The sequence below is a fragment of the Mirounga angustirostris genome, unplaced genomic scaffold (genome assembly GCF_029215605.1).
Source record: "Mirounga angustirostris isolate CCGP_5_RB_7025 unplaced genomic scaffold, mMirAng1.0.hap1 SCAF_2, whole genome shotgun sequence".
NCBI classification, from domain to species: domain Eukaryota; kingdom Metazoa; phylum Chordata; class Mammalia; order Carnivora; family Phocidae; genus Mirounga; species Mirounga angustirostris.
Window position 1 is genome coordinate 43,579,605 of NW_026991710.1, and position 72,089 is coordinate 43,651,693.

Below are 72,089 nucleotides of genomic sequence, written 5' to 3' on the forward strand. Positions count from 1 at the left end.
GCAGGAAATGTCTCCCAGTGTGAGGAGTCCGGGAGCCAGAGGGTCCCTGCTGGAGCTTTCCAGCCTGTGACTCATGGGGGCCACTTCCCTGCTTAACCCAGCCTGGACTGCAGCTCCTCAGCCGCTGTGTCTCAGTGCCTCTTCCTGTCTCCATCCCGCCCAGACTACTGAACAAAGCAGAAGTCTGGAGTCCACAGCAAAGTCTAAAGTGTTGTGTATATATTCAGGCGTCATCTGTGGAAGCAGCTATTTCAAAAACAAAAAATAACCTCCCTGCCCTCAGAAAAACTTAGGGAGCCCTTGGAAGTGTCTACCTTAACCATTTGAGACTGAAACCTTGGTTATCACCCCTTGAAAAAAGAAAGGTAGATATAGTACATTCATTTTCATTGATTCAGAACAATAGGTGAGGCATTTGTCTAGTGCTTATTATGTGCCAGGCACTGAACTAAGTGCTTTATGTCTATTATTTTATTCAATCCTTACAGTAAGCTTATGAGATACACAGTGTTATCTCTATTTTATGAATGAAGAAACTAAGACTGTATTACTCGAGAGCACAGCTTCTTGATCTCTGATGCGCTGAGCTGAAACGGAAGTTGGAGGTCACCTTGTTCAACTGGTATTCTGATTCCTTAACTCCTTACAACTTCTTAACCCCTCTCCAACAACCCTATAGCACAGAACACTCTCTACTTACTCCAAGGAAGGGAGAATCCATGAGGCACAAAGGAAAGGGCATGTGATTGGGAATCAGACAACACAGGGTCTGCTACTCTCATGGTTTCTGTCCACTGACTGAATTTTTCCTTTGGGAAGACAAAAGAAAGTCAGAGTACTTTCCATGGAAGCCCCTTCATATATTAAAAGAGAGCCCTTGCATATTCCTTAAATCTTTTCCAGTCTGTTTCCAGTTTCCCAACCATTCTTTATGTAAGATTATCCTGGTAACCTTCCTCTGGGTACACTACCACTTGTCAAGTTACCCTTAAATGTGGTTACAAGAATGGAGAGTCAGAATCCAAGTGGGTCTGACCAGCGTGGAGACAGTAAAACAATTCCCTCCATTGGTATCTACATGTTTACCTAGTTACACAGCTTAAAATTTTCCTCACCTCTTTGGAAACTCCAACATACCCTGAAAACACAGTCAACAAAAACCCCTACATTTTCTTTGCCCCTGCTGGTGCCTAGCAGAGCAAACCAAAATGTCAAAAATCAATTTGCAGAGAGCCAGTTGCCTGAAATTCTATTCACCAAATGACTGATTTAGTGAACCTACTATTGTCAGGCACTGTCGTAGGCATTGGACATAAACCAGTGAACCAAAGAGACAAAAATGTCTGTCCTGATGGAGCTAACATCCTTAATATAATGGAATTGTGCCAGCCACTTTTGAGTGCTTCTGGTTCCTTTGAATGTCATTTCAACAATGCCTCAACTGGCATATAAGCCTAAATTTGGCATTTCTAGCAACTGGAAAGAAAAATTCATCATTTCATATTGATGTGATTAGCTTGGATCCCTTCACAGAATTTTCATATTAATGGCAATATACAATATAATCTTATGCTGAATTGATGAATATGAATGAATCCTTGAAAACAATTAAATGTACAATACAAATTGTTGTAAACTTTATAAATAATGCTTAAAGATTTGCATTTATTGGTAAATTTAACTTGATGAGTTAATCATTGGGCAAACTGACTTTTAGCAAATTGGTCATTGTCCAACTGATTTTGGCAAACTGACACTTATTAACCAATTTAAAGCTGTTGACCAGCCACTGTGCCCCATCCCAAAATTGTGCAGAAAAATCAAATTGATTTATTTGACTCGGCATTTGAATTCTGACCAGTGAGGTCTTTCTGAATCCAGTCTCTATCACATTACAGTCTTCCCAGGCATATGTCAACCAGCAATTTGTTCCTCATGCTATGAGAGTCCTTATGCAAGTTTTAAAATCTAAAGCACAATGTAGACCATTAAGTTCCATTGGAACTCCATCCAGTTTGTCAATGGTAAATTAAAAATCTTTGAGAAATGTCATTCAACAAGTTTTAAATCTAACTTACCTATCACCAGCATCATCATAAGAATATAATAATGGCTAACCTTTATTGAATGCTTTCCACCTATCAGGTAGTATGGTAGGTGCTTTGCACACGTATCTCTTTTAATTCTCATCCAGATGAGGAAAGCAAGACTAAAGAGGTTAAGTAACTCACCCAAGACCATACAGCTAGTAAATAACACACTGTCTTTCCTCTGGTGGTTAGATGTTTATTGCAACACTAAGCTTTTATGTTTAGTCATTGTCTAGTGGATTTATCTTATAGATAAAGCTGCCTGAAAGATGGAAATATTGGAGCCAACACATATTAACTAAGACACTTAAAGGTACCAGGCCACCTTAATATGTACCTTTCATTTGGTTAGTTGATTTATCAGAGGATGAGTCAGCTCACTGCCTTCCATCAAGACAGAAGATTCCATCCTGGTTCCTATCTCAAGTATGAATATGTGCCCAAAGTGTAAGTAGACTGGATTTAATCCTGGCACCACTTTACCTGCTGGGGCTTCACATCTTAACTGCTGATCTTCAACTGTGACATGGTGGTAATGGCACCTAACACAAGCGTCCATGGCAAGAATTCAATGAGATGATATCTGAGGAATGCATAGCTCAATGCCTGGCATATGGTAGATGATCAAGGTTAGTCCTCTGCTCTTCCAGCTACTCAGGTCTGAGTGATGGCAGAGCTACTTGAAACATCTATCACCACGAAATAGAGCAACAGAGTGAAAGTTAAATCCATAATATATATTTATCTAAAAATTCTATTCTGTCATGATTAAACTTGCTCTAAGATACATGTCATCCAAAATTAATGCCCACTGGTACTTAAAGGTTACATTACTAACTAATTCTGTAAGATCTGACTCAGGAATGGTTGCTGGCATGACATCCTCGTGTCTTGCTCCTCAAAGAAGCAAAAGCTCTCCTTGGGTACAAACAACTTCAAGAATAAAAGGTGGGCAGAACACTGAAATTCACTGATGAATAAGGGTGATAAGAGAAGAATGGGGATTTTTTTTCTTTCTTCATGACAGATCCTCAAGGCAATTTGCCAACCATACTACACAGGAGAGAGGGGGGAAAGGCACAACAACATACCATGATCTATTCACGATGATTGAATAAAAGAAAGTTCACTTCTATTGACTTCAAGCACAGGCTATTTAAAAGATTCTCAGTGTAATTTACACAGGAGTACACTTTGATCTGTGAAACAGATGTACTTATGAAATGTTGCATGGTACCTGATAATATTTTGAAATACCCAAAAAGAAGTCATTACATAAAATAATCCCTACTGAAGAATTCCTAATAAAACTAATAACAATGATGGAATTTATTCTTTCTGTACTTTGGATTTTCATCCTCTGGAAAAGTTTAAAATGTAGAACAGTAGTATAAAGGACAACACAATGTTACTTACAATAAAACCAAAGGTTCCCTCTGTGTTGGCATACCATGCCTGCCAACTGGGAATTCTGGAGCACTATCAGAATCTCATCTTGCTTTACGAGCCAAATGCAAATTTTGCAACATGAGGTGAACCAGACAAATATAAGCCTAATTTCATCAACCCTCTGTGAGATGGCTTCTTACCTGGTTTTTCTAATGAGCACCCTGACTCTAAAGTCAGGTTAAGTCCCCCCATGGTGAAATCTGTGGGTTTTTGAACTCAGATCTTTGTTCAAGAATGACTGAATATACAATGAGCCAATAATGGGAACTATGAATCAATTTAAGGTGAGATCATAAGGATATACAGAGAGTTCTGGAATAAGATTGGAGTTCCTCCTCTCTATGGTTCTGTTGATAACTCTTAACCCGTGCGGCTAAGGGAATAGTTAGGACCACTGCCTGCTAAGGTGACCAGCACATCATAAATGCCTACCAAACACTCGCTGAAACCATCAGTGAGGATCTTTTTGTGAATCCTAGTCTGGCTTGCCACCTGGTCTACCTGGTGATGCCCACCTCTTTCTTCAAGGTCCTTATTATTCATTACATGAATTAATATTAATAAACTTTTAAAAAGAGTATCTGGCACATTGTAAGTTTTTTATAAGTACAGTCAAATATAAACAAATAAATAAAATATTACTTGCTTTAAAAGTTGTAGTAGTAAGGGCTGAACCTTGGTACCTGATTTCTGTGGAAGGCCTTGCTTTTCTCCAACACATGCTTCAGGATATCGTCTGCCAGTTTTCTTGTCCATGAGGGGGATGAAGGTGAGATGTTGTTGCTCACCTTATATCTGGCCTGAATTCCCTACTTTGCCTCTGGGTTTTCATTTCCATTCATGTTCTCTCTGTGGCAATGAATGGAATGTTTTCAATCCCCTTCATCAGGATAAGGCATTTCAGCCTAAGAGATGCCCTGCGCATAGTGGCAGGTAATAGTAGCTCAGAGGGCACTTGATGAGTCATTTCATGCCCCACATCCTGTGAGCTGCACTCGGGCTCAGTCAGGCAGTGAGAGTCCCTTTAACACTGAAGAACCCAACCCACGTTCCTAAAGTTATTCTCCCTAAATGTCACTTCCTGAAGAAGGGAGAGGACAAACACAGCAAAGAATAGAAAATACTGGAGCAAAGTCCAGTTTTGTTATTCCCTGCCCTTTTCCTACTGCAATATATCCAAAAGTGGAGCCTCAAACAAGTAAGGTATGAGGGTACGCTGCCACTGCTATGGGTAAGTACGTTTGTTATTGGTAAGCACACTGATCATAGGTTTTAAGTCCTTGGAATAAACCAGGGAAGCTGAGATAAAAAATTAAACCACAGATTTTCATTCTTTTATTTCTAAACAAAAACACTGGAGTGAAACTACTGAATTTAATGTTTTTACAGGTGTCAAGATGATACACGTAGGTCGTACATAGTGTTGTAAAGAAAATAAAATCCAGGGTGTCATTTGGTTCTTTTCACTAACATTTGCTTGATATCAATCACAGTTTACTGTTAATAGTTGCCTTACCCATAGTCTTCATTAGACTTTTTTTTTTTTTTTTCAGAGCCCTTATCTCTGAGCAGACCTCAGCTGGGACTGGTAGGTTCTACTATTTTAGCTCCAGAGCTTCAGGCCAACTTGGCTGTTGAATTTCTCTCTGGGTTGTTCGTCCTAGATTCCTCACTTCTCTCCATTCTCATCAAAATCAGAGTAAATGACTTTATTTTACCTTTTTAATTTCTTTATCACCTAGGAGCATTCTGTAATTTATCCCCCCAAAAATGGACTTCAAACTGCTTTCAGGGCACCTGAGTAGCTTAGTCGGTTAAGCGTCTGACTCTTGATCTCAGCTCAGGTCTTGATCTCAGGGTTGTGAGTTCAAATCCCGCATTGGGCTCCACACTGGGTATGGAGCCTGCTTTTAAAAAAAAAAAAAAAAAAAAAAAAACTGCTTTCAAGAAGACTGCCCAGATTTTCACTTAGACGTAAGTGAAAATTTGGGCAGATTAGATTAGAACAGATTAGAGCCCCCTGTACCTGAGAAAGCATAGACATGGTATGCACTGCCCCTACAGGGAAAGAGAATGCAAATGTGCAAAGGTGTATATGAAAAGCCAGTCTCTGAAAGGCTTTAGCCTCCGGAGTTTGCCTACATTTTATCATCTTAGAGGTTAATATGTGAGTGAGAGGTAGAAAGAAAGACATGGTAGGGGGAAATAGGAAAATAGGGTTAACTACAAAGTTGTGGGTTTGAGATTTTTTACTTTTCTACTTTTCTTTCATTGAAGAGGACAAATGAATGTGTCTTGGTAGGAAAACTTAGTGGGGTAATGAGTTTAAATCCCCCACAGCTCTCTCTGTCCTGTGATGATGGAGGAGAAAGGCTGCAGTGGGTGGGGCCGAAGGGTGCAGGGCAGAGGAAGGTTAGTGGAAAGAGAAATGGAAGGTGAAGGGCCAGAGGAGTTTGAAAGGAGGCAGAAGGACAAAGCAAGCAAAGGGAGAGAATGAGGGAGGCCAGGAGCCAAGGGGTGGGGGTGGCCGCACCTAAAATACACCAAATGTCTCCAATTAAAGCTCTGAAAATAAGACCATGCAGGAAGCACTTTCAAAAGCCACAAAGTTCTCTTCAATTCAAGGGCAAATGAAGAGAGAAAAGTAGCTAAGAACGAGGAGCACGGAAGACAGAAGACAGAGGCAGGAGAGAGCCAAACCTCACCTCCTAATCATTCTGCCTGAGGTGCTAAAAGCATTTCTTTATGAAGTGTGAAGTTTCAGCTGAATCCAAATTCCCAGCATTGGAGACAGTGTCAGGGGCTGCTTATTAGAAACAAAATCTCTTTTTCCTAAACTGAAGAAAATTCTGTTTTTCTATGAGGGCGTCTCTATCTTGAACCACCTAGACTCTTCTTTCATTCATTTACTGGATGCCACCATCATAACAGGAAAAGACAAGGCCAGCCTGACAGATAGTGTGACGTCTGTCGGAGACCCTAACCCACTAATCCTGGCCAAAAGCCCACATCTGTAAGTGCTGCCCCAGGAATCACACATGCCCATGGCTACCCTCTTCTCCATCACAAAATTGTACAGAATGTCTGTGAGATGATAGGGTTTGAAAATGGCACAATGCATATTTCCCCAACCACGGAGGCAAAGAGGTATATTTCATCAAGAGTACTGCTGTGATCGACAACTAGTTGAAGAAAACAAAGCCGGATTCCTGCCTCACTCTATATGCATTTAAGTGTAGCAGAAGAAGAACATTTAGAACTTATTTTAGAACTGAGAAGACCTTCTCCACTAAGATTTAAAAACCCAGAAGCCATCAAAAATGATAGGTACATTTGAGGGGTACTGGGGTGGCTTAGTTGGTTGAGCATCTGACTCTTGATTTTGGCTCAGGTCATGATGTTGGGGTTGTGACGGATCAAACCCCATTTCGGGCTCCGCACTCAGCACGGAGATTCTCTCTCTCTCCCTCTCCTTTTGCCCCTCTCCCCCACTCACGAGCTCTAAAAATAAATAAATAAAATCTTTTAAAAAAATGATAGGTATATTTGACTGTATAAATATTGCAACACTTATAGTGTATAAAAAAATACCACAAAGAGTAGGGCCACTCATGGGTGCCAGTGATTTTTAGTAATCACTGAATTCGGGTAAAAGTAATCACTCAAAATGGCTGACATTGCAAGTATAGAGTTATCATTGAGAACTGCAAGTACGCTCCGGACTTCCCTGCGGTGCCTGGGTCTGGCCACCTGTCTGGGGATCTCTCACCCTTTGGTTTTCATGGTTGGCAATGGTAACAGGCACAAATACTGGTAGAGTACGTCTATGTCTCGGTCCATAGTTTAAGAATCTTAAAAGTGCACAGAATATAATGAGAGTTCACATGTGTATGAATTATTTGTGTAACAAAAAAAAAAGGAAGGGGAGAAGCAACTACACCTCAAGCCAGAAGTACTTCCCCTCGAAACAGTCGTGGTAATATTATACCGTTGTATTTTGTTTTTTTACTAAGCCTACATGTACTGGTTTAAAAAGTATAAACTACTTTATGAAAATATCCTTTATAAGAAGAATAAGGAAACAATTAAAAATGAAAAACCACGTAGCAATTATGTCTGATTGCCCCTTCTCCACCTTAGGAGAGAAATGATAAGAACAGAAATGCAACCTTGCAAAGGGACTCGTTTAAGTTTTTCAATTTTTTTTTTAATAAAATGGCGTCAATTGCTGAAAGCATTATGGCCTTTGTTATGCTACATAATACTGGTATAAAATGTGAATAGTACAAAGTTCATCATATATAATATAAGGTTTTAATATATTACATTTGTTTCTACATAAACAGACTATAAATATATGTGCCATAGCATGTTTTACAGTCATGGTTCCCAGCATCTCACACTATGGTACCAAACGAAAAATACATTTTCTTTTTTAAAAAGGAAAGAACAAGGGCAGAAACCAATAGAAATAGCTTGATGTGTTAAAAGTCTAAATAATACAATAGATGTTGTTAAAACTTTGGCTATATAATTTTGAAATCTGGCTAATAGTCATTCAGAGAGTGAACAAACCAAATCAGCTCTTACTAGAGTGTAGAGGCCAAATTACTAAAATACTGTCTGATTGGGGTGAAAAGAGGGTGAAGGTTCAGGGAGGGGAGAAGGAACAAAGGAGTCAAATCTTTCCTGAAGCTTTGACACCACAGCTTGATACGGAACCTACTGCATTCAGGCTCAGACATAGATCACATCAGGACAGATAAGGGGGTATTCATCCAGAAGAAACCAGAAGCTGGTTTATATAGTCAAAACTCTTCGACACGACAGGGAGCCTCGGTCTGAGTGTCCTTTCTTTATGGGGTTCTGAATAAAGGATCGGCCTGGGAGACTAAGAGCCAGAGCTGCAGCATTTCCTTCCTGGGGCTTGGCCAGGAGACACGTAAGAGTCCGGAAGGAACTCTCATTAGGTGTCGGAAACAGCCCAAGGAGCTCTCCTTTAGCCCAACTGGGAAGAGCACGCAACCTTTTAAAACCAGTAACCTCATCTGAAGCCTTTACATTTCCTAACAGACCCCATGCCCACCTCCACCGGAGCCAACACAATGCATCTGCAGGCTCCAGAATGCTCTCAAAGCAAGCCAACATCTTCCTTTCTGTCAATCCAAACCCCACACATAAGACTTGGCTCAGGACCCATATCCCAAACAAAGCTTCTTAGATGGACTCAGCCCTAAAGGTCTTTCCCATCTTCAACACCTAAAGCACTTGCATTGCCTGGTTTATCTTCTGGTTTTACAGAGAGGTGTCAACTCCCCAGATGCTGCCACTGCATGGAGGATGCAGCCATTTCTTGAACTTCTTTTGTCATAACCCATGGGGAGCCCCACAATAAGGGGCATCATACGTGCTTTCTAAATGCATAAACAGAAGGTCAACACCGGGACAAAACACAAACACATTCTTGAGACACAAACATCTTCTCAGGAAATGCCTACGGGACTGGCTCCCTGCAGTCTGAGGTCCTTTTTTTGAAATGAAAATCAAATGTGGCTACTTCCTAGTGATGGAAAGAACAACACTTGAAAATCTGAGCAGCACCTCTCATGTGATTTCCAGGAGTGGGGGACGTGGGTGCCTCCTTTTAAACAGGAGGAGAGCTCAATGTGGGCCCAGAGTCAGGCTGGAGCATCTGGGCTGCACTGCCAACTTGCGGTCCAATCTCCACCAGCTTTAACAGTTCGGCCTCCTCGCTGGAGTACACAGTCGTGTCCGTGTCATCCGAGTGATACCCAGACTGGTAGCCACTCGTTTGGTTAGAGCCTTCGGATGCCACAGACTCCTTGCTTTTGCTGGGCATCAGTCCACTGTGGAAGAAATGGCAACCAAATGAGTTGGTGGAGAGAAAGAAGTTCTTTCCCCTCTTACCCTAACCCTGTTCCCGACCCCGTGTGGGCTGTAATCTCCCTGGAGACACCAGCCCCTATCTCTCCCACTTGTTAATCAACGTATCAGGTTTACTCAGACGATGTCTATTTTCAGGTACTAGCATGAGCTAGTGGTTTCAGATAAGTCCTCTTATTCAGGTCCAAGTCTCTCAAGCCTGTGATGAGATGAAAGGCAGTTCTCCTGAATTATGTAAAGGCTCCAACCAACGGAGCATTTTTATGGCGTTGAAGATTGACAGGTTTGTATACAATGATATGGGGCTGTGACGATGTGAAAGGAAATTGGGATGTTCTTAGAGTCCACTTCTGCTTTCCTCCCAGTGTTGATTAGGGATTACAAGGCATCTGTACGGTGGTAATAAAGTTCTTGAGCAACTTTAAACTTGAATAAGTCGAAGCGTGTGTATGCCATCAAGCCAGAGTGTCAAAAACTGCTTTTTACTCATCAAAACCACATTCTTTGGAAGGACTGAGGACCTGGATCACTCAGCAGCAACTAGAAAATGTTTTCAGTGTTTCAATGGAATCATGACAGACCACAATCATGTCAAAGCCTAAAAGTGTAGGCTGTGTTGATCTAAAAGCTTCAGGATTTACATTTTCTCAAGCCATTCTGAGGTGTGGGTTTTCCCCCCTGAATTCGTGTTTTACCAAATTATTTGTGTTAAAAACTACAAAAAGGATCTCATTAACTCCATGTCCATATGTGGTTTAAAAGTTATTTCAAATGACTAGAAGTGCAATTTTTCTTTCAATCCAACAAATGAGTTGAGTGTCTCAAACAATAGCATGGTACCTGGCACATAGCCGCCGCTGAACAAATATATTTTAAATCAATGAATGAAACATATAATTGACTCTAACAATTTCTCACTTTGGACCTAAAGCAAACAGTAAAATTGCACAATGGCTCGTTTTAATTTTCTTTTTCTTTACAGGAACATCCCTTAATAACCCATGGGTGTTCCCATTTTATACAACAGTTAGATTATAAGTACATCAAAGTCTTCTCAATTCTCACCTAGAGTGAGTTCACTAGCAAATAAATAACTGCTCACTATCTCACTATTTTTATAGAGATTTTCATTTATATGTTAGGTTAAAAGCAGGTACATCTATTCAAAACAACTACAAATTCCTACAGAACCACATGGGGGAAATCATATTCAAAACCAAATTTAGTATTTTTCCCACAATTAAGCCAAAAATAATAATAAGCCAAATAATTCAGCCAGTAATATTTAAGTATCTCAAACAAATAGATATTGGTTTATTTATGCATCATACTTCTAAAGACAGATGTGCTCATTTATGTACAGGTTTGAAAATTCTTCAGAGTCCACAAAGATTTTAATCATCTCAATTTGAGGGATTACATCCAATGAACTTTGTTATTTAGCCAGTACCATACAAACCACTGACCATATAAACATAAAAATTCCCGGGTATTCATAAATTCTCATTAAAACTGACCAAATTCCCTAATTAATTTCAGATTCTTTTTCAGATGTGCCATATAATTTATTTGCTTGATTAGTTTCCGTTATTTATTAATTCAGTTGATGTGAATTTGCCTAAGCAACAGACACAAAAAGGGAAAACTGCATCTACATTGAAAGTCCTAAGTTCCTTCCAAAAATTCCTGTTGAGATTTGTCTTTTCTCTTTGGCTGAGCCTTACCTAAAAGATGGCGCTAATTTGGTTCTGTCTTCCAAGGTTTTCAGCTCTTCTGATGCAAGGACCATACCACTGTCCGTCTGGTTGTCCTTTTTAAGAAATAAGGAGATGGCGCTGTTGATTGAGTATGCACACTGACCAACTATTCAATTAAATTGATTTCTTAGCCCATCTATCCGACAATATGCTCCAGTGTTCCACGGAGGGAGGTAAAGATGGCATAGCCAGAAATTGTACCAGCTACAAGAAGAAACAACTGCTTCCTAGTAGTAAACTCAGGCCTGGAAGAAAAGTATTTAGGAAGAAGCAGCTGAGGAGACCTGTTGCCATCCCTCTTTTCACAGTGATACTATTTACACTTGAGTGGAATTGGGCATGAAGCTAGACTATCTGGAACCTTGGACCAGGGGCTGTCTTTATGGAAAATCCAGTGGCGGGGGGGAGGGGAAGGGAATGATCAGTTCCATCTCCATAATGACCCCATGACACATACCTTTGTAATGAGGCTCTAAGACTCTAATGCTTAGGCTAATATTTATCTAGCTAATGTTTCATCCTTTGTGTTATTTTTAAGACTATTTTTGAGAGATGTACTTACATCTGGGATTACTTTTACTTCTGGTTCTTCCAACGGGATATCTTCAAATGTTTTTACACTCACGGGCCGGCTCTTTCGCTTACTGTTCTGCAGATACTGGCTGCAAAAGAACCAATATTTATATTTGGGGGGTGGTATATTTGGCTGCAGAGACCAAAAGTGATACCTAAGTTCATTATCTTTCAACCACAAGTTTAATAGCAACCTTCAAAACATCCTTTGGAAAAGGAAAAACAAATCAAAACAAAAATCTTTCTCTGCTAGCACAGAGTGAAGGCTCCATTTCCTGTGAGGGCCTATTTAAAAGTATAATCTAAGTGAGGGGCCTCGATTAGCTCCTGTTCTTTTGAATCTTACTTCTGAGGGCCGGGGCTGGACTAAAGACAACAACAGCAAACTAAGTTATCAGCCGCCTTCTGCATGGTTTCCTGATTGCCTGAGATTCCTCCCCTGGGCTCTTGACATATTACAGAGCATTGAACATCTTTCTGGCCACCTCCAGAAAAGTTTTTCTAGATAATGCCCTCAGAGCAACCATTCAGTGAAAGATGGGCAGAGGAAGCACCTGGGGATCTCACTGGATCTCACCTGGGTTCTGTAAAAGACACTGAACTCAGCAGGATCTGGAGACAACCTCCTCCTTCTGCATGTAATAGAGGCTAAGGGTGTGTGTGTTGGGCGGGGAGGGGGGCGGCGCGCTGAGTCTCACAATCCCCTATGTTCAGCCCACAGAATTGCTGGTCTTGGGAAAAGGCAGTGGTTCAAGAGTCATGAGATGTTTCATCTATTTCAAAGTCTACCACTGACTACAAACTTGGAAAAGTCATGAATATTTCTATGCTTCTGTTGTCCTGTCTTTAAAATGTGTTGGCAATAGCTTTCCCTCCCTCACTCACAGAGCTATGTGGAGGATGAATGAGGTGGGTGGCAAGTGTTCTTAGAAAGAATGATTCTCTATCAACCAAAGCTTGTTTTCCTCCTTTGAATTCCAAAGGGTACCATTTTCCTTCAGGAGTTCAAAGAATAGGACTTGTCAGACAACATATCACCTGTTTCCTGGGGGCGCTCCTTCCCTGCCATGTGGCTTTGGGTGAGTCTGATTCTGTTAAAAGCACCAACAGCCCAAGTGGAATGAAGAGAAGTTCTTTTCACAGCAAGGGACAGCAAATTCACTCTCCACGCTTATCCCAGCATACTTCCCCCAATAGGCAGGCTTCTGGACATGTTACATATTCCTGTGTTTTCTATGACCAAGTGGAGTGAAGACACACTTGAGCCAGAGGAGAAAGGAAATCGAGTCTCCTTCCCCTGGAACCAGGAGACTGGTTCCTCTCCTTACAGAGAGGAGAGAACGAGGTTCACCAGTGACATCCTCACTCAGGGATCTCCACAAGAAAGAGGACATGGTATATAAGGAGACAGAGATAAACCCACTTCTCCTGAGTCCAGTCCCTAATGGTACTACAGTTAATCATTCATTGATTCACTCACTCACTCAGGGACCCTTTCCTGAGACTCCACCCCATGCCAAGCACTGTGCTAAATGTTCCTCAACTGCTCTCTCATAGCATCTTCATAAATGGTATCTGTGAGGGGTGGGTGCTATTATCCCAACTTCAGAAGAGGAACTTGTCCAAAATCACAGAACTAGACTATCTGGGTTATGAGCAGCCACTGAAGGATTTGAAGCATGAGATTGACAAAGTCAGATGAACCCTTTAGAAAGATGGCTCTGGTAGAGGAAGGTGAAAACAGGCAGTGAGACCAATTAGGGGGCTCTTTTCCATGTCTCTAGAAGAAAGAAGGGCAGCCTGCCCAAGAGAAGTGATGCCCACAGAGTGTGCAGAAGTAGATCGATTCCAGAGATATGTGGCATATAGAATCAACTAGAGGGGGTGAGCTTGGGCAATAATACAGCTGCCTCAGAAAAAAACAGTTGAGGAAGCTAAGACTTAAGGAGGAAATGGCTAGGACTGTGATTCGAAATTGGCCTTCAGATTTAAAGCCCATTGTTTTGCTTTGTTTTGCTACCCTACTCCACACTGACTCCCTTGGAAAAGTATCAGGAAGGAAAACGTAGAAGAGAACAATGGATATGATAGTTCAAGTCTTTATGAAGGACCTACTATGTGCACAGTACTGCTCTTTCCCACACAGGCACTGACCGTGTGGTAGGACCAGTGCAGGGGAGAAGATGGACAAAAAAGGTGGAGAAAGGACAGTGTCACTTCAAGCATTCTGATATCACAGCCAAATTCAGGAACATCTAGCCAGGAGGCTGTCCCAGACATCAATCCGCAAGGAGCACTTAATCATCACCAGCAATTAACCAAAATGAAGAAAAATGATATGTGCCAAAACCTTTCTCTGGGAGAGAAAAGAAATCTTTGATAAGCTGCTTGGAGTGGGAAGTGAAACTCCCCAGGGGCAAATGATGGAGCAACCACAGATGGTCCCCAAACTGCCCTCAAAGAAAGATGAGTCCAATTAATATGTGTTTTCTTGCAGAAAGCATGCAAACTTGGGGCCAGAGCTGATCCACAGGGGAAATTAGAGACAAAGCAAAGTCTAGACACTAGTGGTCCATCCTGTTCACCCTTCCCCCACACACCCCTCTCGGCTTCTTTGCTAAATAAATGTTGAAGAAATATTTTTCAATAATTTAAAGGGGCAACAAATCATGAGGTTGGTACCCACAGTGATGTCTCTGTCCAGCTCTATTTATAATGCGATGAGATTGAAAACTATAAAGACAAAGCAAATGAGAAAGCCTCCTCAGCTTTTCTACCTGACTGGAAATGGGAAAAAGAATAGAACAAGTCTGCTGAAAAGTACCCCAGCCTCATCTCTGGTCTCCCGAGGGAAGCAGAACCAAACGAGAGCCTCAAAACCAAGTGTGCCGTGTGCAGATGTCTCAACGCTGCGCTTCTTTTAAGTCAGATGATTAAAATGTGACTGCAGAGTCTTGTTTTGATAAAAAGAAAAAGGGTGGGGCGCCTGGGTGGCTCAGTTGGTTAAGCGACTGCCTTCAGCTCAGGTCATGATCCTGGAGTCCCAGGATCAAGTCCCACATCAGGCTCCCTGCTCAGCAGGGAGTCTGCTTCTCCCTCTGACCCTCCTCCATCTCATGCTCTCTGTCTCTCATTCTCTCTCTCGCAAATAAATAAAATCTTAAAAAAAAAAAAAGAAGAAGAAGAAGAAAAAAGGGTGGCAGAGGTGAAGAGGGGGTGCAGACAAAAGATTCCGATTTCCATTTTATTTTTCAAATTATGGCTGGATAAAAGAGAAACTGGACTGGAAAGACCAATTCGAAAATCACAGACAGAAAATAGGAGCCAGGCCTATGTTCAGAGTGTGGTATCACATTTGTCCATGCTTCTGGGGATAAATGTTAGCAGCCCTGATTTAGATCCAGCATCGCATTTGGCACTTCCATTACACAAACATGACTTCATCGACTCTCAGCACCATATGCAAAGCGTCCAAGCAAGCCAAGAGGCTGCCGCTTGGGTCCTCACTCCACCTGGTCACACAAAACCCAAGGAACAGAGTTCATGATCAAATGGCTTTCTGATAAAGAAGGCAGCGCTGTTGTAGGAATAATTACCACACCAGAAGGCCAGCCGAGCTTCAACTAGAGGTTTTTAAACATGAGAGTGGCACTTTTGGCTTCCAGTTCATTCACCTTTCTCTTTGAGGGTCCCTCTTTGCTGGGGCAGAAAACAGGACATAGAGAGAGAGATCGGAGAAACTGGAATCATCCTAGGGATGTGATTTTAAGCAGCTTGCTTAGTAGCTATCACATATCGAGGGCTCCCTAAGTGCCCGGCACATAGAAATATGTTATACCATGCAATTCTCAAAAGAATCATTTTTGAACACCAGGGTCTTCGCCTGGGTCAGGATGAAGATGTGCGCCAGGTCACTAAGAGGGAGACTTAGTGGCTCAGCCAGTTCTATCTGACTCTAAAATCTGGATCTTTAACCATAGTTGTTTATTTCCACCAGGTGACTGCTCTGAGCCTCATGTTCAACATCCCCATCAAGAAGGGTAAGAGTTTCTCCCTTGCGTAACTCTGCGAGGTATCATGTAGGCAAAATCTGATAACAGGAGGAAAAGTTCTTTGAAAAAATGCTAAAAGTTCTCGACACAAATGTAACCGGCAGCTTATGCGTTGGCTTCTACCCACTCCGGCAGTGTTCCTGCCACCCCATGTGATTCCCCAGAACAAGCTGCCCAGGGGGCCTCCTTGCCCACGACCTGGCGGCCTGGCTAACCTAGAGCTCCATGCCCCTCTTGCAGTCACAGCACGCTCATGAGTGCAGGCTGGACCCTGCAGTCGGGCGGGGGGGGGGGGGGGGGGGGGGGCGGCAGTTACAGGAGGAAAACACCCAAAAGAGTGGGGGGAGGGGAACAAAGGCTTAGTAAAAGGCTATTTTAATATCATATTGTAGACACTGTATCAACTCTTTCCTCAGGCACAGGTGCTGGGAGAGAGAAAAAAGAAAGCTGCCTTCAGAACCCCTTTACAAATCAGGAGAGGACCGCAGTGCATGTGTTTTAAGTAAGTCCAGAAGTCCCATTATGCAAATGAAATGCTGAAAATCAGACTAGGGAGGGGCTTCTGAAGATGTGCTGTCCAGTCCAATTCAGGACACATCCCCATGGCACACTGCATCCTGGCCAGGGAGACATGTGTGTTCTCATATATGCATAAAACCCTTCCTTCCTGAATCTTTCCTAAGCCATTTAATTCACATTAATAAAAGAGTACATGGGGATAATTTAAATACAGATGTCTATATAAAATTGGTCTCTTTTTCTGGAGATTAACAAACTGTGGCATTCCAGCTATTTGCAGCTGCAGGGCTTAGAATTCTAAAGAAACAGCTATGGCAGCAATGTGGACCACAGATGGGAACCAACTCACCTACCCCAGCCCTCTTCAAGGAGCACTTCCCTTGACAGCAGTCTCAGGGCTAAGGCTAAATAAATGTGGAAGTGAGATGCAGCCTTCCTTCCACCCCCTCCCCAAATGACCTTGAAGTGCCCCCGTCCCCCTGGGGATGTTGACCATATACAGTACCTGATTCCTGCTGTGTTGTCATAATGGAATTTGGGGTCACACACTTCCTCTTCCTCCATACAGGAAACAGGTGAGGTAGGCAGGGAGAGTCCAGAATCCTCTTCCATGCTCAAAGTCTCTGATATCGGGAGAACAATGTAGTCTTTGCCATCCTGAAACAACAAACATGGAGTTCTATTGCTATGGCTCCAGCCCCTCAAGAGCCTTTTCATGAGAAACAAAGGCCATGGGGTCTGTCGCTTTCATATCTGAGTGCAGAACTTAAAGACAACATTAAAAATGGTTTGTCAAAAACAAAAGGGCCCTTGAGAGGGATATGTATATATGAAAGTAAGTTAAAGGAGTTCATATAAAAACAAGAGGAGTAAGGGGACCGCAGAGAACTGTGGTCACGAGGAAGACAAAGCAGGCTGTGGCCAGGGATGTGGCAACAGAACACGGAGGGCTGAGGAATCATTTCTTCACAAAGCCCCACCTACAAGAGCCAGGTCTTTTAAAGGGTATGTCACCCAGTGTTAGCTTCTACACGTCCAGGCAATGGAAAAGCTGATGCCAGTCTAGAGAAAAGCAATAAATGTGCAGGAAAATGGGTCTTCTGAGAAAAGGTCGCACAATTTAACATTACTTCATCAAGAGAAAGAGAGAAAGGGCAATGTGACACCTTTAAATGTTTGAAAGGCTTACTGATAAAAACAGATTTGACCCATTGTTCCCCACCTGTTCCAAAGAAAAGCAAGAGGAAATTGGCTTCCATTCATGGTATTAAGAGGCCCTTGACTGGAGATTAAATAACTTTCTAATGGTAAAGGTTACAGTTCTAAAATCCTCCAGTGGAAGTTATGGGGGTCTGGGATTTTACTGAGGAAAAAGCCATCTATTTTGCAGGGTTCAGATATGGGTTTGCCTATACAGTGTATTAAAAATTCCTTGAAATTCTGTTCATTTTTGATATTCTGTGGACCAACTCATTTTTATTTTTTTATTTTTTTAAAGATTTTATTTATTTATTTGACAGAGAGAGAGAGAGAGCGAGAGAGGGAATACAAGCAGAGGGACTGGGAGAGGGAGAAGCAGGCCTCCCACCAAGCAGGGAGCCCGATGCGGGGCTGGATCCCAGGACCCTGGGACCATGACCTGAGCCAAAGGCAGATGCTTAATGACTGAGCCACCCAGGCACCCCCAACTCATTTTTATTGATTGATTGATTAATTTCACTTCAGAAGAGTATCTGAAGACAAGAAAAAGATATTATCAGGAGGAATGAGTGGTTAGGATCTCATCTGTCTAAACAGAGAGTTATAGCTTTTAAAAAAGCATTATTGCTCAGATCTGTAAGAATATGGTGGCTATGAGAAGGTCTAAGGAAGAGAGGAGGCCTTGGATATACTTCTTGGATGGAGGTCACAAACCTGCTGAGCATTAGCTTGTAACAGATTTCCCAAGTGTTCCACCAGCTCTGAAAACGTGGGTCTCTGATTGGGCTCCCCGTGCCAGCAGTCAAGCATGGTCTGGTATCTAGAGAAGCAAAACACTAATGTCATTCACTGTCTCCTTCTTCCTCATCTGATGCTGAAAACAAGCACTTGAGTGAGTAAACATTTATGAAAAGTCCACCATGAGCCCAGACACTAAATAGTAATTCAACACCGTATAAAACACAGAGCCCTACACTTGGAGCATCAAGTATGTACAGGAAATGTTCTAAATTGATATCTAATAAAAACTAACTCGTGAGTATAGATAAAGTGCTGTTGTTTCCAGAAGAGATGACTCTCTGCTTGAGATTATCAAGGAAGACTTCCAGGGAGAAGCAGGATACAGATGGGGCCATGAAAGAGGTCTGTATCATGAAAAGTCTTCTGGGCAGGGGGAGTTTTTGTGAGCAAAGAAAGGATAGGAAGATGTGTTCAGTCTTACATTTCTGGTGTGGCATAATCAGGGGCCCTCATTCTAGTGCCTTCTTTTAATCGCCTACAGAATTCCTCATCAATCTTTACTCCAGGATATGGAGAAGCACCTAGAATAAAACAGGAATGGGACATTATCTGATTTGATTTTTTTCTTATAGAAAACCGTGATTCTTGAACATCTTCCCAAATACATTCAAACATACATATATATGTATATTTATATATTTTTTGTATATTCGTATATGTATGTGTGTGTATATATGTGTGTGTGTGTATATATATATATATATATATATTTTTTTTTTTTTTTTAACTATCCGAAGCTTCCAAGTAACTTTCACCAGATCAAGGTGGAACACAGGAGAGGAAAAGGTGCACTGGGGCCACTGACTTCTATCATCCTCTTTGGAGTATGGATGGAGGAACAAAAAGCAAGTGACTTACCTAAGGAAAATATTTCCCAGAGCAAGACACCGAAAGACCACACATCACTCTGAATTGTGTACACTCTGTCAAAAATTGTTTCTGGGGCCATCCATTTCAAAGGGAGGCGAGCCTAAGAGGGTAGAAGACAAGGAATCAGAACCCAACTTAGCACATATCTGAAGAAAACATTTCTTTGTTCCCAAAGAAGGTCCCGAAGCTTGCAAAGAGGAATTTGGATCCTGCAACTTAACAGAGCACTGGGCTCATCTTTGAAACTTACATCTCCTTTTCTGACATAATCTGGGTCTTTATAAATATCCCGGGCCAAGCCAAAGTCACAGATTTTAACCACGTTCTTCTCCGACAAGAGGATGTTGCGTGCAGCCAGGTCCCTGTGGATACACTGCAAAAAGAACCGTGTGTACGTTAGGTCACGGCGCAGCTGATGTCTTCTGCATCTGTTGTGACCTCATGCTTAAAAAAGCCCCACATCAGAAAACCAACTGATTAACAAGCACTGGGCTAATATCTTTCATCAACACTTCAAGAAAGAAGTCTGACTTTTGTTGAGACACACATCTGCTTATCCCATAAAGAGTCCCAGATTTTGGAGTTAAATAATTAAGTTATAGTATGATGATGGAGTCATAAATAGACTTCTCTTGGACACAATTAAGAATGTGTTTCTGGTCACATCCACATATCCCTTTCGCCTGGCACCATATACGGTTAAAACCTGTTATTCTAAGGAGGCCCTAGAATGCCCTCCTATTCTGAATGAATGCTCAGAAATCAGGAACAATGGGCTCTCCTTGGTTTGGTGCCTTTGGTTGGTTTCTCGGTTCCATATGGAACTGAAAATGACCGGCTCTGATAAACCATCCCCCGTGGGGCTCATCCTGTTTCAAAGTGTTGGATTATCATAAAGGTCTATGAAAGAGATTTCAGCTTCTCACGGGTCAAGTTGATTCTCTGGTGCCCTAAAAAAGGAAAACCTAATTCCCCCTGCTTTCTCTCCACTCTTTTCTGGTCCTCAGTTTCTCTCGTCTAGACATTCCCCATCCTCATTTAACTTCCTACTACTGAGCAGCTTTAGCTTCACCTGGTAGATTTGTAAGGGAATAAAAGTCTGGGGAACATTTGTAAATGAATGAAGGGCTCAGAGGAGAATTCTGAAGCCAGGGCAGGAGTGATCCCGGGAACCAGGCATGGCTGACCACCCCACACCCTTGTCTCTGTGCAGCACTTCCTTCTGAAAGAGGCATATTCAAAAGCATTCTGTCAAGCATGACTGAGCAAGACAGGAGATTCCAAAAACTAGATAGTCCTCTCTACTTTTCCCCCAATCAAAGAGCTTCCTTTTTCAGCCCAACAACCAGGTAGTCTTCAAGACACCAGCTGGTAGATGCAAGGGAACTTGACGGTCCCCACCCCATTCCCTTCCCAGTCGAAAGATACCCTGACTAAACAGCAGGCTCTGGCCTTTAAAAATAATAATAAAATATTATTTTCTCCTTGGGAGAAAGGAGACAAGAGCTCCCGGACAGAAACTATCGAGATCCTGAGGCTCTAAAGCTGTGACAAGGTTTAAGCTTCAGAAAAAGAAATGGGTTAGAGATTTCACTCTAATTTAGAAAAGCAAAAAGTTAAGTCTTTCTTCCCCACCCCACCCCAGGAGGGTGCAGCCAATGCATTCTGTCAACTGATCATTTTTCCTAAAACTTAATTTGATTTTCCTTATTTAATATAAAACCATCCATTCTACCCTTTCCAGAGGGGTGACTTCAACCGACCCCGCTCCCGCCGTGGTGTTTACAGCCTCTGGAATATTTGTAACTTGTCACGTCCCCACCTCAGCCTTTGTTTGGCCTACTTTTCTAATTTTAGCTTTTATAATCGCTCTCATCTGAAGCCTGTCCTTCCTGCTTTCTAATTATACCACTAACAAATACTTTTTGATGGATGGTGATGAATGTAAAATAAATTAAAAATAGACTCTCTCATGCCAAGATATCTGCAAGGCTCAGTCCCTCACCTTTTCCAGGTCGCTGCTCAGATGTCACATTCTTATAAAGCCTTCCCTGTTCACTGTTTAAAATTGATGTACACAAACACAGAAGCATAATGCACACCCAAACACAGCACTCTTGTATACTCTCTAACCCTTTCCTGCTTATTTTTCCCCATAGTGCTTATTTCCCTTCCAACCTACTATGTATTTGACCTGTTTATATTGTTCACCACTTGTTTCACCCAATAGGATGTAAACTCCATGAAGGATGAGAGTTTTGCCTGTTGGTTCACACAGTATCCTTAGTGCTTAGGAGACTGCCTGCACTTCATAGATGGTCGATAAATATTTATCACATGAGTTAGTTAATTTCATGAAATCCTTACACCTCCTTAAATTAGCAGACATGGGGTCTCTCCAACAGAACTCTTCGAATAGTCCCAGCAGTGGAGAACAAATTACAGTCCCTAACCAAACTCCAGTGGCTGGCACTGGAAATCTTACTTCCAGATCTGTGATCTGAATAGATACTTCAGGTCCCCCCTGAGCTGTCTTACCTTCCGTGATGCCAAAAACTCCATGCCCTTAGCCACTTGGAAGCTGTAACAGATGAGATGCTCCAAGGTCAGGAAGTTCTTGTACAGATCTTCAGAAACTGTCAGAAGATGTAGGAGGACAGAGATCAGTATTGCCACCAAAAACTATTTGTTCCTAAGTTTGTTAGAGTAATCTTCATCTTAACACTTGGGAGTTAAACTTCTGGAAATAGAAGCAGAGAGAAAAATGCCTGTATCTTCTGTAAATTTGCTGAATCCCGGTATTATTAGCTTTCATCATACCCCTTAGCAGAAAAAAAAAAAAAAAAAGTTGGTTTTTTTTTTTTTTCCATCTTAGTCAAATTGAACTAGCAAATCCAGGAGGCAGAAGGGAGCTACATTTGGCAGAGATGGCAAGGAGAGAAAGAGGACTTTTTTAAGTTTGCTGTTTTAAACTGTTATTTTTTTTGTCCATGTACCCAGAGGGATAAACAATAGTTTCATATCAAGAACTCTAAAAATAAAACAACAATATTCAGGGTCATTGAATCTTTTCTCTCCAGGCTTTGTCCTGGGACAAAGGCCAAAGGTCAAATTATAATCTACAACAGATAACCAAAAATACCAGAAATATATTTACTTCTCTCATTTTCAAGCTGCGAAAGTGCTGTAAACACATTAAAACAGGCCTGAGAGGATGCTTTTTTCCCTTCAAGGATATGAATGAGAGGTGACAGGAACATTGAGAGAAAGATGGTTTTACGTAAATTGGTGGTATTTATTTCCGTGCAACTGGTACAAATAAACACTAAGACATTAATGGGTGTTTCAACATGATCTCTTAACTTTGGTCAGATAAGATAAGACATGGCTTCTCTCCTAGAGACAAATACCAGAGTAAATGAAAACTCACTTGTAATAATAACCTTGTAAGTATTAAAAAGACTGAGAACCTTTTTCTCAATGATTTTTTTATGCTTAGGGCTAGAGGGCTCTCAGTTAACAATTAGTGAAAGACAAATTCCAGGCCAACACCCTTTCTACTCCAACTGAGTATCCCAGTCCTTCGGGTTTCCAGTGCACTGGCCACCATTTTGTGAGAGAGAAGGATGGGACAGAGAGGGCGCCACTCAGTGTGGGCCCAGTTACGTGAGGTCTAGATGGCCTCTCCACACTCTTCTAGACCAAGTTCCAGCTTTGTACACCCTGCTCGGCTTCTAAGAGAAAGAAGCCAGATTTAAGTTCTATCTGTAGCCTCATGTCTAGGGAAAGGGAAGCAAGTTTCTCTCACTATTTCATGACTGGATTTTTCTAAGCTCATGCCTCAAGAGGAGCCAGCTGTCAGGAAGCTCCATCTCTACATCCATGGAGCTGTCTCTGCTCCTTCTAAGGGAAGCAGAGAGACAGTGTATCCTGGAGCTGGAAGAAATCCTGGAAGTTAGACTGCGAACACAGCTCTACTCAGAGAGAACACTAAAATATCACTGGAAGCATAACTGGATAAAGAAAAATATGCTTACCAAGACTCCTCTGAGGAAGTATGGTTGCAAGAAAGACTTGAGAAGCCACTTGGAATCGGGTAGAAGCAGCAGGTGATCCCTACGCTGCCTTGGAGAGGTCCGGTGACTCAGGGAGTGTGGGGCTGAACTGCTTAGGGCAATGGGGAGGCTAATCAACCACCGGAGAGCCTCCTTTGTCCTCCGGGAATAAAGTGCTGAGTCTCTCCTGCTACTAAATGCTGAACCAATAGCCTCAAAGCATTGGTTTGGTTGTTGCTGACTGCTTGGCCCTCCTGGGATACTGAGATTTCTCAGGCTCGCCCCATGCTTTGCCTCACAACTTAGCCAGCTGCTTAGTTAGGGCTTCCACAACTCTCTTTTGGGAAAACTGAATGGAGGAGTCTAGAAATTTAGGTCTCTTCCAAATATGAGGGAGTATTGAACTTTTCCCATGACAAAATTCCTCGTAACACTCTATCACTTTCTCTTTCCTGCAAGAGCACGCGTTAAGTGTAGAGAAAGCAATGGCAGGTACCTTCCTCTTCCTCCACATCACTGAGGGACTTCTCCTCAACAAATCCAGAGCTGGCTGAGCTCTGACTACTGGTGATACTGTCCAAGCGGCGTTTCGGATCCATAGTGATTTCCCCAACGTATTCTTTCCCTTGACGGAATCGTGCCCCTTTGGTCTATAAAGAAGCAAATGCACAAACTCCTTGAATACAAAAGAGGTCTCTAGAAAACAATTATAGCTATTAAAAGCAGACAAGAAGGACATCAGTTTCAGGAATATGGAATCTTTAGGCTGGAATTTGGGGTAAGTGTTCTACATAATAGATTTTCTTCCATAAAGCCTAGTTTCTTCTTTAGCTTAAAGAGATAAACGCATTGTTTCAAGTGTATTTCAGACACACTTCCAACATTAGGGTGCTCTTTATGGAGGGACTGACACTCCATGGGGCCAAATACTGCTAGGAGAGAGAGAGAAAATAATCCAGAGATATCCTTCCCTTTCCTTAATCATGCCCACCTTCTCCCCTCCTCAGGCACCATCTCTAATGGGTCAGTAGATTAGAGTCACAAAACAAAAACAAAAACAAAAACCAACCACGAGAAGATATGTCCCCCAGCAGGTAAAAGAGGAAATTAAAACAGCCAAAAGAAGATTCCTCACAAGTTCTTCACCGCATTTTAACAGCGAAAGATTAACCTATATCTTCCTCCATTTTACAATGCAGCCAGAGCTAAGTTAAATGACATACCTTGTAGGGGACAAATTCATTTCTCTTGTTCCTTAAGTAAGTTGACAGGTTTCCAAACTTGCAAAACTCCACAATCACCATGAGTGGCCCTGCAGACAGCACAGCATATTAAGAAAGGAAAACGTTTCCATTCATGTATCTCATCAAGTGTTTAATTCATGGATGAACCAGAAGATATCATCGAAGGACACTACAAACTTTCACCGGGCCAGGATCATCGAAATCAGCTGGTCACAATGCCCTTATAATGTAGCTTTTCTTTTACCAACTGGCAATTCCACAGCAAGATGGACCAAATTTTTGGAAGAAAATCCACCCACTTGCTTTTCAACACAATCACCTAAGATGATTCCATTTTAGGGGGAACTACTCTTAAGGTCTTTGCTTTCAGGTTTTTTGAGAGGTTTACCTTTCTCATCTGAACCTCTCACACAAGCAGCAAACTGCAGTATAGTAAGATGGCATTTTCTAATTCACAGGAAGTTCTGGAATAATTTATAGTGTCCATTAAACCTCCACGAAATATATTTATATCTAGGAATCTGGCAAAGCATCCTAAGTTAAGGAAATCAAGGCCATGGGAGCTGAGGGGTTTCCCTGAAATACCAGCAGAAAATCATATGCCAAAATCATCAGGCCACCAGAACCATCCACAGATACTCACCTCCTGGCTTGGTACAGGCACCTAGAAGATTGACCACATTGAGATGGTGGCCAATATGAATGAGGATCTTGAGTTCAGACATGAGGGCTCGGTGTTCACTGTGTGTTGCTCCTTCTACAAATATATGGCAAAGAGGGAAATCATAAACGTGGGCATTAGCTGAGGAGAATCTGTGCCCCACTGCACTCATGTGTACAAACTACCCTCTAGGGATAATACAACTGTGATCCAATTTACAGACTGGGTGCCTTGAAAGTCAAGTGTAAATTATATTTTCCAATTCTTACTTTAAGTGCACCCAGAACGTTTGATATTTAAAGGAATCCATTGTGAAGTCTTTTGCAAAATGGAGAATACATCTGCAAATGGAATCATGCCCAGATTTTCTTCTCTTACAAAATTGGATTTTCATATATCAGGTTGACTCTGCTTCTTAGGGCCTGATTATTTCAGTCCTTCCTCGTAAGGAAGCAACACCATGTATTAAATATCCTTATGTGTTAGGGGCTATGCTGAAGTTACCGCCAATCAGTGCCAAGCAGGAAACTTAACAGGGGCCAGCTGGCAAGGCCAGTTGGCCCAAGAGGCTGATGAGGCTAAAACTGCAAGTGTGATCCTGTACAGACCGGTACACTTCCCTCTAATTCACACACACGGTCTACACCTCAGACCCTGATGAGCGACCTCAAAATTGCACACATCCTTAGCCGCAAGGGAGAATAGGTTAAAGGAGAGGGATGGCTTTGAAATGCATAGGACCTACTGGCCACGGGTCCGCAGCCCTGCCTCCATCAGTGGAAGCACATCACGACTGGAGCTAACAGCTGTGTATGCACCACCTCCCCAAATTAGAATAACAAGACCAGAATTGCATTACTATTAGGATTAACCATTGTTTATAAAGCTTTTAATTTTTAACACGTCACCTGTGGTCCTTTTTTTCCTAGTGCAACCGTTATCTTCATAGGAGAAAATCTTTCACATATTCCAATTCTAGGAAACATGCTGTTTTTGCACTCTACTATTTTTACTGATTATATTAAATTTCTTTCCATGTCTCTACATGGTCTATAATTATCTCACTAATGCACCATAATACATTAAGAAACAATTTATATGGGCGCCTGGGTGGCTCAGATGGTTAAGCGTCCGCCTTCAGCTCAGGTCATGATCCCAGGGTCCTGGGATCGAGTCCCGCATCGGGCTCCCTGCTCCTTGGGAGCCTGCTTCTCCCTCTGCCTCTCTCTCTCTCTCTCTCTGTCTCTCATGAATAAATAAATAAAATTTAAAAAAAAAAAGAAACAATTTTTACATCGCCAAGGTATTATTTTCCTCTAGTCAGGCCACTAAGTACAGTTGTATAAGCTATATGCCCTGCACAAGGGCCCTCAGGCGCAGTGGGGAAGTGGGTGAAGCTGCAGCCCATCCTCAACTTTGCCTGCCAGGGCACGCACCCTCACATGAGGCCATGAAAGAGGAACCTTTTCCCAATCTGTACAAAGGTATCACCTAAGCCAGCCACAAGCTTGGCTAGTGGGCTCACCTAACCACAGAGCTGCCGATACAAGTCTTTCATCATGTTTGCAGACCGGATGAAACAGATAGAGGGATATAGCGCCATATAATTTTGCTTTTACCTTTTAACATTTTGACGGCCACCGTCCTGCAAGTTGCCGTCTTGTCGATTCCAAAGGCATCCGCTTCAATCACTTGGCCAAAGGCACCACGACCGAGAGGCTTACCTATAGTCAACGATGACAGCAAACAAAACAGACTTAGACTCTGACAGCACCAAAGTGACATGCAGAGATTCCGATTAGATTGGGTCACCAAACATCCCAGTTTAACTCGGAGAAGCCAGCTCAACTCCCTTATCTTGGCTTCAGTATTTAATACCCCTCCCCCTTTGCTCTCCAAATGTCCTGCTTTGGATAATTGTACACAGACCCTAATTCTAGGTGACTAAAAGGATGATTACTCAAATTCAAGAGACAGAATGAATATTCTGAACCTGGATCCAACATGTGAATAAACTAGATTTTGTCATCATCCTAAAGGAGGAAGAGATGTCCTGGTAAACCCAACATCAACTTAATACCACTTGAAAACACACCTAGTTTCAGCCGGTCTCTGGGGAACTCCCATTTGCTAGCATCATAAGGCAGGCGTTCACAGTGCTCATCCAAGGGGAGTTCATCTGGATCCATGACGATGGACAAGTAGCCTGTCTTCAGTTCCCCTCCATTGGCCTGGAAAGCATTATTCCTTCCAGTCACATACGCTCTGTTGTCTGGCTGTTGTTTTTTGTGTGCTTATTATTGTTGTTTATAGAAGCCCCATTTCTGATGTCTCATTTTCAAATAAAACTCATGAAGTTTGAGAGTGAGTCCTATTATAATCCTGCATCCAGTGTCCCCTTAGCCCCCAAATGAGCTCGGAATGAAGTACTTAAATCTTAATTACACTAGACAGTCCAAGCCCTTTTCTCCTCTAGTGGCTTCTATCAATTAAAGCCCAGTGGTCCAGCCAAAAGAAAGTGGGAAAGAATGTTATTGTATTGAAATAAAACTGTGCCCATTGAGCCAATAACAATGGGAAGAAACAACTCAAAGAGCCCCAGTCAGCTTTCATTAATCATGAAAACCAACGTACATGGGATGGAAGGGAAATGATTTTGTTACCCGCTTAACGGTCCGTAGAACGATGACAAGTAATAACCAGAAGAACATGGCAATCACTGCCGTGCCTACTAGAATAATGACTTCCAGGTTCGTCTTCTCCTGGGCACCTGGAAAGACGAAATTGAATGAGCATCGACAGTTGAAAACCCGTACCTTTTTATATAAGACAACAAAGTTCAACACTAAAGCAAGATCTCAAGTTTACCAACTTGGAAAAAGTCCTAGACAATAATAGTCACAAGCCTCTAAGTAGGAGGGAGTCTATAACATTCTTAATGGATAATTTAAAGTTTGAAAAACACTGCCCATGAAAACCTCCAATGATAAAATTCCAAAGTTAAGGATAGAAATTAAGGATATCAAGGATAGAAATGCTGATGTCTTACAAGAAAAACATATGAAGTGTTTGGAGGAAGAGCAGTCTTTGATGGAAAGAAAACAGATCACATTCTACAGGGAAGAAAAGAAGCATGTTTTAATTCACAGTAAGTTCTAGAATAATTTATAGTGGCCTCTTTCTAGAGAAAATAAATGTCTGGTTTTGCATGGATAGTCTGTTTTCATCTGTATAGAGTTTGAGAAAGGATTATATAAGAAAACAAGTGGCTGAGTGGGATTGGTTACTATGCACCCCCTAGGTGCTCATTACTTTAAATACATCATCCCACTTAATCTTCTCAACAACGCTCAGTTTTCAAATGGAGAAACAAGCCCAGAGAGGTTAAGCTCTTTCATAAAGGGCACACAGCAAGTTGGGGGAGTGGTCAAGAGTAAAGACTAAACAAAGTCTGTCCAACACCAGTTAGCCATCACACTACCTTGCCCTTGTGTGGCAGGAGCCTGAGTTAGGAAAAGAGAGAAAGCCAAGATGAGAGCATCCCACGTGGCCTGGCGATAAAATGAGTTTAAACCACCCATGAAAGGTAAGGCAGAGGTCGGCAGGGAAAGCTGCAGATACTCAGGGCTCCAGAGGACAGCTCTGAGTGGGAGAAATTAAATGCCAGAGGAGGCTTTCAACTAGGAGTGATTAGCAAAGAGGCGATAAGGAGACAATTATCACCTAGGGCTTCCCATCGGATGAGTGTAGCGTGAATCGAATAAGCTGTCCAAGTGGCCCAAGGCAGCCTCAAAAAGGCAGAAGAACAAGGAATTAACTAGTTAGCCAAGTAAGAGCTAACAGTGGAGAACCAAGTACCAAGTACGGCTTAGAAGTCGATTCTGTTTCCCTGGTGGTCCTATTAAAATAAATTTCATTACACAGAGGTCTAAAAGTCCATTATACATAGTAAAAAGCTCAAAGATTCAATTGTCTATATAAGTTAGTGTGTTAATATTCCCATAATAAGATTTGGGAACCTAAGAGAAGACTTAAATATCTACCTTTCTTCTTCTTAGTACTCCCTTTTGGGTACAAGTAAATACAAGCTCTGTGGGTAGCCCGTTGCAAACACCCCAACAGAGGTGAGGCAGAGCACGGGAGAGAGCTGGAAGTCCCTGCTAGGATCTGCCCTCAACATGAAGCCCTTTGGAAGTGACAAAAGCACCATGTCACTTGAAATTTTTATTTATTTCACACACTTGAAATCTTTTTTGCAAGTGCAGTTCATGAAATGGTAATAAGCCTCCAGATTGGAAAACAAGTCATCAAGATGTAACCGATTTGACAGATGAAGGGAACTAAAATCTAGACATTGAGAGACAAGTTAGGATGAGTTCATAAAAATTCATCAGCTATTCCTTCTGTCACCATCCTTCTTTCTTCTCCTTGTATACCATTCCTTTACCCACGTAATAGAGTTTCATTGCTCCCCCGATAGATTCTTTTTTAAAATTGGAATACACTTCTGAAGAGAAAATATCCTGTCACAAATTACCTTTCCCATCTGGAAAAATGCCAGATTTCACCTCACTCCTCCATCCACATAGGAATTTCCTTTAACATTTAGACACCCTAAAACTTCCACATCAGAGAAGCAAGGGTCTATTGTTCACGAATAAATTTTAATTGTCTGTAGTCCAGCGAAAACTGTGAACCCTTGTGATTATCTGGATAGCATTGATTTTGATGGTTGAACAGTAATTCTAATGTTTTTTCAAGTAAATATAGGGGTATCACTTCCACAACAAGTTAACCAAGCCATTCAAATGAAGAAAAAAATAAGGGCAAGGAGGGTATTCCACCTGTCTGGCTAAGAAATTTTCCAAAGCGAGAACTGCAAGGATAGGAAATATGATACAAGCAAAATTCAAATAACATTGATTATGGTTTCTGGTTAAAATAATACGTACTTAGAATAGAACATATACAAAGTACAAAGATTATCAAAAATCACCCGAAGTGTGTGAGTATATATACAAGCTAAGTTTTTAAAACCACCTGATGTGTCCATGCATCTCCACTGACCTTCTACTATGAAAAATGCCTCCACTTTTGCACAACCAAGAACACTGCATGCCTGGCAGGTATAGAGGCCTTCATCCTCCTTCCTCACCCTGCGGATGGTTAGGTTCCGGTTCCCATCTTTCAGTACAATACCTAAGAGAAAAGAAAAATGATGTTTCTATTTGTGATGGGATCTGGTGGAGTTTTTCAGGAAAAAAAATCTAAAAATATAAATGGTGTCCTTTTCTTGGACTAGTATCTAATTCCAAAGAGTGGTACAGGATGCACTGCTGACTCATCACCCCCATGCTTCCATGAGAATTCAACAAGGCTCTGAATACTTTAATTCTGAATCTAGGAAATGAGCCAGACCATGGACACTAATATTGCCTTTTTTTTTTTCTACCTAAAACAAATCAAGACGTAATGTGGGGTTTAGAGCATGTCTCCAGGAGAATTCTGCAACTAATGAGAGATAGACATATTCTATTCACCTGAGTCTTCTACAAGTGTCTCATTGTCTTTAAACCACGTAACTTGTGGAGCGGGATTCCCAGACGTGGTGCATGAAACTTCAATGGTTTCACCAATGCTTGTAGTCTGATTCTCCAGGTTTCCAGTGATCATGGGTGCCACACGCTCTATGCACACACAAAAATCACACAACATTTAGTTATAACTTTTGAAATGGTTTTAACATCAGTAAACTAATAAATAGTTTAAACTTCACAAACAGTAAGCTGTTGATTTACTAAACTGCAAATACATAGAAGTTGATGACAATACCGTTGGTCACTGAGTAAAGTTAAATAAAACAAGTCAGGACAGTTGAGATAGATCACTACACCTCTTTGAACATTCCTATTAGTGATTCTAGCTGGTTGTCACATCACAAAATAAAGGTTGTCACTTTTATGGGTTTTTCCTCTAGACACAGCTTCCCCAAGGGGAAACGTTCCCTCCCATGAAAGTTCTAGCCAGTGACACCTATGAATTCCACCATATTTCTTTTGAAAGGTGTGAAACTTCACTGTAATTTAACAAAGAATGCCTTCTATTTATTTGACACTTTTTACAAAACTCACTTATACTATTTCTGTTGCTCACTATCAATCTTAGGATGGACAAGAATATTAACCTTATTTCACAGATGAAAGAACTGCAGTTCAGAGGGGTAAACAACTTGTCCAAGTCCCTATAACTGAGTAAGCGTTTGAACTAATAATAGAATCTGGTGAACCTAAAGGACTAGTCCAGTGTCATTTCCACTAAAACACAAATGAACAAGACAACAATCCCTAAAGAAAGTCAAAGATTTCAAGAAAATTAAGCCCATGGGTATTTCTTTCAATGTATAGCAAAACTTCAGATTTACCATACCATCAAAGGGTTATAGAAATATCTTTTCCAAAGCAATCAAAAAGAATCTTGCTGAAAGGATCCGCTTCAACATTTAACAAAATGAGATTACCTCAGTGGTGAACCACATTGGGGTCTAAGCAAATGTCCTGGGCTCTAGGCTATTCTAAGAATAATTTTAGGAAAACAACTTAGGAGTCCTTAGAGAAGCAAACCAGCTCATTGTGAGCACAGATTTCCTGGGCATGGCCTCCTTCACATCTCTCTCTAAATTCTTCCATTAATTTGAAGCCAGACTGGTCACTAAGGTGAACAGAAAACACATGGTCATATATGTGATAGGATATGAAGGGCCCGGGGAATGACTTCACCCAAAAACACTCCTTTTGACACCTAAGTCTTAACACCAGCAAACCTTACCCTAGTGTCTGTCTGACGATACCTCTTAAAATATGCCAAGACCTCCGAAGAAAATATTATTCCTCTAAAACCATGGTATAGATTCATTCACCTGGGCAGTTTGCTTCCCTTCTTAAGAGTAAAGTCAGACAACACATGTCTCTCAGAAACTGGGAAGGGACACTAAAGAGAGGAGAAAATGGAGAGAGTGGACACAAAGAGAACTTCCCAAATTTGTCGGATTTCCCCAGAGACAGAGGCATGGCTGCACAGCTTTTGTGCAAGACGCAGGTTAGAAGAGGTGTGGAGAGTGGCTCCCTGGGGAATTTACAAAGCTATCTGCTCATTAAAATTATCATCCCATTGATCTTTATGCTGGCCTACATGGGATGACCCAGAGGTACAGGCAGTGAGTGTAGCAGCCCTCCCAGGGGCTCTCCCAGGTCCTAAACAACCCCATGATCACACTCTTCATGCTGCAAACACCTTACTGAGCACTTAGTATGTGCCACTATGTTCTATGATGTGAGCTACAGCAAAAAGTAAGACAGGAAACAATCCCTGTCCTCATGGACACAGAGACCTCAACGTGCCAAGACCGCCCAGTGGTTGCCTGTGTTCTCATCTCGTCTACCTACTCACCACTGTGAACCTCTGAAACCTTCTTGGCTTGTAGTAGGCATTCCATGAATATGTGTCTACTAAAATATATGAATGTCAAGAATAAAGGAGGAATTTTCCCAGTTTAAGCTAATCCCTTGGTGGTACTAGTGAAATCCCATCATCAGAGCTGGAAAGAAACATGTTATTTTCTCTTTTTAATGCATCATTCCATCACTCTTCACCTCTTTCTGCCTCAAGAACGTTCAGTGAATAAGGTAAGTGTGCACCAGTCTACTTCATATGCTCCTATAGGACAATAATCTTTTTACAGTCCCTAAAAGCACTACACTGAAGGCATTCCAACTGTCTTTGATGACCCAGAATTGCCTCCCTACCTAAAACTGTGAGCTGTCTGACCACACAATGTTTTTTCTTTGTCTTCCTGTCCTGGGCAAAGCACACATAGTCTCCTTGGTCCTGCAAGGATGCGTTCTGGAGCTCCATGATCAAAATGTCACTTGTGCCATTAGAGATCTTGGTGGAGTTCATTTTCCAAAGAGCATCCAAGTTCTTGCAGACAGGTGTGGGCAACTCTCCCGAACGGATTGGCAGAGCCTGTGGGCTAAACTTGTACCACGTGAGGTCCTCAAACATAGTTCTGTCTGCAGAGCACCACAAAGACACGCTCTCCTGTTCAGTTGGCTGGGAGTGAGGTTGCAAAGTGATTTTAGGGCCCCCTGAAATATAAAACCCAAGATTAGAAGATGATGATTTAATTTGGGCAGCACACAATTCTCTTCTTGTGCCTTCGGACTGCTGTAAAGTACCAAGAAAACTGAAGCTCTAGCAATCCCAGACAGTGTAATACAAGGAGACAACCAAACTAGACAGTGCGGGCCCCAAAATGTACTATTTTACCAAGATGCATTCCGCAGATACATATCAAATCTCCACTTTGAGCTCTAAACACAGTTTTTGAGATTTAAAAAAAATCCAAAACATATCCAAAGCAGACAATTACAACATGGAACTTTATAAATTAGTTCCTTGTTGACACATCACACTCAATGACATTAAAGCTATATTTATGACAACAAATTAGCCCAGACTGAACTCTTTCACCTAGTCCAGGCAGCTAAAGCTTACCCATAAAACTAAGATGAACAGGCAGAATCAGCAGCATTGGGAGGAAACTGCCCCTATGTCATTACAATTCCCTCCAGAAAACTCAATGCTGTCAACTGTTCAGCAGCAGGCCCACCAATACTGAAGGAACCCCAAGAAGCCAAGCGCTGTGTTACACTCGGATGGTGGAGACATAACCATGAGGCAGGACTTGTGGCTAAAAACTATACGAAATAGTTTTTTCATAGTTCTGAGGGAATGGGAGAGTCAGTTGTACTGACTTCATATGAGCCCAGAAGCTAGCTGAGGAGTCTTCATTTATGAACGAAAGCACCCAGATTCAGTCCAAGTCCTCTCCTGAAACACCATGCCACTCAGGAATGGCAAGGACCACAGAGCATCAGACAGCTTAGCACCCACCCGGCAAGAGACCCAACCCCCCCTCACAGAGTGGTACTCACTGGTCACATGGAAGGAGATCACCCTCTCTCCTCTCCCAACTTTGTTGATGGCTTCACATTTGTACAAAGCTGACACATTTGCTGCTTGGATAACAAGGGTACTTACAGTCTATGGAAAAAACAAAACAAAACACAAATCCCGGGCCATAAACAACGGAGGCTGTGTGAGACCTGTGAGACCTGCCTACTCCATTCATATTACTGCACTGACCTTCTCAAATCCACGCAATTATAATTATGCTGGTGTGGCTCATGCATTACACAAAACGAGCATTGGAAACCAAAAAGAAAATAAAGTGTTTTAACAGGTACACATTTTCTCATTTCCGTATTTGTAAAATCACAATCACCTTACAACAGATGTACAGATTTAACAGCATACTTGTTTTACCTTTCTCTGATAAGATATTAATAAGTCAGTGGTGCTTCTAAAAGTCATTGGTTTTCAAACTAACTTAATATGTTAGTGTTTTATTGTACAATTAATGTGACTATCAATCTCCAATATCCCTCACATATGATTGACCCCATGCTTTCACTCCATCCTTCTAGCCTTCCAGAAAAGAGAGAGAGACAGATTTTCAAATTAAAGAACTTCAAACTCACTTTGTTTTTTCCTTCAATTATGGCAAATTGATTTTTGTTGACTTCAATTTTATTTCCCCCCTGGAAGTCATCCACATTTCTCCATTCTTTACAAGTATATGGGTTTGTCATTAAGACAGCTTGGCTATAAGGAAGAAATAACAGCTCTTATTATGACTTAATTTTTCTTTAGTTCAAGTCCACAGCAAGGAAAGGAGTCTGACTTTGGTTATTATGTTCTTAGAAATAACTTTCAACGCACACTACCACGTTACATGATTTGGCGCCAATTAAAAATAGGCCTCAGAAAAAAAGGAAGAGGTTCTAGGTAGATTCATTCAGGATACAGGAGGGAAACAGCTATTCTGGGAACAAACCTCCATTCATAAATTGAATCGACAAGACAATTCAAGCTAATTTAGTTCAAAGGAAGACAAGGAAACTAAGAAGTCATTGGGCTTCTTAAAGTAATCTCCCTGGGACTGTGGCCTTTGTGTAGGAAATGGTCAGCATCTGAGGAAGAAACTAGTAGTGACCATCTCAAAAACAACAACAGGAAGTGAACTGCTTGGGGTGGTAGTGGGTGGCCTGTTGTTTTGTCTTCCTAAGGATGTCTGGATTTATGTGAGAACCTGATAAGCTGGGCCTGAGAATCCAAAAGCTGCAGCCAGGCCTGTGGTTCCCTCATATCCATCAGCTCTTCCTCTGAGATGGACCTTCTCCCAGATAAGAAGGAAAGAGGGTGGTATTCACCAGTTGATTGGTATAAGGAGAAACACCAAAGATTAGCAATTGGCAAAGTGATCGAAGAGCCTGCGTTTGGAGAGGTGTGCACACCGGGGCTAAGCTAGGAAGAGAGCGCTAGCTAATCTCAAGGGGGGGGCACCCCAAGGAAAGACATGTCCTAAAACATAAGACATAGAGAAAGATGGAAGGATAGCAAAAGGACCAGTTGGGGCATAACTTTCTTAGGAATGGCCTTCTCGGGGTGGAATGGAGTCACACCACAGCGTACTGTAAGAAATGCACAACAACAGGCAAGAAGAGGCCATGGGCTACTCACACGGGCTTGTAGGCGCACTCCTCCAGCTGCCAATACCAGCGAATGTGATGCGGGGGCGGGACGGAGTAGACCGTGCACGTCAGCATCTGTGTGGTGCCGTACTGGTAAGAATCCACCAGAGAGATCAGGGACTTCTCACCGATCTGGGGTGGGACTGGAGATGGGAAAAGCCACGTTTTAATTGTCAATCCGCTTTGAGGAACAGAAAGTGGAAGTTTTCATCAACTGAAGCCTATGCTTCTATAAGCATGTGATTTTGCCCTCCTTTTGTTTTTCAAAGAACATCTAGACTTGGACACAGGAGATGTGACTTCTAGTGATAACCATCATCCTCATAAGTGGAGGACTGCGTGCAAGTCTGACCACCCTCTGCCTCAGTTTTCCTTGGTCTACATGATAAGGATAACTCTCCCTGTGCTCCCAATCTCAAAAGATCAGAAAGAAAGAAAATCATCGTGACTAGCACAGCAAATATGTTCATGATGTGCAAGCCATTGTTCTAAGTGCTCTGCATAGATTAATTCACCTAATCACACATGAGAAAAATGAAACAGAAACATTAAATGACTTGCCCAAGGTAACCCACCTCTCTTCCTTCTCCCTCCACTTCCTCCACTCCCTTCCTTCCTTCCTTCCTCCCTCCCTCTCTCCCTCCCTCCCTTCCGGTTCTTCCTTCCCCCTCCCCCTCTTCCTCACCCTTTTATTCTCGCTTTCCTTTTTTGGTTCCAAAGTCATTAATGCAAAACTATTCCCCCATCACTATCAACTTAAAGCCTCAAATTATACTCTCGAATTTTGACTTTTTTATGTTTATTTTATATAGCAGGGTAAATGTTAGGGTGAATCAAATGTTTAGTAACTTCATGAATTCTTGAGATGGGGTTATACACTGTCCATTTTTACATCTTTATTTGGTGTTCATTTTCTTCTCCCTACCCTACTTTTAGCTTTCCAGCTTCTCGCCATTCCCCAAGGCCCTACTCCTGAGTGGCTTCTGAGTGACCCTTTAAAATACTCCCTGAAGCTGATGTCCCAGAAAAGAAATGAAGCAGAGCTCAGCAGACATACAGAGTGGTGGCAGGATATATGGGGAAACACCGTAATTTACAAAAGAAGATCCCAAAGTTCTCCTATGCCATGCCGATAGGGAGAACAAAGAATTCCAACAGAAAAGCATTTCCCAAACTGTGTTTGGGACAAGAGATTAGATGGATTTCTAGGGTCGGAGGGGGATGCTCTGGTCAAATAACTTTGTCAAACCCTCCATCCTCTATGTCTCTTCCCCTGGAGAATGGCAATATGCATGAACACGTTAAATAAAGGTCCTGATAAGTCCTGCTATAAAGACACCTGTTGTACATCGATTTTACATCTCCTACACGTTCCATGATACCATTTTATTCCCCACCCAGAACGCTTTCAGTTTGGAAAAACAACGTTCAAATCATCCTTAAATCATAAACGTAGTATCTTCTCTTTATAGCCTCAGAGTCAGAGAGATTCTAGACTCCTGTTTTAAAAAAAAAAAAAATTTTTTTTTAAGTTCCAAGAAGCCAACAGTGTCAACCTGCAAAAGCCTTCTGAGTAGGAACCTGCCTGTGTATCAAACTAGCAGCTTCCCACAGAATCAAAAAGACACTTGCACATTTGCATGCCAGGTGCACAATTTCATGAGACAAGAGCAAAGGTAGTACTGCAACTGTCCCTGTAGGCATTCTTATTTCACAGCATAGAGCCGTCAAGTGTATCATCTATGTCAATACTGCATTTGACACCAAAGAGTCCATTTACATGGCCCCTGAAGCAAACATGTCCAGAGCGCACTGCCCTATACCTCATTTCAACTCCACTGATCTGGATCATTTTTATAAATAGAAGCCCATTCATGATGTGAGTGAAGCAACAGGTGACAAAGGAATGGTGGCCTGGCTGTTTAAGAAGATATAATCGTACTCTTTGTAATCAGTTTTGGGCAGAGAAGGAAAACTGAATAAACTCACCATTCACAACCAGAGATACCACGTGGCTCTGTTTCTCCTTTGACATGGGATTGGTGAGGACAACAGTATAATTTCCTGTATCTTTTTCACTCACTTCCATAATAATCAGTTCCTTCTCCCCTTTTATTGTGTGATTGGACTCAATGGGTCTTCCATTTTTATACCTTGGGGGAAAAAAATCCCAGGAATTAGTATAATTTAAGGGTTTTCTTTCAGATGGAACCACACTTTGCATTTATTTGCAATACTTACCATTTTATTTCAGGGGTAGGGTAAGCAAGGTACTTCACGGGGACTTTAACACGGTCTCCCACTGTGGCTTCCACCAAAGATTCCATGCTACTATCAAAAGCAACAAAAGGTTTTTCTGGAAGAAAATAAAAATAATTTTTCTCATAAATGTCAACTTATTATAAATGGTCATTTGGTTTAGTTTTTCATTTCAAGTGAAGAGACAAAGATCTGGGGAGTCTGAGTTGCCACAGTGTAGGGATTTCCCCACACTTCCTTTCCTTGTTCACAGTCCAGCTTCTCCCACACAACTGGCCTCTGCATTTGCTTTTCTCTCTCTCCAGGTGCACACTGCAAGCCTACTGACTGTTCAAGTCTCAATTCAAGCATTTGCTCCTCTGTGAAGCTTTCTCCAAGTCCTCCAGGGACCTTAGGGTGCTCCTTCTCTGCTCCTATGGCGCCCTATCCCTATCCGCTATATGCCCCAGGACTCAGTCCTCAGACCACTTCTCTTTAGCTACACCTTCCTCCAGGCTCAGCCATAAAGTGCCACCCACATTCCTACTAAATTTGTATTTCCTCCCCTGACTTCTCTGGGTTCCAGGTTTATATATTAAATATCTCCATTTGGAGGTTTAGTGGGCATGTCCAAATAAACAGACCCAACCCTGTTTCTCCAAATCTTACTTCCTGTCAGTCTTCCCTATCTAGGTAAATAAAACCACCATTCACTCATTTGCTCACACTAAAAATTCAAATCATCTTCCATTCTTTTTCTCTTACCCCTTACAGCCATTGAGTCAAAAGGCAGATCCTGCTGGCTCTATCTTCAAAAATGTATCCAGAATCAGATCATTTCTCTAAGCCACTCACCATCTCTCACCTGGATAACTGCAACAAGCCCCCCACTGGTCTCCCTACTTCTGCCCTTACTTCCCAAAAGTATTTCGCAAAAAATACATAGTAATCCTACAAAAACATAAACTGGAGCGTGTCTCTCTCTGCTCAAACCCTTCTATGATCATATTATAAAATCCAAAATCATTACCAAGGCCTATAAGTTGGGTGCCATATGAATTATCACCTAAACTGAGACATTTATGTGTTATTATGTGACATTAATGGAAGAGAATAAATAAGAAATTAGGTTATTTGTTCAAAGCCCCACAGATAGTAATTATAAATCCAGGCCTCTCCAAATACAAAACCCATGCTTATTCACACAGGCCTCTCAGTCTTGCAATAAAATGAAAATTTAAAGACTATCTTAGATAATAATACTCTGCTTATTATACTATTAGTAATAGCATTAACAACAAACGCAACAAGTAAAATTTAGTGAGCACTTACTGTATTAGCTCGTCTCATTATTAAAGTTGGGATTTGAACCCAAGTTGTGCTCTTGACCTCTGGGTCATATGGTCTCCCTAGCAGGAGCTCAAAAATGTCTTCTGAATGAACCAAATAGGAATCACTAGCTGACTTAAATTTATTTAAATTATCTCACTTTTCAAGGCACAGCATAATCCCAAAGGAGATCTTAGCTTACCATGGACCCTGACTGATGTGTTGCTCTTCATGGTCATCATCCCACTGGAAGCCTCACAGATATACTGCCCTTGGTCACTCCGGGTTACACCATCTATAGTCAAGGTGCTCAAAAATTTCTTCATCTCACTCCCAGACTGGGTTTTTAGGTCCCGGATAACAAGTTTTTTATGCCGATGCTGAAAAAGAGTTCACCGAACTTTCAAAGTCCAGCATAACATTACCTGGTAGCTTCTAGATACCCACAAGATCAAGTCTTGGCCCTCGGCGAACACTATTCATGCTAAAAATAAGGGACTTCAGAACATTTCATATCACCTAAGCAACCAATATATTTGGTTTCAGGAGAAATAAATGGAACCAACTGAATTAAGGTTTTTTGTTTTTTTTTTTTTTTAAGATTTTATTTATTTATTTGAGAGAGAGAATGAGAGACAGAGAGCACGAGAGGGAGGAGGGTCAGAGGGAGAAGCAGACTCCCTGCCGAGCAGGGAGCCCGATGCGGGACTCGATCCCGGGACTCCAGGATCATGACCTGAGCCGAAGGCAGTCGCTTAACCAACTGAGCCTCCCAGGCGCCCCATCAGCTTGCTCCTGTTTCATAGCTATAGACGTGCTATGCTCCTCAGAACTCGCACTGATGCCAGTTTCTCATATGTTTCAGCTCTGGTCTTTCAGATCTTTGTCCCCTAAGCTCCATCCACATATATGTAAGCCCTTATTCTTACATTTATCCCCTTTATTTCCCTAACACATGTAGTGGTAACGTTTTTCTTTTTTTTTTTTTTTAAGATTTTATTTATTTATTTGAGAGAGAGAATGAGAGACAGAGAGCACGAGAGGGAAGAGGGTCAGAGGGAGAAGCAGACCCCCCGCCGAGCAGGGAGCCCGATGCGGGACTCGATCCCAGGACTCCAGGATCATGACCTGAGCCGAAGGCAGTCGCCCAACCGACTGAGCCACCCAGGCGCCCCTGAATTAAGGTTTTTAAAGCCTCACATAGTGGGAATGAGAGGGATATGTACTACAGGAACACAAGCAAATATGACCACTGCTTAAGGAGAGGTATGTTTTATGCCACCTCTTGAAGACAAATTCCCTTACAGGGGAAATATAACAAAGACTTTGGAGCACAGAAAAATAACACAACCTGACAAGATGTAATCACCTAGAGAAAATTCATCCTCACAGCCTGAAAGTAGCAGAGTGGGACCGAGTTCTCGGCATTGCATCTGTTTTCCATGGATGTTATATGTTCTGCAGTTCTTTTAAACTGTGCGTGTGCGTGTGTGTGTGTGTGTGTGAGAGAGAGAGAGAGAGAGAGAGTTAAGGCCCTTATATTTTATCTGGCCAGAGAGGTCCCTATCCCTTTTTTTTTTTTAAGATTTTATTTATTTATTTGACAGAGAGAGACACAGCGAGAGCAGGAACACAAGCAGGGGGAGTGGGAGAGGGAGAAGCAGGCTCCCCGCGGAGCAGGGAGCCCGATGCGGGGCTCGATCCCAGGACCCTGGGATAGACCCGAGCCGAAGGCAGACGCTTAAGGACTGAGCCACCCAGGCGCCCCAGAGTACTTCCTCTTATAAGACATTTACATTGTTTAAAAATAGCATTTTGGTCTTACTAGCTTTTTTTTTTTAGGATTTTTTATTTATTTATTTGACAGAGAGACAGCGAGAGAGGAAACACAAGCAGGGGGAGTGGGAGAGGGAGAAGCAGGCTTCCTGCGGAGCAGGGAGCCCGATGCGGGACTCGATCCCAGGACCCTGGGATCATGACCTGAGCCGAAGGCAGACGCTTAACGACTGAGCCACCCAGGCGCCCCGAGAGGTCCCTATCTCTTAAGCTAATTCCATTGGGGCTTATTATCAAAGTATTGAGAGGTCTGGCTTTGAATTGTTAGTGTTACCTTCAAAGAAGGATATTCCCAGTTGAAGTCAATCCCCACATTTAGTTCAGTCCTTGCTGTACAATTTAAGACAAGCCTCTCTCCAACAGACAGCTCAACTTCGAGAGGGGGGCTGACAACCACATCATAAATCTTGTACCCTGGAGCAAGTAAATTGAAAACACAGAGAAAGAGAGAGAAAACAAATCTATAACTTAGCATGGATTTTTTCGAAAATGATGCAATTTCAAAATGTGACACATCATTTTTCCCTGGGGGCCTCACCAATACTTGGTACCTTCCAGCAAAATGGCCTACAAAGACTTACAAAGCAAACCTGCAGGAATCTCGAAGATGTAGCCCAGTGGATAGAAAAGCAGTAAAATTTGAATAGTCAATAGCCAGCGAAGCTAGCCTTAGTAAATTACTGAACTTTCCATAAAATAGGTATAATTAAAAGAATTGATGCCAAGCAATGTTCTGAACATTGAACTTTCCATAAAATATGCTCTGATAATAACACTCTTTTCCGTCCTTGGTTTTGGCAAGAAAAGAGAAAAACTGAATTGCACATAGGTTTATCTGGTAGAGAAGAGCAGATGTAATGAATTGCCCCACACCAGATCTTGAATTAATATATTTTTCAATATCCTTTGTCCTTCCCCCAATACCTTAATCCCCAGGATCTTAATATAGGAAACCAATCTTTAATGCCTGATTTAATGATAAGGAAACTGCCCACTTACCTACAACCACAACTATGTACATAATAGACTGGTAACTTTCATCATTAATTTTTGCTTCACAGAAGACCATGCCAGCATAGCTGATCATGTAGCTGGGGATAGTGAAGCCTTTCTTACTGTCCCAGGAAATTCTGTTACCATCAGGAACAAACCTCTTTTCTGGATACCTCTGGGTAGAAAAAGAAAAATCAAATATTGAATAAAGTGCTATCCAAAAGTGAAAACCATATAAAATGATCACTAAAGAATTTATCACTAAAGAATATAAATTGGTTTTATTTGTTGTCATTTTGACCCTTCCCTGAGGATCTTTAAAACACGTGGTTGATAATATATTACATACAGGCTACCCATCTTAACATTATGAAAACATGAGAGATGATTGAAAAAGATGTAACTTACTGCACAAAGTGACACATTGAGGTTGGAAACGGATCCAAGACATGGAATCACCACAGTTTTGTTTTTCTTCTCAGTGATGTACACAACTTCATGTTGGTCACTAACAGAAGCAATAAATGGAGATCTGTAATCTAGAAGAAAATTTAATTCCCTTAGTTAATGGCATTTACTAGAAAAGTTGATCTTGTTTCCAGTTCATAAACTCTAACCAGAGAAGCAAATGATTGAGAATGACATTTCACACCAGGCAAAGGGATCCACAGGTTGGTCTGCTGGTAGATATCTGACTCCAAAGATATGCTGCAGAAAGAGAGTGTGTGTGTGTGTGTGTGTGTGTGTGTGTGTAAAAATCTGAAAGAAAATTCCTAGAGTGAAATCGACTCCTTTCACTAGGATCATCAACAAGTAGAGTATATTTTATAGGTTCCACATTTAAACAGATGGATCATTATAGTTTTTTTCAAAATGAAGGAGAGCATACTTCATTTTTCATATACACTTTCATATACACATATACATTCTTCATAGATACTAAGTACTTTTCAAGTACATAAATTTTAAAATAATTTTTTTTATTTTAAATTAATTTTAAAGTTAAATCTGTACTTTACCTACTGAATTTTATTGATGCTTAAAAAAAGTATATTCTCCCTTTAGGCAAATAATGTCCAAGGGCCATGAAAATAAACTAATGGATTCCAAAGGATCTTTAAAATAAGCAGAAAATAACAACTTTTTGATTTAATTATTCAAGAGGAAAATTGACGTGGGTATTTTAAGATTGTGAACACTAGATATGAGATTCTTTATAAAATAATGTTCAGTGGTTATTGAATTCAGTTTAAAATTCAGCAATCATTAATATCTTCAATGATAAAAACTCAAAAAACCACCATGGCAAAAAGTGAGAAGAACAAAAAAGAGATTTTAATGTCATTCTAACATTGTTCCTACAATGTGAATACACCGCTGGGAAAATAGTCTACTCCCCAGAGATAGAGTCACCATAGTGTGAGGTTGTACTTGAAATCTCACAGAGATAATGGCTCAGACTGCTATGCCCAACACACCTGATCCAGCATTTCCAGAGCTCTTCAGGATGGCTGGTCCAAGTAAAGAAAGAGTTAATTAAACCAAGGGGAGAAAGGCAGATAATTCCCTGCAACAGCAGAAGTTTGATTTCCTTCCCAGCTGGAAAGCACAGAAAGGCAGCCAATCCAGCCCACCACATGCCATAGCCATTATCTTATGAGGCCAAGACCCACTTCCTGGCTCCATCCATTGCTGGAGGGAATGGGGTCAGAAGCCTAAGGAAGCAAGGTAGGGACCAGAGGGGACATTAAAGGGCCGCCCATAGGGAATACTTCAGTGCTTTCTTTCTCAGTGTCAAAATCTTAGACAGCTCGGGTGCCTGGGTGGCTCAGTTGTTAAGCGTCTGCCTTCGGCTCAGGTCATGATCTCAGGGTCCTGGGATCGAGTCCCACATCGGGCTCCCTGCTCAGCAAGAAGCCTGCTTCTCCCTCTCCCATTCCCCCTGCTTGTGTTCCTGCTCTCGCTATCTCTCTCTCTGTCAAATAAATAAATAAAATCTTAAAAAAAAAAAAATCTTAGCTCACCTCCTAGAACATTAGGCTTAGACAAGAAGCAGAATTTAATGGTATACCCAAAGACAGGCAATGTACAAATAAACAGTGCCTGGGATTGCTACTTCTGAATATTACCTACCTTTCATCCACGTACTGTGAAATATTACCAAGCTTGCTTCCAACAAGTCTTTGGAAGCTAAATTAACCCCTTACATAAGACTAAAACTATTCAGTGAATCAATTCTGTTTCAGTCTTCCAAAAAAAGGAAATAAACAAAAGAAACCCAAACAACCACCCATCCTCTCAAAATAAAATATTTACTGTAACTCATGAAATGGATTTTCACATGTCTCCAGGTTTCCTGACTTGGGGTGAAGGAAGTAACGAGATATTACGGGAGAGGTTCATCTTGTAGTATTTCCAGACAGGCTAAAAGCAGGAAATCCTTGCAATCTTCTGAGAAAGCCTGATCTCCCAAGACTGCCAGATCAAAAGGAGCCAGAAATTCTCCAAGATCTGAGCCTTGTCTCTTTCAAATTCTGCAGAGAAAGGAGAAGGGCACAGAAGTCTATCTGGGACTGTGCTCACCCTGGGCAAAAATAATTCTCAATATTGTGCAGTCCAGGAATGATATACGTTATTTTGATGTAGTCTCCATTTTCCCACTGCATTGGCCATATTGCACGATTGAAATGTAAATGGAGGGCGCCTGGGTGGCTCAGTCCGTTAAGCGACTGCCTTCGGCTCAGGTCATGATCCTGAAGTCCCGGGATCGAGTCCCGCGTCGGGCTCCCTGCTCGGCAGGGAGTCTGCTTCTCCCTCTGACCCTCCCCCCTCTCATGTGCTCTCTCTCATTCTCTCTCTCTCAAATAAATAAGTAAATCTTTAAAAAAAAAAAAAGAAATGTAAATGGAGATATGCAAGTGTGTTTCCCAAAGCCAATGAAATTCCCATTCTATGAAAGATGCTCCCGGAAAAAAGTCTAAGCCATCTTCACCTGCCTCAAATCCTCTGGGTTGCAAAATATATATATACAAATGTATAAATAAAATGTCTAAACAGCTCAATTTCACTGAAAAGAAAAATATTTAGATTATCCAAGAAAAGTACTATACAACACTAACATTCCCCAAAATTGTCTGACAGAATTATAACTATCATCAGGTCAGGTTTCCACATGAAAATTAAGGTAGTAGAAGATTTTTGAAACACAAAAGAAAAAATAATTTATATTATAAATACTAAATACATGTAACATTGTGTTTTATTCTACATGGATGTTAAACTGACCTCCATGGTGTCAATCCCAAATTGCAAACTCTGGAAAGATGTTGCATATCATCCAAGATCTTGGACCACACAAGCAAAGGAGAGAAATACTGTCCTCAAAAAGCCCTTTGAGGTAGTATCTTCATTTGCACAAGAAGATGGAAATTGTTTTTCACAAAGTATAAGTCGGAAAAGAAAAGTTCTCATGTACATAAAAGCTCCAGAGCCCTTGGCTGTTTCCCTGCGCATTCTTGAGAAAATCTCCTACCCTGTTGTAGATAACCTATCTCTCCACAGAAATCTCTCCATAACGCACCCCTGAACCCTCCTTTTCAAGGATTTCAGGTTCTTTTTCTCAAACATCAGAAGGCTCTTTATAAATCCCTATAGCCAATTGTGAACACACATTTCCCTTAGAAACAAAGAGCAAAACCCCACTAACTGGGCAAAAGAGATGTAACGGGGCCCAAGTTCCAGAACAAATCAGTGAGTCTTATTCTCAGAGGAAACCTTGAGAGAGAAGAATTTTGTGTATGCCTGTTGGCAAACAGCCTTTGGAGCGAGCCTTTTGTCGTACTCCATTGTACTCGATTCTTCTCTGCTTATCGTGTTTTATACCCGGTAAATCAGCTTGGGAAATGAATTCCATGTAACTACTTACCTTGAACGTAGACATAAATGACCGAGGCCATTTCAGTGTCCCGGTAGAAGCACTTGTAGGCTCCAGTATCATTTCCAATCACTTTTGGAATCATGAGCATCTTACAGAAGAGGCTGTCCCTGCACTCGGTCACCTCCACTCTTTTCTCAGAGCCACTCTGATTATTGGGCCAGAGCCAGTCCAAGTCCCTCTGTCCCCTGAAAAATCAATTCCAGGGAAGTGATCATGGGAAATGCGACACTACGAGGCTGTTTCTAAGAAAACAGAAGGTTTGTTTCTCAAACTTATATAAACTCAACAGACAGATTCACAGCCTTCTACCAACAATGACAGGCTGAATGGACAAATGACGAAAAGCCATAAACTCAGCTTCGGACACCACTTATAAGGATTCCTGAGTTTTCTATTAATTAACTCGTTCACTCAACAAATGTTTCTTAAGCAGGTGCTATATGCCAAGTGTTGTTAAAGTCTGGGGATACAGCAGTGAACAAATCAGACAAAAATCAATGCCTTTATGGAACTTCAGTCTAGTTAGAGGAAACAGGCAATGAAATAGTAAGTAAACCTCAATAAACCTGAATTTTTTTAAAAGTAAGTAAAATATATAGTGTAAGTAAAATGTAAGGTAGTGATAAGTACCGTGGAGAAAATATAGAATATACACTGAGTAAAGAGTTCTGGTGGGAGGGGCTTGATGAAGCCATATGAATATAAGGAGGAACAGTGTTCCAGGCAGAGGGAACAGAAAATGTAAAGGCCTTGGGGCAGGAGTATTTGGAGTATCAGGGGAATGGCAAGGAAGCCAGAGTAGTCAGGTAACAGTGGGCAGGCAGGACAATAAGAAGTGAGGTTCAGAAGGAAGAGGGCGCTACTGTCTAAGAGCCTCATAGGACCTTATACAGAATGCATTCAAACAAAGATTACTTTCATTGCAGCCTTTCCCTGCAAAGCCCTAAGAAAGATAGTCCACATCAAAAAGCATGTAACATCATTGATTCTTCTTTCAAAGAATTTGAAATTTTCATGAAGTTGCAGCTACGTTAGTGAAGTTACTTTAACATACTCCATGGCTTTTTCAGGACATAAGAAATTCTTTTGAATGAGTTTTAAAAGGGAGTATGGAATCTTTGAGGATTTTAAATAGCCTCTGTTATTGAGGATGGGTAAGAGGAAAATCCACTAAGAAATGTGTCTTCTGATAGCAAAGCTGGAGAAATAGCACGATTACTATGTCTTCTCCCAAGGGCTGGATATTGGTTACCTACCCTTGATAAGGGGATGAGAGTATCCTTCACAGTCTGCAGTCTAAAATAGATCTGTGTTGTGATGAACATTGGTGTTCATCAGGTGCAAGCAATGGCAGTAAGCTGCCCAAGGTTCTCTGTGGACCCCTGGTTCTCTTCTCAGAGGGCAACATCACCTCCACCCATCTCTCCATATCTCTGCCAAAGACACACTGAGAGGTTCCTGAGAAGCCTCCAGGTCACTGCATTAAACCCTAAGGTCTTCTGCCTTTCCTTTTGTGGTCGGAGCTATGAGACAAAAACTAAATACATCTTCTTCCTTTCAAAGAACCCGGCTTCCCCAGTTAGCAAAAAACAGTAGCATGACTTCTTGCTAGCAAATGAGAAGAGAGGCATTCCAGAACATCAAGCCAAAGCATGAAGTCCATTACCTGTGCAGAACATGTACTCAGTAATATTAATGGCTGAATATTAAACTGCTACTACAGTCATAATTGTATCATGAAATAAAATTCCTGGCAAGGGCTAAACCAATGTCCACGAGCCATTCTGAATATGATAAATATGGCCCCAAACTCCTTCAACCCCATCCCTTAAGGGTAAGAGGGTAAGTCCTTAATTTCACTTATTTATTCAATATTTATTGAATGTCTACTATTTACTATGTGCCAGGTGCTGTACTGTGTGCATGTGTGCGTGTGCATATGTGTGTGTGCATGTGTACGTGTGCGTGTGTGCATGTGTGCACGTGCATGTGTACGTGTGCATGTGTGTGTGCGTGTGTACGCGTGTGTGCATGTGCGTGTGTGCATGCGTACGTGTGTGCATGCGTGTGTGTGCATGCGTGTGTGCATGTGTACGTGTGTGCGTGTGTGCATATGCGTGTGTGCGTGTATGTGTGCGTGTGTGCATGCATGTGTGCGTGTGCATATGTGTGCATGTGTACGTGTGTGTGCGCGCGTGCGTGTACGTGTGTGCGTGTGCATATGCGTGTGTGCATGTGTGCGTGTGTGTGTGCGTGTGTGTGTTGGCAGAGAATAGCAGGAAAAAAATTCCAGAAAAATCATACAAAATTTTTGGGAGAAGAGCGTTCTAATTTTTCATTATTAAATCATTTATTAGAAATGTCACTACTTACAATTACTACAACTCTATTACAATTCTGCTTATGTAAATTATTTTCCCTCAATAACAATGAGTTACTTAACATAGGAAATCTGAATCTAAAATGAATCCTTACCTGCAAGTAATCTGAAGAGTTGTATTAGCCATAATTGTAAGTATGTCTTTTTGTATGCTGAGTCTGGGTGGATCAAGGGAAACACTAGGCAAACCTAGAAACAAATTAAATAAATGAATATAGTTGCCACTGAGTCAGACCCAATAGGAAACACCTTCCATAAACAATGCACACTCTATACTTTAAAAGGCCTCTTCAGCAATTCATTGTGTAAAACTGTGAATTTACTTTTCACCATTCCCAGTAAAAGTTCACAAACTGTGTCATAACAGGAAGAATGGGCAGATGGTCATAAACCAACACAAAAGTTCTGCAATTCATGGAGCTAGGGTGGAGTTCCTGTTTTCCTGCATTGCCAACTTCAAGGTCTTACAAAAGGATATAGGACATTGAAACCAAATGAACCTTCATCTGATGATCTCACTCCCTTGGGAAAGGACCCACTGACATTTCTTATAAAGCATAGGATGTACACAGTTGACTAAATTGCTGATTAATGAATACTACTAAGAGAGATTTCTATACAGTTCATCTCTGTACCCTGAAGGGGAGAGGAGTGCCCATAACATTGTCTCATTTTCCTTTATCAATTTTCTAGTGCACTTCCTGTGGTAACTGAACTGCCAAAGTTGGAAGACTGTACATTAAAACTAGGTGAGAGGAATTGAGGGGAAAAAAAAAAAAACATTTGCCAGTGTCCATATAATACACCTATTAATACACTTTTTCTTAGAGAATGTAACTAAAAAAGTGTAGTGTTAATGAATTACAATTCGGGAAATCTCAACTTATTAATCAAAGCTCTGAGCTCATCCTGATACCAAGTTTACAATACAAGAAAGCTGTATTTACCTAAAAATACCACTGGACAGATTCCTCACCATGGATCACTCCACAGCAAGAAAACAGAGTTCTCTGTGAACTAAATGCAAAGAGCTAGTAAGTGATGGAAAACTATCAAAGAAAGAAAAACTGTCCACCATGCTAGGGCCTGAACTAATATCCAGATTCCAAAACATCACCTCAAAAAGTGATGGATGCTGGGTAATCACCCAAGCTTAATATGATCTTTAACTCACATCAACTAAGAACAAAAGACTCTCTACCCAAAGAAAATGAAAACACTAATTCAAAAAGATACATGCACCGCTGTGTTTATTGCAGCATTTTTTTTTTTTTGCAGCATTATTTACATTAGCCAAGATATGGAAGTAACCCAGTGTCCATCAATAGATGAGTGGATAAAGAAGATGCAGATGCTATGGAGTATTACTCAGCCATAAAAAAGAAGGAAACCTTGCCATTTTGCAACTACATGGATGGAGCTAGAGAGTATTATTCTAAACAAAGTCAGAGAAAAACAAATACCAAAGATTTCACTCATTTGTGGAATTTAAGAAACAAAACAAAAAAATAGACTCTTAAATATAGAGAACAAGCTGATGGTTACCAGGGGGAGGTGGGTGGGGGGATGGGTGATATAGGTGATGGGGATTAAGAGTACACTTATCATGATGAGCACTGAGTCGTGTACAGAACTGATGGATCACTATATTGTAGACCTGAAACTAATATAACACTGTATGTTAATTATACTAGAATTTTAAAGATAAGTAAAAAAATTTTTTTAAAAAGAACCACTGACTCTCAAGGCCTAAACTGGCACTAATCTTGTTGGGTAAATAAGACAGTATTAACAAATATGAAAAAGTATGAGTAAAGAGAGTGAGCAAATATCCAGTGCAAATATCCAGTACACTGAATCTGTGGACCTCAATGTGAACAGCTGCAGGCAAAAATGAACAGCTAATCACCCATATTTCTACACACTCACCCAGATGTGCAAAATAGGTTGTTGACACAACTGTAAATTTGTTGACCCCAAAATAGGTTGTTGATAGTTTTTTTTAAAAATTTAGAACTTAAGTTACATAAATAAATCTCAGAAATTAATTGGTATACTGATTTGTGCTTGGGCTAGTAATTCTTAAACTTTAAGATGTGTAAGATATCCCTAGCCCTAGGGATAATAAAATCTGCATTTTCACAAGCATTTCAGATGACTCAATCACACATGGCCTATGGGACACTCTTGGACAGCTATTGATCTGGCTTACCATGTTCGGTTAATTACCATAGCCCTTTTCAACACAGAAGGAAATAACTGCCCCCAAAGTAGACAAACAATGAAGCAAAGTTTTTAAAAACAATAGAAAATCCTTCCAACAATGGAGTCTCACTTTAAGAAAAGGAAAATGAAAACAACTCATTTGGATGAGTACAAGTATCAAACTTGGCTGGGAAACACTAGGTTGAGAAATATGTTGAAAACAGTAACTTAATACAATGTGTACAGTGATCCAAATGAGAAAGAACCCATTATCTGGGCACATTTATGTGAGAGAAAAAAAAAACGGTAGTAAAGGCAAAGCTCTAAATAAGCCATGTTCATTCTGCCACTGAACTAAGAGGTTCTTGAAGATCTCTCATAAATTATTGTCACAGATTATCTCACACTCTAGACACACTTTCTTATGTTAAAAAATTAATTAAAGATATGTTCTCCATTCATAGGAAGCTAAGACAATACCATACTATTCAACAAAAATCTTTTCAACAAGGCTATATCAATAATGATAACTTCACATTCATATCTGTAGACCAACCAACATTCAATTTTGTTTTGCTCCATTAAGCTTCATTCATTTGCATTGGCAAGTTTAAGTTCTACTCTTCAGAAAATTCTAAAGAAATAACTATAAGAAGTACATATGCTGCTACTCAATAAAAAGCCCTTCTATGTTCAAATCCCCTAACCAAAATTAATTAATTTGTGCGCTATTACCCTTCCAGCTCAAAGACAGGAAGGAAAAACAACAGTGCCTCTGTCTCTAGAATTTGATGGCACCAATTACAGCCCAATCCAATTAAGCAAGTCACACACTCCAAAAGGGCAACCTCATCATTATATTCAGGACAACCCGATTACAGTTACTACTGCTGCGTGATGAAACACCCCAGGCTTAGAAGCAACTCACTTCTTTGTGGGATACAGAACAACCACATGTTCCAGACCATAAAGGGGGAAAGAGAGGTCTTGTCAGGGACAAATGAGTGTCCATGGTGGAGCTGGCCCTGATGAACCAAGTCATTATCAAGAAAATTTAATAACTATACCCAGATGATCTTGTTACTGTATACGAGTGTCTTTTTTTAAAGACATGTGATTCTTTTATTTCAATATAAGAAATTTTCCCCTGAATTATTTGACTTTTTTTCCCCCTCCACCCTCTTTCCTTTCTCACCCTCCAAAGAGTGGAAATCTGGAAATCAGCAAACTGTGGCTACAGAAAAGAGATATGAGAAGGGGGTTGTGGGGGCGGGTAAAGCTTTCGAAGAAAGACAGACATTTATTGCATCAAGCGCATGTGTGTTCCTAATCCTGAAGAAGACTGAAATTTTAGGTGGCAAGGAAAGTGCGGAGCGGCGCTAAATCTAGCTACTGAGTCCCGCAGAGTAAGTTTTCAGAACTTGAGCTTCTGACCATGCGCTTATCCCAAGGACCAAAGCTTTGAAAGATGTGATTGTTTTACATAAGAAGGTGACTGTTACTTGGAAACATTTTGGGAAGCTGTCACAACCCCGGCTCGGAGCTCAATTTCACCTTCTCTCTGCAAGGACAGCAGCATCCTGCACCAAGGAAGGGGAAAAAAAGTTTTCCTCCCTGAACTGCACCGCATACGGTGGATGTGTTTGTGGGTTCCAGCCAGAAGGGAACCGCACACCGGGGTCCGCCTGACTCCTGCAGAGGTAGAGCTGAGTGCACGATGCAGGCGATCGGAGCGAACTGGCTGGCTCTCCCTGCAAGGCTTCCTTCCCCGCGCCCGGGCTAAGGATTGTGCGCCCAGCCGGACAACGTTCCACAGCCTGTTCCCGCCTGCGGGGGCACCTCTTGCCTGCCAGCCCCGGCGCCTGCCTTCCCACCCCCGCCTCCCCGAGGGTGTGTCGGCTCCGCAGGACTCGCTCCAGCCGAGGCCCGGGTCGGAGACCAGAGTCATGAAAAGGAACTGGGCTCGGGAGACCACCAACTCTGGATAATCTTGGGCCAATCAAAGAGCCTCGGTTTCCTCACTGGTAAATGAAAAAACACAAAGTGTCAAGTCACTTTTCATCTTTCCAGCTCTCTGACTCCGAGTTAGATCCGGCCTCCAGGACCTCTCCGCATCGCCCCATCTCTCCGCCCGCACCCGACCTCTCCGCCTTCCTTCTAGGGAGTGGGCTCCTTACCCACTGAGGCAGCCCTGGTCTCCACGCAGAGCCACAGAGCGATGGCCAGCAGCGCCTTGCTCTCCATCCCGCACCTCGCGCCGGGCGCGGTGCCCAGGACTTGGGCGCCGGTTCTTTCTCCCTGGGCCTGCCCCGCGAAGAAGGCGCGGAGGTGGAAGGAGCGCCGCAGCGCAGGACTGTGGGGCGCAAAGGGGAGGGTGCCCTGGCTCCGGCCACGGCTTGCAGGGGCGTCAGCGGGTGCCGGGAGGAGAGGAAATCCCCGCTGCGCGACAGCTCTGGGCTCGCCGTAGAGCGCAAGTGATGCTCCGCGCGGGCAGAAGAAACCCAACCAACCACCGCCAGCTCTCCCGGGGTCCCGGGACTCAGTGCGCGGTGGGAGCTGGAGGCCGAAACTCTAGAGCTTGGGGGCGGGGCTACGAGGGGCGGGGCCGGGGCGGGGTTCCCCTCTGCCGCTGGCCCCGCCTCTCAGCCGGTTACCAGGCCGGGACCCGCTGCTTCCCAGGCGCACTACATCTCCCGGTCTCCCCGCTTGCCTGGGACCGCATCTGGCCCCGAGTCTCCGGAGGGGGAACGTCCCGGGCGCAACAACTCCATTTCTGGTAGAGATGAAATGTAGCCCGTAAGGGCTTCTGAGACACTCCAAGCTTCAGTAGGTTGGGGCCCTCCGAGATGCGGGTGGGGGCTGGGTGGTGCCGAAGGAGGGGACAGCGCGGCGAGCGCAGGCGAATGACACTGAGCCTTCAGGGGGCGCGCCAAAATTTGCGACCGTCTTCGGCGTCCGCGCTTTCCCGGTGGATCAGCCGCAGGTTGAAGCAACCAGAGAAAAGCGGATACTGAGCCCAGGCGAATGCAGGATCGCAAACCGGCAGTGACTCCAGCCAGTGTTTTGCTTGGCTAGCAAAACTGTAGTTTAAAAATCTGAATCTGAATGCCTTTAGTCAGAATATACACATGCTCAGTTCTCCAAAGTTCCCCCTATTTCCTCTTATATCTGGCAGCTTCAAATGTTTTTAGGTTACCAGCCTAGCCCCCAAAGGCTCTTAAACTTGAGACCCTTCACCGGGCTTTCACCAAAAACCTCCATTAGGACTCCAGGGAGCTGTAGGTACCCAGGGCTCTAGTGTACCCGCAGCGGTGATAGTCACCTATCCCTGAGTGAGGCTCTCTCCTTGAGAAGGGGCTTTTGTCCACCGTGTTACCTGACAAGGAGCCCCTACCTGACTCTTCTTGGGCTTTTGACCAGGTCCCTTTTCAGAACAGAGCTCCCAGCCAAGATACCCTTAGGCTAGGAGAAGGAGGCCGGCTTCGCTGGAGAAGCAATGAAGCGAATGCTCCCAGACCCCAGGCACCCAGAACACTCCGTACCAAACCTCACAACTATCTCTGCATGTGTAGACTCCTCATGGAGCTGTTTGGAGAATTCAGATTCCTTTAGACATTTTTTTTTCCCTTCTTTTCTCTCCATTTCTCCCCACACCTAGAGAACGACACCAAAAGTCCCTTAATTTCTTGGGCGCCTGGGTGGCTCAGTTGGTTAAGCGACTGCCTTCGGCTCAGGTCATGATCCTGGAGTCCCTGGTTCGAGTCCCTGGATCGAGTCCCTGGATCGAGTCCCGCATTGGGCTCCCTGCTCGGCAGAGAATCTGCTTCTCCCTCTGGCCCTCCCCCCTCTCATGTGCTCTCTCTCATTCTCTCTCTCTCAAATAAATAAATAAAATCTTAAAAAAAAAAAGTCCCTTAATTTCTTTAAATAAGGATCTTGCAGATCTCTCTGTCTTAAAGGACCACCACCTTCAGGGAGATGAAGAAGTAGAATTATTATTTCTGCATCTAGGCCAAACCCCCCTTCCTGAAACACCCACTGTAAAGTGATGCTTTTCTTCTATGTTTAAAAATGTTTGCTGTATTTACTCTTCTACTTTGCCAGGTTGACAACTGAAATACTTTAACTCTGAAAAACAATGAATATATGTACTTAGAACTTTTTTATAATATGAAAAAGTTTTGAATGAAAAGCCCTTCTTCAGCAGAGGCAAGCATTTTCACCTTTCCTCTTTTTTTCCAAGCAAAATTTATGCACGTAGAGGTATAGGAGTTTCAGCAAGGGTGGCCTGGGTATAAATACTGTGTGTTGGCTTTTTTCACTTTAAAATATAACTTGAGGGGCTCCTGGGTGGCTCAGTCGGTTAAGCGTCTGCCTTCGACTCAGGTCATGATCCTAGGGGGAGCCTGCTTCTCCCTCTCTCTCTGTCCCTCTCCCTGCTCTTTCTCTCTCTCTCTCAAATAAATAAAATCTTTTAGAAAATAAAATATAATATAACTTGAAGATCATTCTACATCAACCTATAAGGCTCCATCTCATTCTTCTAATAGTGGCATGATGTTCTAGGGTAGAGATATGTACTGATATTTGACCTAGGAGATAATTATTTGTAAGAGGCACGGGTATCCTTAAAGAAACTCCTTTCTTCCTGCTAGTAAACTTAGCAAGTAAAACAGGACAGGCTCTGGCAAAGCTGGACACGGGGGAGGGGGATAGAACCTGGTTTGGAAAGGCCATTTTTCTCCATTTCCATCTCCAAACAGTTCTTTTCTCTCAGGCTTATTTACAATTCATGACACTTCCTCTTCCAGGTCTCACTTAGGAAGATAGTGTCTCCTCCGAATGCAAACCAGAACTTGCAGGCCCATGGTAATAGCCCCCTTTAGAAGTCTTGGAGGAAATGATGCGTCTTTGATGGCCACAAGACCAGAATTTGGCAGGGGCTCAATGAAATCAGTCTACCACATTCCCTCCCACACAGTACTTAGAAGTAGCCTTATGTTCATGAAAAACGACAAAGCCTGTTTTTTGAAAAACGTCTGGTCTAGGGGCGACACCCCCCCATTATCTGGCACCGTTGGAGTGATTTTGTGAGTTAATCCTGCAGTACGGGTACAACCACGACCTACCAAAGTGCTCAAGTGTGTTTAGTGCTCCAGAGATGGGATTCAGACACATTTGGGGTGAAGCAGCAAAGAGTGTCGCTAAGTGCACAGACTCTGGGGCCGCACTAACTGGGCTCAACCCCCGGATCTACCCCTCACTATTCATGTGATCTTGACCCACTTACTGGTTGCATACCTGTAAGACGCAAAAGGTGACAATAGTACCTTCTTCCTAGGGTGTTTTTGCAAGAATTAAATGAGTTACTGCATGTAAGGCATTTAGAACAGGACCCAACAGCTGGTGAGCACGGGCAGCTAGCATGTAGTAAGCCCCTGATACATTGGGAAGCATTCTGCGAGGGTTAGTCACGCCACAGTGTGTGGCCTCCTTTGTACTACAGAGATCTACACTGCAAATAGGGCTCCTTCAGTTTTTGAGCACCTACTATGTGCTCGGCACAATAATAGAGACTACAGTTACAATGGTGAAAATAAAGGCAGTATGAGCATAAATGAGCAGTCATCATGTAGCTCCATCTAGGGCAACTTTAACCAATCGCAGACTGCTCTGTATTCCAGCTACTTCTTTGGCTCTTGTGCACACAGAATATACATTGTTCATATCACCAAAGCACACTACATAAATTATACTCCGTGATGCCAAATTTGGCTCCATCACCACAAGCATGTTGGACTTCGTATGTTAAAAAGTAAAAATGAAGACTAGCAAAAATTTAATAATTGTGGAAGTTGGTTGCTGAGTATATATGGGTTCATTTTACTATTCTTTACTTTTACATGTTTAAAATTTTCCACGCTAAAAAAATTTTAAGTAACTATAACCAAAGTGATGCCTGATCTAGATACCATCACTAACTTTTCCACTGTCAGTATCTTGACATTACCTCTGGGAAACGGTTGAAGCAAAGAGGCAGATGGATGAGAATTTGCACGTTTTATTTCATATATTTCTATAAGAGTTAATCAAAAGAAGAAAGTGTTGCTTTTACAAATAAAAAATATAAAGATCAACTCTTCTAGTGGCTGTTATATTTTCAAATACTGCCATTTGTTGATTACATATTTGCATATTTTCTCATGTTTACTCCTTTTGTTTCCAGTATTTGTTTATGCTGTAACTTACAAGAGCCTGTGACTTGCCAGATGTTGGCTTGATTTCATAGCACATCTGTACTCACGACTATCATGCCATGGGAAATTATGAGCATACCCTTCATCTCTCATTCACCTTCCTTCCACACCCACATTTATTTCACTGTCTGTGTGATTTATTTTTTCAACTTAAACTCAAAATATATTTGTATATTCAAGGGAAAAAAAGGCTAGGTCACCACAAAGCCAGGCTTGACTTGCATGTTTCTATTAGTGGTTGGTTTTATTCATAAAATCTTACATTCTAATAAATACAAAAAAACTCCTCATCCTTTTTGTGAAACAGATGAAACAGAATTTCATCACTTGTCACCCACAAAGGAAAAATCCCAGTTACTTTAAATAGGTATGTCTATGTGCCCTCCCTAAACTATCCCATATAGTTTCTTGTTATAGCTCACATAGGATAAATACAACAATTTTTAAATGTGGAAAGCAAGCAGGGAATTTAAATAATCAACTGAAAATTCACACAGCACCAGAAAAGGATGTTAGAAAATAATAAAAGTAGCCAACACTCATCGAGCACATCCTTTGGGCAGACACTGTTCTGAATACTTCACTTCATCCCTTGCTTTATCCTTACAACTTCCCATGAGGGCAGTGAGCACTATTAGCAATTCTTAGTAAAGAAGAGAAGTAAAGACAAGAAATTATTTTTAACTTTCGTAGTATTCCTTTGCCTTCCTAAAAGTCTTACCAAAAAAGTTGCTTTATCTGTTTGCAAACAACTGATACATAGTTTTCTCACCATTAGTTTATGACATAATAGAAGTCAAGACACTCTTTATTTTTTAAAGACGGAGGAGGAGAGTTGGGGAGCACTTATTATATGCCAGGTAGTTTCCTTGGATTATCTTATTTTAATGTTCACAATAACCCAATGTAGAAGATACTCATAGTGGCTTGTGGCAAGGGCGGGGGGCGGGGGGGGGGGGTGAGATTTAGAAGGTTTAACTTTTCCAGGGCGCCTGGGTGGCTCAGTTGGTTAAGCGACTGCTTTCGGCTCAGGTCATGATCCTGGAGTCCCTGGATCGAGTCCTGCATCAGGCTCCCTGCTCGGCAGGGAGCCTGCTTCTCCCTCTGACCCTCCCCCCTCTCATGTGCTCTCTCTCTCTCTCTCATTCTCTCTGTCTCAAATAAATAAATAAAATCTTTAAAAAAAAAAAAAAAGAAGGTTTAACTTTTCCAAAATCCCACAACAAGTGGTGGAATCAGAATTGGAAGGCAAAGAGGTATTAAACATCTAAGAGAGACCCCCTCCAACCATATAGAGACAGTTTCTTATTGAGGGCTGGTCTCTTTCAAGGGATGAGACTGAGTCAGTCAATGCCACTGGCTTCCTTAGCCTCTCTATAATGATCACTTCCATTTTCCCAAGTAGATAGAAGGCCAAGGGTGACTTAAGAGAATCACTGTGGGACAAACAACCAAGAAAGAGGAAACACACTGAGGGTTGCTGGAGGGGAGGTGGGTGGAGAGATGGGGTAACTGGGTGATGGGCATTAAGGAGGGCATGTGATGTAATGAGCACTGGCTGTTATATACAATTGATGAATAACTGAACTCTGCATCTGAAACTAATGATACATTATATGTTAAGTAATTGAATTTAAATAAAATAAGATTTAAAAAAAAAGAAAGATACTTTCTACACAGGAAAAAAAAATGAGTGAAAGGCAGGTAATAAGATCTCCCCTTCACCCACACCAGGAATCCCAACCTGACTGGATCTTCACCTTCCACCCAACCTCTGTACCACTGATCTTTTCTTTTAAAGAAAGGTAGTTGTTACTATATACATAATCATTTGTATATTTGGGACATTTCTTTTCCACCATGGATTTTTTTTTTTTGTCCTGGTCTCCTGGAAAACTTTTAGTCATCCTTCAATACTCAGTTCAAATGTCCTTCCCAAGTGGTATGTTTAACTTTTTTGTTCCATGTCTTCTTCAGTTGAAATCTTCCCAGAAGAAACAGTCAGGGGTTAAGTCTTACCTGAGCAGGTAGTTGAGTTTAAAAGGATGGTTGTTAAGTTTTAATGAGAATTATTAATAAGAATTGTTAAGTTTTAATAAGAATGGTGAAGTACATAATGATGATGCTTATTTAATAAAATGTATCTTGTATACTATAGACTTAGGGTGACATGTCTAATTAAATAGAACTATTGTCAAAGATACCATGGAGTGCAAATTATAGATGCTAGCTATTTATCATGTACATTACATGATCATTCTTAAATACATATTTTAATAGTCATACATTTAATAAATATATCCAGAGAGCTATACTGAATTTATACTGTATCCTAGACAAATTAATATGAACTACTATGTTATTCACAGAGCTCGGAAATTGCTTTCCTTTTCCTATATACACACAGCACTTATATAATATGATATATCACATGTAATATAGTCATATAGTCATATGTTTATGTGAATGATTCTCCCTCAAAAGCAAATATTAGGTCAAATTCATTTTGTATCCTCCGGGCCTAACATTCCGTGCATACTCACCTCTCAATACATTGACAAATTTCAAATGATTTTTGTCATTTTCCTTTCTGCTGGTCTTTATTTCTCCTTCACCTTTTCCCCCCAGAATCACATGTCTCTTGGGTATCCATCACAGTTATCTTTACAGAGAGCAACTTGTTGAAATAAAGAGAACTATACAATGGCAACAGAGACACAGACAGAATGAAAGGGTTCTTAATTTATTAAGCAGGGGCGATTGGAGTTTTGTTTTTGATTTTAAGTAATGAAGAAAAAGAAAAAAGCATTTCTTAGATTTGCATGTGCTATACAAGAAATGTGTGACTTGAATTTCACGTCTGTGCCTTTTGTAGATTGTAACCATTTTCCAGTGAATTAAGACCATCTCCCCTCTTAAAAGCTTATCAAAATTTTTCAAGAACTGAAGAGTGCATTTAAAAAAAAAAGCCTTTGTTTCCCAGAGAATAGTTACAAGTCACTCATCCTTCACAGGAAAAATATATACACTTCCAGCTTAGTTGTACCAGTTTTCAGTGTTGTTCACATTTTTACAGAATAAAGAGTGTTTCCCAGTAATGTTGCTTCACCAACATTAAGAGCTAGTCAATGACAGCAGAAAAGTTTTATGTTCTTTGTATATAAATATAGTCTCCAAAGTTTCCAAAACATTAATGAGTAGTCCCTTGAGGCACAAATAAAATTCTTTCTCTGAGCTGTGTTTCTGAATGTTCACTTTTAATACTTCACTACCTTGATGCACATAAAAAAAAAAAAAAAAAAAACACCAAATGAAACTACTCACCAAGGAAAACTCCACACAGAGGGAAATTTTTAAATAGGATAAAAAATACAACTTCAGATCTAACTGATAATCATCTAAAAATTGGTCAGGCTGGTTATAGGCACATGAAAGGCCATAAGGGAGTCATTTCATGCATCTGACCACATAATATAAATAGAAGTTCCAGATGTGGAGAAAATGAGTCTAGCAACAAAGCAACACATCAAAAATATTAGACATTAGAATGGTCTTTGGATTGTGTACAAAACACTTACATTTCCTTATCCTAAGAAAACTTGACCTTGCTTTTCCCTAAAGCTACTTCCTTGTCTGTGACTTTTACCTTTCCTTCATCATAGAGGTTCTTGAAAGAGCAGAGGCCATCTTTCACCTTCTCTCTTCAAGGACAATAGCTTCTTCTCAGTCTTGACTCTGCCCAGCATCTCCACAATATCCATCCTGTTGTCCAGCCCCTTTTGAAGCTCTGCCTTTGTTTGATGCTCCTAATACTGTACACACCTACTTCTCTAGCCAACACCCTTCAGAGGCTTGAGCTCCTTTGCTCAACCCTAAACATAAGGAATCTCCACATCCATGTTTGGTCATCATCCTATGTACTTTTCTACAACTTTCTCAGGGATCTCATTCCCCTTCATGCCATCAATTATCTTCTTTGTAGGAATCATTGCAAAATTGTGTTTTCCAGCTCTGACTTCCTGCGGTAACTCCAGACTCTAATCTCCAACCCTTCCTACACATCTCTATGTGTATGTTCCACTTCTTAAATTTGAAGTGTCCAAAAGCTGAACTCTTCATCACTTCACTCCTACACTGCCTCCTCCAGCCTTCCCAAGGACAAAGTCCTTCTAGACACTTATACTCCATACCTGGTAGGCATGACATTCCCCTACCTTTTCCTTTCCACCCAAATCCAATCTGGTCTACAGTCTTTACATCTTTCATATTATCCACCCCCTATTTTTGTTCATCAGACTGCCCTGATTCATGACCATTTTGCCTTTGTCCTGGAATATTCCAATCCATCCATCACTCTGCTGCCAGAGTTATCTTTCTAAAACACAAGGGTCAGCTGTCTTTTATCTTTGACAATTGGCATTTACACACAGCATAAAGCCCCAAATCCTAAGCCTGGTGTTCAAAGGCTTCATTCTTTGCCCGATTCCTGTTTTTCTAGGTTACCTTTCAATGTACCACATACATACTGTATATTCCAGCCAGACAGGGTCCACTGACCACTTCCAGAAAATGCCTCATATTTTCTTGTTTCCAGGCTTATGCTCAAGGTGTTCTCTTTGCTTGGTATGTACTTTATTCTACTATCTGCCTGTAGGAGGCTGGCATCTCTTCAAAACCAGGCCCCAAGAAGTTTCTTCCATCCCTACCCTTCCTGCCCTGCCTATGTGAATTACTGTCTCCCAGACTACAACAGTCAGGATTTCTTGGGTTTTAAGCAACAGAAAAGCTAACTTGAGCTGGCTTAATGTATAGGATCATGTTGCTTTAAGTTATAGACTGGCTTCAGATAGTTTTGTCAAGAGTCTCAGTGTGTCATCCTGCCATTTTTCTGTGATTTCTCAATTCTGCTCTCAGGATTTCTTCATAGTTGGAAAAAAAAATGGTTGTACATCCTCACAATACACTGTCCACAGAAAGAAAATTCTTTGCTGGAAGCACTTGAGAAATACTGAGGAAGACTCTTTGTCTTCAGCAAAATTCTCCTTGTATCTTATTTGTCTACATCCCTACACCAATTACAGGGGCAGTGTCTTAGCCCATTTAGATTATTATAACAAGAAACCACAGACTGGGTGACTCATAATCAACAGAAATTTATTTCTCCAAGTTCTGGAAGTGAGGAAGTCTGAGATCAAGGTGCCAGCAGGTTTGGTGTCTAGTGAGGTCCACTTCCTGCTTCATAGAAAGCCATCTTCTTGCTATGTCTTCACATGGTGGAAGAAGTTGAGAGGGTCCCCTGTGGTCTTTTTTATAAAAACACTAATCCCATTCATGAGGACTCCACCCTCATGACCTAATAAATCTCCCAGAGACCCCACCTACCAATACCATCAACTTTGGAAGTGAGAATTTCAACTTATGGATTGGAGTGGGGGGCGGGGAGGAAATAAACCATTTAGATCATAGCAGGGAGGAAGGATGCCAATAGGCTTAGATCAATCAGAGCCCATCCTTGCAATTCAGAGTGGGGTTGATAACATCAAAAACATATCACTGAAATGGGGAAGGGATTATTTCTCAAAGAAAAATCTGGAGGATTTTTTTTAAGTAGGCTCCACACCCAGTTTGGAGCCCAATGGGGGGCCTGAATTCACAACCCTGAGATCAAGACCTGACTGATATCAAGAGTCAGATGCTTAACAAACTGAACCACCCAGGTGCTCCCTGGAAGATTTTAAGAAAGCAAAGGGAAATGGTTGTTAAGGAGACAACCAACCAATGATCACAATATTCCTCATACTCCAAAAACCCATTATTCAATATCTGTTGTAGCATATACGATACTCTGCCTTACATCAGATTTATTGGGGTTATGTGTGTCTTTCTTCCCCAACATATTGTGAGATAGAGGACAGGCTTTGTGCAGTTTTCATAATTGCTTTCTCTAAACTTCTAATTAATTGAAGACATGACTTTTCGTTCTTCCTGTGAAATACTTCCCCTTCATCCAATGTTATTATCATAGCAATAACTAACATTTATTGAGTTACCATGTGTCAGGCCCTGTTGTAAACACTTTACATGTGTTAACTCCTTTAATCCTCACCAGCAACCTGCAAGGTAGGTACTATTATTATCTTTATTTCATAGATGTAGAAAGTAAGACTCAGAGAGGTTAAGTAACTTGCCCAATGCCATACAGCTTGTGTGTGGTAGAACCAGGATTTGAGCCAGGGCAGAATGAATCCAAAGTTACACTTGAAAGAAGACTCTTAATGCTGGTTCATCGCTTACTAAAATATACCTCCTGGTAAAACAGTCACAAAGCTACTTCTTATCTTTCAGCTCTCCCATTCGGAGCATCTCACAATCTTGCCAATTACTCTTTCCTAACATATCTGTTCTTGCTAGTTTGTTCTTATTTTAAATCAACCATCTAAGTTTTGACCATCTCTTGACGAGGCTCCTAGGATGATATATTTGAGGATCAATCAATTTCATATTTTCACCCAAAACTATCCTCTGTGCCTCGATATCTTCTTCCTGATCTGATGTCCAATATCAAATGCTTCATGTCTTTCAGCTCATGATCATAAGAGAATAAACCCATGAGGAACTAATCCTGGGTCATATTTGGAGTTACTCCTGACAATAATTCTTAGGGGACAGTGTGTCAGTTGACTCCTTAGTGCTGTCGATTCTGTGAGATGAAACTCCTAGTACTATGGGGGCCTTCAAGAGATTATACAACCCAGTCTCCTGTCTTCAGTCAATGAGTCATTACCTTCTAAAGACAGATCTTGATTATGTGCATCTTAAGGAAGTATTGAAAAGATCCTCCACAGCCACATTTGGCAACACAAGATTTCTTCCAGCATGTGATTGTGACAGAGTCTTCCTGATATGTCAACACCATGAGGTTTTGCGCCATGCTCTGTACCCAGTGTTCTGCTGTAGTGTCAGAAGCCTGCTCCTTGAGTACAAGTGGCAGACTGTCCAGCAATCTCAATTCACTCAGCAAATTATTAATTTTCTTTTTAATGGCAAGGTTATTAGGACATATTGATGCAAGCACCAGAATTTTAGACTTTTTTTTTAAAAGATTTTATTTATTTATTTGAGAGAGAGAGAATGAGAGAGAGCGCGAGTACATGAGAGGGGGGAGGGTCAGAGGGAGAAGCAGACTCCCCACCGAGCAGGGAGCCCGATGCGGGACTCGGTCTAGGGACTCCAGGATCATGACCTGAGCCGAAGGCAGTCGCTTAACCAACTGAGCCACCCAGGCGCCCCAGAATTTTAGACTTTTTGAAAGTATTGCCCATGAATTAGATATATTGCTCTTGTTTTGTGTTAAAGAATTTATCTTTATTTCTATTTCTATTTATTATATAGTTATATTTATCTTATATATTATGTTATTATTATATATTTATGTATTATTTATATTATACTACATATATGTATTATATACCTACGTAATATATTTTATTTTTATTTTAAAATTTTGTTTAGTAATTAATTTATTTGAGTATTTATTAAGGTTAATCTGGGGGTTCTCAATCCTGACTACACGTTAGAATCTCCTGAGTCTGGAGAGCTTCGAAAAAATCCTGGTACCTGCCACCATCTTACATCAAATGAATCAGAATCTCTGGGAGGAAGACCTGAACAACAGATTATTCTGTGTGTTCTAATGTGATTCTAATCATTCTAATCTCGTTAAACCCTTGTTCGTGAGAACAGAAAAGAGTCTTCCAAAACTTAGAAACAAAAACATTATAGCTACTTTACCCCTTGAATACTATAGCCGCAGTGAGCTTTCTAAAGAGTACCAAAAATATATGAGAAATTTTAAAAGTATGACTCATTAGAGCAAAATAACTTAATCTTAGCAAACTCAAAATTATTTTTAAAAATACTTAGCAAAGGGCGCCTGGGTGGCTCAGTTGGTTGAGCAACTGCCTTCGGCTCAGGTCATGGTCCTGGAGTCCCGGGATCGAGTCCCACATCGGACTCCTTGCTCGGCAGGGAGTCTGCTTCTCCCTTGGACCCTCCCCCCTCTCATGCTCTCTGTATCTCATTCTCTCTCTCAAATAAATAAATAAAATCTTTAATAAAAAAAAAATACTTAGCAAAAAAACAGCTACAATAAATAGCTAAAATAACCAAAAAATAATCTATTTAATGTGAATGCATTTTAATGTGTTTGCCATGATTCGGCATAAATTTTCCAAAAGTAAGAACATCCACAATATTAAAAAGTCTTAAAACACCCTTGAATACTTCAAATGACAATTCAATATTTACCACGTGTAATGTTCCCATCTAGGGCTGAGAAAATACCAAGAAAGTAAGGGTCTGAAGTCAACAGTCTGGTAACAACAATTCATTTTGATAGAAAGAATTACAACTTTCCAGGTCTTAGCTTCAAACAGAACATAAGGCTTTTATGTTTACTGAAGAAACTCTCCCATTTTTTTTTTCTGAGTTATGCTTTTTGTTAAATGCTATTCTGAATGAAAGAACTGCTTGGGGGAGGTCAGGAGGGAGGCAGAGACCAAAATTGAGTTTCAACAAAGATGAATCATCCAAATCAGTTCTCTGATCTAAAAACACTGCTGAATGCAATGTAGTAGGTGATGCTGTCTTTCACCCTTCCTAGCAACTCAAGTCAAAAGCTAAATTCCAACGAATGGGAGCAATCTGTAGTGCTAGCTAGTTCTTACATCCAGTTACAAGAATTCTTCGGGGTCTAAAATGAGGATCCCAGGCTACAACAATCCTTAAAATTCTTTATGAGCTTGTGTTTCAAAAAGTTTTAAAATGTCGGTATGCGTGTGCTTGTATATAGCAACAGACTAGAAGTGTACACATCAGAATTTTTTTAAAGATTTTTTATTTATTTGAGACCAAGAGAGAACACAAGCAGTGGGGAGGAGCAGAGGCAGAGGGAGAAACAGACTCCCCACTGAGGGTAGAGCCCAATGTGGGGCTGGATCCCAGGGCCCCAGGATCATGACCTGAGCAGAACGCAGAAACTTAACCGACTGAGCCACCCAGGCGCCCCCACATCAGAATTTAACAGTGATTATTCCTCAGTAAGAAAAATATGGATGACTTAAATTTTCTTCAAGAATCACATAATACTTTTCATACATATATGCATAGAAGAAGTCCTGAAGGACACACATGAAACTTGAAAATAATTACCCCTGAGGACCAAGATAGGGATGAGAGCAGAGAAGAGATTTCATTTATTACACTAAACTCTTTTATATTTTTGAATCTTTTCATTGATAAATTATAACTTTACATTATAATTTAAATAATAATAAACATGATAATAAACTCTGAATTTTAAAAAAGCTGCTATAAGACCACATTCATCTTCTCTAATGTGGAGGTGTCTTTATTAACATGGCATTTGCCCAGGTGGGTAAGAGAATGTGAACAGAAGTGCTTGCCCTTCTGCCTGCAGAGGATGGAATATTTCTGTCTCCTCATGTGTTCCATGGTAATGCCAAAGCAAAATCTTGACCTCAGAGAAATCATAAGTTATCAGTAGCAATTCATTTTTTTTTAAATTTTTTATTGTTATGTTAATCCCCACACATTACATCATTAGTTTTAGATATAGTGTTCCATGATTCATTGTTTGTGCATAACACCCAGTGCTCCATGCAGAACGTGCCCTCCTCAATACCCATCACCAGGCTAACGCATCCTCCCACCCCCCTCCCCTCTAGAACCCTCAGTTTGTTTCTCAGAGTCCATCGTCTCTCATGGTTCGTCTACCCCTCCGATTTCCCCCCCTTCATTCTTCCCCTCCTGCTATCTTCTGAGTGGGAAAGGGAGAAGCAGGCTTCCCGCAGTGCAGGGAGCCCGATGCAGGGCTCAATCCCAGGACCCTGGGATCATGACCTGAGTCGAAGGCAGGCGCTTAACAACTGAGCCACCCAGGTGCCCCAGTAGAAATTCATTTTAAAAACTAAAATGTATTAAGCTCCTGCTATACAAAATGTTTTTTTATATATATTATTGTATTTTCTCTTCAAAACAACCCTATGAGGCTCAGAAAATTTAAACATCTTTGACAGCCAACACCACTGGTAAATGGAAGTACAAGGATTTAACACTAGATCTTCTGGCTTCACAAATCAGTGTCCTTAAATGGAAAAAAATTAAAATTATGAAACAAGAATTTTGAATAGTAACTGGGTATCAGTCTAAGATGGTAATATTTCTGCTGACATAATTTTCTTAAACATTTTGTAGTTCTACAACTCTCCTTTTTTAGGGCAGGGGGCAGAAGGAAAGGGAGAGAGGGAATCTTTTTTTTTTTTAAAGATTTTATTTATTTATTTGACTGACAGAGACACAGTGGGAGAGGGAACACAAGCAGGGGGAGTGGGAGAGGGAGAAGCACGCTCCCTGCTGAGTAGGGAGCCCGATGCGGGACTCGATCCCAGGACCCCAGGATCATGACCTGAGCCGAAGGCAGACGCCTAATGACTGAGCCACCCAGGTGCCCTGGAGAGAGAGAATCTTAAGCAGGCTCCGTGCCCAGCGTGAATCCCAACACAGGGCTCAATCTCACAACCCTGAGATCATGACCTGAGCAGAAATCAAGAGTTGGATGCTTAACCAACTGAGCCACCCAGACACCCCTTTCCTACAACTCTATTTAGAGATTCACCCTGTTAGTCAAAATCCACATCCATAAGTCTCTTTGAGATGAGTGTTCCTCTACCTGGGGCTTCTGCTGACATTGCTGGGAAATAATAGTCTTAAAGTTTCTCAGAAGCCCAATTGTTTGACTGAATAAGCTCTGAGACAGCATCTTAGATCTTTCTGCTAAACTTTCTGCCCCCAGTGTCTGGCAGCTTTCTCAAATGCCATTCTGCTTTTGCCACTAATCTCATCAATTTTCTTTTTTAAAAAACTACAATTCCTTCTACACATACATATTTTAATGGTTTAACAAAAACTTTATGTGGGGAAGCTTCAATATACAGGGCTTGGTCCATTTTATATTTTAACTTTATATTGATTTATTATATTTTTTAAATTGATGCCTGTTCAATTCTTCAGCATAGGTCCTTTCTTCATTATTAGCTCCTAAGTAACTATCCCCATGACTGGAAAGGGGGAAATCCCTTAAAATATCCTCCACATGACTTTGAAGGGAGAAGAATCCTCAAAATATACAGGGGATTCACATTACCTTACATATATAAGCTGTCATTATTATTTTAAAAATTAATTTCCTATGGAATAACATACAGTAATACTTAGTCTCACATAACTAGTCCTGAAGACATTTTTCTCTTCCCAGTCTTCCATATTTGTTTGAAAGGGAAGTATAGTACCACAGTGGAGGGGTGGGAGCTTTGGTGCCAGATGAACCAAGATTAGATTCTCAAAGCCAGACGAAGACACCCCAAGAAAAGACAGCTACAGCCCAGTATCCCTGATGAGCACTGATGCACAAATCCTCAACAGAATACTAGCAAACTGAATTCAACAGCACATTAAAAGGATTAAACACCATGACCAAGCAGGATTTATCCCTAGGATACAAGGATGGTTCAACGTACAAAAGTCAATTAATATGATACACCACATTAACAGAATGAAGGATAAAAATCACATGATCATCTCTTCCGTATTCTTCAGGCTTTCACTAACATGCTTCTCAAAGTCCTGACAGGCTCTTCTGACCATCCTGATATTCAAAAGCCACTCTCACATTTTTTTGAAGATTTTATTTATTTATTTGACAGAGAGAGACACAGCGAGAGAGGGAACATAAGCAGGGGGAGTGGGAGAGGGAGAAAGCAGCCTTCCCGTGGAGCAGGGAGCCCGATGTGGGGCTCGATCCCAGGACCCTGGGATCGTGACCTGAGCCGAAGGCAGACGCTTAACGACTGAGCCACCCAGGTGCCCCTCACATTTTTAAATATTTATTATGACAGCACCTCAGTTCTAGGCACCAAAACTTGTGCTAGTGTCTATTCCTGCATAAAAAAATTACTCCAAAACCTAGTGACTTCAAACAGTAGGCATTCATTATTGCTAAGTTTCTGTTGTTCCTAAGTGTGGTTAAGGGGCTGGGGAGTAATTTAGCTGATTCTAGTTCTGGGTCTTTTTAGAGGTTGCAGTCCAGATGTCAGCCACGGATGCAGTCCTGGGAAGTTTGATTGGGGCTGAGGAATCCATTTCTAGTGTGACTGACTCACATGACTATTGAAGAAGAATTCAGATCCCCCCACTGAATGTCGGGGATCTCCTTAGGGCTACAGCTACTCAAGTGTCCTCGTGACATGGATATCAGCTTCCCTAGAGCAAGGGATCCAAGACAGCAAGGTGGAAACCAATGTGTGCTTTAGGACTTAGAACTGGACGTCATACGCGGTTGTGTGCACAATATCTTATTAGTTATATAGTTTAGCCCTATTCACTGTGGGAGGACATTAACACCAGGGCTTGAATATCAGGAGATAGAGGTCATCGGGGATCAGCACGGACTTGACTATAGTTTCTCTCATTAGTGCTTTATAGTTTTCAGCATCCAAATCTTGACCTTTCTGATAGATTTAACCCAAAGTATTTTATGTTCTTTGATATCATTATAAATGGTACTATTTTTTAAGTTCTAATATCTAATTATCTTGTGCTACTATATAAAAGTACAATTAATTTTTATATTGTCCTTGTAACCTGTGCCCTTCTAGACTCACAAATTAGTTCTCATAACTTTTTGGTTGATTCTTTGGGATTTTCTATGATAATCATGTTTCTGTGAATAAAGACAGTTTTATTTCTTCTTTTCCAATCTGTGTGCTTTTATTTGTTGGCTTATTACCTGGGCTAGTATCTCCTATATAATGTCAAATAGAAATGATGAAAGAGGACATCCTTACCTCATATCCGTACATGAGGGGAAAAAAGCACACAGTCTTTTACTATTAATTACAATGTTATAGATTTTTCATAGATTCTTTTTATTGAGCTGAGGAAGTTCCCTTCTATTCCTAATTTATTAGAAGTTATTATGAATGGGGGCACCTGGGTGGCTCAGTTGGTTAAGCGACCAACTGCCTTCGGCTCAGGTCATGATCCTGGAGTCCCGGGATCGAGTCCCACATCGGGCTCCCTGCTCAGCGGGGAGTCTGCCTCTCCCTCTGACCCTACCCCCTCTTGGGCTCTCTCTCTCTCTCACTCTCTCTCTCTCTCAAATAAATAAATAAAAAATTTTAAAAAAGAAGTTATTGTGAATGGATGTTGAATTTTGTCAAATGCTTTTTCTGACCCTATTAAGATAATCATATGGTTGTACTGGCAAATTGCATTGATTGATTTTTGAATGTCGAACCAAACTTGCATTTCACTTGGACATGATGTGCTAAATTTTTGTTTACGTTTGGCTAGCTATGATTTGAAAATATTTTGTTAAAGATTTTTTAATCCATGTTCAGGAGGAACACTGGCCTATAATTTACTTTCCTTGTAATATCTCTCTCTGGTTTGGTTATCATGGTAATGGTAGTCTCATAAAATTAGTTGGGAAGTGTTCCCTTTTCTTCCATTTTTCTGGACCATATATATTTACAAGAAAAATGATATTATCGTGGATTTGCTCAGAAATAATTTGAGGATGGGGGAGGGATGAATGTGAATATAGATAAAACAAGATAGGCCATGAGTTAATATTAAAGTTTAGCAATAGGTATATGGGGATTTGTTATACTTTTCTCTGCCCTTCAGGATATGTTTGAAATTTTCAATAATACAATATTTTCTCTTAAAAATAAATCAGTGTCCTTTCCACAGCTCTATCCTACTTATCAGTTAGTATGCTGAGAGATGAGAGTGTCCTAAAATTTCATCGAAGAGGGAAGCAGAGGCTTAGACACTGAGAGTTCCCGAATCCTTTTAAAGAGTGGACTAGTCAAAGGGTGGACTAGGCCTTCAAAGGGCCTCTTAAAACAGAGATTGTTTAGGGCAGTGAAACAATTCTGTATGATAATCTTGGATATATGTCATACATTTGTCCAAATGTTTGGGTAATAATGATGTGTCAATATACTTTCGTCAGTTGTAACAAATGTCCCACTCTGGTGTGAGGTGTTGATAGACAGGAAAGCTGTGCACGGAGGCAGGGGTTATATGGAAACTCTCTACTTTCTGTTTAATTTTGTGTGAACCTAAAACTGCTCTAAAAAAGAATCTTTTTTTTTTTTAGGATAGTTACACACACTGTTTCACTACTTTCAGTTGTACAACGTAATGATTAAACAACTCTATACATTACGCTCTGCTCATCACAAGTGCAGCTGCCATCTGTCCCCATCTGTCATTATTACAACAGAATTGACCACACTTCCTATGCCGTAGCTTCCAGCCCCATGACTTATTCATTCCACAACTGGAGGCCTGTATCTCCCACTCCCTTTCACCCGTTTTGTTCACACCCCCACCCACCTCCCGTCTGGCAATCATCATCTTGTTCTCTGTATTTATAGGTCTGATTCTGCTTTTTGTTTGCTTACTCATTTGTAAAAAAGAAAATCTATTTAAAAACTGACAATGAAAGCACAGGTTGTCAAACTCCATCTTAGAGTTTCTCATGCAGTAAGTTTGAGGTAGAGCCAAAGAATCTGCATTTCCAACAAGCTCATAGGTGATCATGATGATGTTGGTCCAGCAACAGCAAGAGAATTACCACTTTAATGTAAAGCCTCTGATTTTAGAAATTTCAAGATTTCTTCAATTTAAGTCCTGTGTTCCATCCAAATAGAAAATTATTTAGTTCGCAAGCCACATTGACTCTAAATTCTGTTTGATTCGTTTTGGCAAACTTTGTTTGGACATCTACCAGGTACCAAGCACTCTGTTACCCTCTAGAGATACGAGAATATATATTAATTGCATTTTCCCTGCCCTGAAGATTTTATAGTCTGATCTCCTTATTTTTGGTCCTGTTTATTAATTTTAGAAAATATTTTGTTCAATTCTAAGCTCTTTCATTTGTAATAGATTATTTTTTTTAAGATTTTATTTATTTATTTGAGACAGAGAGAATGA

At 41.3% G+C, this 72,089-nt stretch overlaps 1 protein-coding gene across 1 annotated transcript; it reads right to left on the minus strand.

Annotated features, from left to right (window-relative positions):
• Positions 1–7,984: 7,984 nt before the first annotated feature.
• On the minus strand, positions 7,985–53,080 carry KDR (kinase insert domain receptor). Its single transcript, XM_045881129.3, has 30 exons — positions 52,923–53,080; positions 48,636–48,729; positions 46,149–46,345; positions 42,632–42,762; positions 42,230–42,398; positions 41,505–41,644; positions 39,597–39,774; positions 38,069–38,183; positions 37,817–37,980; positions 35,817–35,970; positions 34,775–34,898; positions 34,169–34,277; positions 32,978–33,319; positions 30,716–30,862; positions 30,243–30,374; positions 27,839–27,945; positions 27,271–27,406; positions 26,795–26,899; positions 25,158–25,271; positions 24,494–24,582; positions 23,767–23,920; positions 21,754–21,851; positions 19,466–19,588; positions 19,204–19,315; positions 18,767–18,866; positions 18,259–18,364; positions 16,850–17,001; positions 11,763–11,862; positions 11,168–11,253; positions 7,985–9,406 (listed from the first exon to the last, which is right to left on the minus strand). Exons 1-30 carry the CDS (start codon positions 52,987–52,989, stop codon positions 9,184–9,186), a joined length of 4,068 nt encoding a protein of 1,355 aa, XP_045737085.1. The 5' UTR covers positions 52,990–53,080; the 3' UTR covers positions 7,985–9,183.
• Positions 53,081–72,089: the final 19,009 nt, after the last annotated feature.

Bases quoted from the DNA above. Each gene is read 5' to 3' on its own strand.
- KDR (XM_045881129.3), bottom strand. From the start codon at position 52,989: ATGGAGAGCAAGGCGCTGCTGGCCATCGCTCTGTGGCTCTGCGTGGAG. The intron at 23,921-24,493 runs GTATGTCATTTA...GCTTCTTTATAG, and splicing joins ATGAATTTGTCCCCTACAAG to ACCAAAGGGGCACGATTCCG. The intron at 11,254-11,762 runs GTAAGTACATCT...TTTCTTAAAAAG, and splicing joins AAGTAAAAGTAATCCCAGAT to GACAACCAGACGGACAGTGG.